We start from the raw sequence: 72089 nt of genomic DNA, 5'->3' as shown, positions 1-72089 counted from the left end.
GTTGATGAGCAGAAGAATTTGATGGAAAAGCATGGGGATCGAGTTGATCATGATGTCTTGGCCGAAATGGATGTCCTGTATCGGTGCATCAAAGAAGCCTTGAGGCTCCACCCTCCATTGATTATGCTCTTGCGAAGCTCACACACCGATTTCAGCGTCACAACACGAGAGGGGAAAGAATATGATATTCCTAAGGGTCATATAGTTGCCACATCCCCTGCTTTTGCAAACAGGCTGCCTCACATTTTCAAAGATCCCGATACGTATGATCCCGATCGATTCACTGTTGGGAGAGAAGAGGACAAGGTGGCAGGGGCTTTCTCATACATTTCTTTCGGAGGGGGCAGACATGGATGCCTTGGCGAGCCCTTTGCATATCTGCAGATAAAAGCAATATGGTCTCACTTGCTAAGGAATTTCGAGCTGGAGTTGGTGTCACCTTTCCCTGAGATTGATTGGAACGCCATGGTTGTTGGAGTGAAAGGAAAAGTGATGGTCCGCTACAAGCGGAGGGAGCTTTCTGTTAGTCACTAGGACCAAAATGTTGAGTGTTTTGGCATGATTTCTTCTTTAAGCAGTATTTGTTAGTCTTGCTGGTTCTTCTTCTTCTTCCTCGGCCAAATTTCACTGTTTTGAGTCTTCATTTTAACACACTGTAATTTGGCAAGTGTTTTTAACTTATTTGGTTTTAGTGAATTGTGAATTTGTGATAGCTCCCAATATGGCTTGTTTATAAAACTTAGCTTTGCTTGATTCATGCATCCAGCCATATCCAGTGAGGGAAAGGTTTTGATGTTGTCATGATAGGTTTTAGTGAATTACATCATAGTTTGATTTTATTACTAGCTACTTGGGTTTGTGATCATCCAAGATTATCCCTCTCCAGGTGTAAGAATAACTTTCTCACAAATGAGATTAGGACAAGACTCTTCCATTAAAATGACAGCTTTTTTCCCAAATTGGCCATTTTATTAGTATATGGAAACTAGAGTTACATGTTCAACCATTAAACATACATAAAACAGAATAAACTAAAAGATTAATTGAACAACTCGACAGAAGTTGAAGATGGTGAATATTAGAACAGCTATCCCTACAATGGTAGAACTGCTTCTCCAAGGGTCCCGGAAGTACACCCACCTCAGTGTTCCCATAGTCCATTTCCAACCATTGTTGTAATGTTCGTTAAGATCTCCAATGATTTGTTGGTAACATGTTTTATTTGTCACAACATGTTTGCATAGACTATTAACCAGTGTTGCCAATTCCTTGTCACTTCCAAGTTCATGGACAATAGCTTCCTTCTCAACCATCAATTCTGCATCATCCTTGGTGTGAATAAGAGAATCAATCAGAGAAACATAGTTGCAAATGTAAGGCTCCTCAGGATAGTGACACTGCTCAAATGCTATTAGGTTCCTAAGAACACATTCTGTTGTGTGATCTACTTTTAACTGTGGGAACTGAAATCTAGCCTTAAAACACTTGGAATATGGGAAGCAACCCAAGCAGAGAAACCAGCTGAAGAATCTCTTCCTCTCAAACTTTATGTCTAGCAAGGATCTATTATGAACCTTCTCGAAGCTTATTCCGGCTTCATTCAACTTTGTCGCAGTCCTCAGCATACATTCCTTTTGCGAGTAAGTGTGGCGACTCTTGTCATCGTTGAAACTCAGGTTCGTGGGGAGATAAGAACATCGAACCAAATCAGTGAAATGCAGCGATTTCTCCCACTTCTTCGGCTCGAACTTCCTCTCAGAAGATTTCTGATAAGGGTAATAAGATGCAAAGTACTCATGAGCAAGCCTAATGAATCTGGAATGCTCTTTGAGATTGCTTGGGACACAAGTCTCATAGAGTTTCTCCAAAACTTGAATTGGAAGCTGGTTCTGAAGCAGCAGCAAGTCCCTCTGGATGCTTTTGCTAAGACATGGTTGAGTCAATACATAATCATCTTTGTGTTTCCACCGTTTCGCTTCCCTCAGAAAGAGCTCCATGATAAAAATAGAATCCAGCAGAATAATCCTCACTAATTGTTCGCTTCCGATGTGAGGGAACTTCGGCTGGTAACAACGCCTTATAATCTGCTCTTGTTGTTCAATGAAGGCCTTGAAGTCCTCTAGGACGCGTTTGTTCTGTAGGCGTTCCGAGAAGAAATGAAAATATGTGTGTTTGTGGTGCTGCATTTCTTCTAGCTTGGTATTACCATGGTGAATAGGGCCAATTGAGATCAAGAGAGGATCATAGGAATCCTCTTTCACCTTCAACAGACTCTTAGGGATCTTGTAGATACAGCACTCTGGCCATCTTATTGCAGGATCAATGTTTTCTGGAATATCAATTATTTGTTGGATAGCATATTCATCAATAAATGTAGATCCCATCACACCTGCTTATGGCTTTTTCTGTTGCAAATTCAGCATAGCAGATCCAATATCAGACATATCTAAGTTGTGATTATTATAGAACATTTTTTTTATAAAGTTCAAATTGTATGAAATTAAACACAAAAGAAAAGAGCCTCAAATGTTTCTATGTTGTGACATCAAGGTCAAGGATACAAACATTGAAAATAGTCTCTCCACTTGTAAAGATAAATTGTGGAAATATATACCAAATATATATTTAGAAAAAAGGCCTTTTCAAATTAAGGAAGTAAAAAGGAATTTATGGTGTGTAATGTAACTTAACTGTTAGAATAAAAATAAAAACAGAACTTTTCAATAAGATGAAAAAAGTTGGTATATACAGAAGATTCAACCCCTCTTCCATGTAAACACATAATAAAGTGTAGATACCACACACAAAATGGCTTTGCCGCTTTGTCTAAAGCCACTGTTTTTTATTATTAAATATCACTTCAAAGTTCAAACAGAACAAGGGACAATCTAAAAGAAAGGGACAATTAAATTTTATTTTATTTTTTAAAAAAAAGGAACAAAAATAGATTAGTTCTAGTTATCAAGTAACAAATGGAAACATCATCTCAAAAAAAAAAAAAAAAAAACAAACAAAAAGAAGAAAAGAAAGAGAATACTACTAAGAACCTGAAACTAGTGAAAAAACAATATGAACTACTGCAACAATCTAAAGACAGAGAACAAGTAAAGTGCAGAATACTAGTATACTACTAAGAACCTGAAAGCAAAGGTTGTATCTTTTCACTTTCCAGAAGCAATTTCTCAAATTCTGGCTTGTGACTCTTTTAAGTTCTAAGTTCTCTTATTAGCTCTTTCTGCTTTGTACAAAGACAACAACCTATAGGAGTGTGCTTCATGGAAATAGCAAGTGGAAAGTAGAAAATTCAAAGAAAGACAAGACCATGATAAATGAGAAACAAATTTATAACCGATATGTCTGATTTTACTTTATCTTTTTGCTTGGTACAATTAATTGGAAGGTGGGAAGATTATTATGAACTCTTGTGAAATAGTATAATAATGTACTTGTTCTTTTCTTTTCTTTTCTCTTCTTTCTTCTTTTAACCATCTTAATTCACAATCAAATATAACTTAATAACAAATGAAATTATTGAATGAAAATGATAATTGAAAATATTGAGGAAAAACTTTGATTTAACAAACATGTACTCTAAAATTCAATCATTAAATGAGTTAATAATTAAAAATATATATTAAAAATAAATTAAATAATACCTATATTTATATATAAATATATAATGATTAATTTAGAAATTAATTTTTGCTGTGTTATTGTTTTTTATTTAATTTGTTTAATATTATTATTAAATGGTCAAATAAATATTTTTTTTCTTCTCTTGTTTATTAACGTTTTTTTTTTAGGTTTTATATTGTGGTACAGCAGAAGCAAGTACATGACTTGAATTCTATGCATAATGCGATCTAGTTGTAAAGAAAAATGAAACAGTAAATTGGACCGACCGTGTCCCACTCTAACTTCATTCATATCAATGACAAAAACCAAAATAGTAAATAGATAATAATTTTAGCTAGTGATGTATACATACTTTAAAGTAATCCTAAAAATAAAAGAATATATTGAATATCAACGTCGTCTTTTTGTTACATTTACTATTAACATTTTAATCGTTTCATAAATTTTAGATATTTTTCCTGCATTAAAAAATATTATTATATAATTAGTAAATATTATTATTTTTTACTAATATTTAATCAGTAAATAATTTATATCTATATTTATAAAAAATTTAAAAAAATTATATTTATACCTATAATTTATATTTATATTTTTTAAAATTTATACACATAAATTAATAAAATTTATTTATTAAAAATAATTTCATATATATTAATTAAATAATAACTAAAATTACTAAAATTTACTGCTCCTAAGAACTTCTTCTAAAAGATATTAAATTTGTTTATTTAAGTACTAATTTTTACACGTAATTCATTGATTGATACTTACTTGAAAAGAAGAGAGAAAGGGCAGTTATATAAAAGGCGTTTTGTGAGAGACAAAAGAAGTCATAGAGTAAATGAATAATGCATGTACAATTGTACAAATAGTATGTATATAGCGGTGGGAATTAATTGCCGTTTTGGATTTTATTATATAAACGCTGCTACCAAACGAAAATGATGAGTGGCTATAGACCATAGTCCCCACCATATGAATAGTGAGGCATCATGCTTTTCATTATTGAGCCTCTCCAACGGTTGAAGAAAATACATTGTTTAAATGGTAATAATATTAATATATGCAAATTATCAAAACAAGATGGTATTAACGTGTATACTTTCCTTTTCGATTACTAGTTTACTAGCTACTACTATATGTCACTATAGTGTTATTAATCTTCTAGAAGTGATGAATAATGAAAAATATTTGGGACAATTTCAATAAAATATTTTTAACTGAAAATACGGGTATGAAAGAATGAAACTACGCCAATAAGTTAGAGCTCAAATAGCATAATTTTTCCATACTCAATTAAAAGATTGCAGATTCGAGTTTCTTATCTTTAGTAAAAAAAAAAAAACAACTCTAAAATTAAAAGACAAAGCGAAAAATGTTTTTTTTCTTTATGTACATTTTAAGAACATTAAGACAAAAATAGAAGAGAAATATAATTTTTAATGCACTCTGTTTTATATATAGTCTCAAAGCCGAAAAAAATATTTAAGAATATAGCACGTTAAAATAAAATATTCATTAAAAATTTTAAGTATAGGACTACTTTGTAATTATTTAAAATGTCTGATTGAAAAGGAATAGAAAAATTTATAAAATAAAGAATAAGATGTGGAGGAAATCATTAACGCAATTTTACAGTGCTACAACGAGTGAAGTGGTGTGGATTTTTTTTGTTATTGATAGTAATACGGATATGACAATGGGATAAGTTTATTAGTTCTTCTTGTTTTGTTCTTTTTGTTCTTTTAATTTTCTGTTAATTTTTTTGTTCCACTTGTTGTGTTAAGCTTTTTTGTTTAAGAAAAAAAATCAACAATAATAATAATATTTATACGATTCAATGATAACAAAATCATGTATTTTTTAAAATAAAAAATAAAAAAACAAATCTGAAAAGTTCATAGAATAAGAAAGAGAGTGGGTGATGAAGTAGAAGACACAAACTAGAGAAAAAAATTAGAACGTGACACTTGAGGAAGATGTCAATATTGATAGAGGAAGAATAAGACATTGGCAGTGAGCAAGATCACTCTCGCTATCACCGACGTAGAACTCAAGGTTGGACGCAACACTATGCTCGACGTAGATTCTCGCGTCGACACCACCATGTCCGTTGAGCTCGACCAGGTCCATGCTGAAGCTTACTAGCTCGGCTCTACCTACGAAAAACTCAGGTGGTGATGATTGATGAAATTCTCTCTCTAAAATTAATTGTGGTTGTTAATGTTGTAAGTATGAGAAGTGCATGAAGTTAGTCTCAAATAAAAGAAAACAAAGAAAAATGAAGAATTTATAAGATAAGAAATCCATTAACTTATTACCTTAAGGTTTTGAGTTAGATGTGTTATTTTTATCGATGGTTGAGGGAGACAGAGAAAAAAATTATGAATAATTTCTCAAATAATAATAAAAAATGAGATCACTATTTTTAGATTTTACAAAATTTATAATAAATCAACCCCTACTAAATTATATATTTACCCTGAAAAAAATAAATTATACATGAGATATTATTTACGTACTAATATAATATATGTTGTCGATTATTAAGTTATAATTAATTTTTTATCTAATTTTTAGTAATTAAAATTTAAATAATTAAAATTATTAAATATTAAATATTTTATATCAAACTAATTTTTTTGTTATTGAAATTACAAAAAATTAAATGATTAATTAATTTTAAATTCAAATTTAAATTTGAATAAAAAATAAAATATTATTTTTAATTTTATCTCACTAAACCTAATTTTTAAATAAAAATTATTTTATAAATTATATTGTTGAAACCTTAATCTCCTTCCTTTTTGCCTCTTACGTACTCAAGCTCTCTAGTCTCCAAATTGATTCTTGATGGCAACTAGAGCATTGGTCGTAATTGTTCCCGACGATTACAGGGTGGAGTACAAGATAAGCGAACTTTCAAACGTTGTGGAAATCAGTATTTGTGTTACTTAGGTTATTTTTGTATCAATAATAGATGTAGACTTATTTGTTATAATTTTTTATATAATGAGAATACATAAAAAGTACATAATATATAAGATATAATAATCCAACAAATATATTATTTAAATTATTTTTTTATCAATAATAGATATAAATTTATTTATTGTAATTTTTTTTATATAATAAAAATACATAAAAAATACATAGTATATAAGGTTTAATAATCCAACAAATATTTAGGCAATATTTTGGAACAATGCAGCGCCAAATGCTCGTCTCATGTTTCTAATATTTGATGGTCATGATAATGATGATGGCGACCATGGTGAGGCGACCAAGGCGGCAACACTTTGGAAGAATGCAGCGCTAAATACTCGTCTCATATTTCTAATATTTGATGGTCATGATAATGATGATGGCGACCATAGTGAGGCGACCAAAGCGTCAGGGTCTCCACTCTCTCTTTCACTCCAAAGAAGAAAAAAAAAAAAGACGGCAGATTTGTGGACTGAATTCGACAAACAGATTAATTAGAGAATCCTTTAGATTATGTATTTTTTTTAATTGTTTTTTTATTATTATTTACCAATGGAATAGAGTTCTAATTATCGTTTTTCAAATTGCATTGATATATCTGTAATTTCTAATTTGGTACTCCAATTGTACTATAGGGTCTTCATTTTTGTCACTAGAAAATTTTTGTGGCATTATTCTTATTGTTATTTGTCCAACTTTATAGCAGGGAATTGCTGAAGCTTATGGAAATTGTGCCTGCTTTTAATGTTCCCTCTGTTGTTGAGAAATTTGAATTGTTGTGCATGTTAGTGCACAAGATATGATTTTTAAATTTTTGCCGCACTATGTTGTCATTTTTGTAGCTTTTCTAAATATTTGGCCAATATCTTTATGGTAGGTTCGAAGAGCCTTTGCAAGTTTGTTTGAGGGTGCACCTAGGATTTGCAAAGATACAAAGTATATCTTATTTAGTTATACAAATGTGGGTGCTCTTATTTGGTATATAAGTGTTATTTTTCTTGCTGTCTGCCATAATTTTACTTTACTTATGGTTTATGAATTAAATTTTTTTTTGGTCGGTGCTTAAATTTTTTAAATATTAATTTGGTAATTAATTCTAATTGTATATGATCTGTCCATTGACTATAATTCGCCTCAGGTAAAACTATAAGTTGAAATCTAGTTAAAATTAAATACACACATGCTATATCAGTGGAGAGTACGTGTTTTTCTCTCTTAATGGACTTATCCTATAAAATCAGCTCTACAATATTAGACCCGTTCACAATTCTATAAATACATTCACTCCTGATCTGAAAGAGGTACGTTATTCGTTCTGAATAACTCGTATTTATCTTCTACTCTTGCTAACTTGAGCGTTGGAGTGCCTTTGCAGGTGCCCACCACCGTCAAGAAAATTGACGTATCATCCTTCTTGTCCAAGGAGAAGTGAGTTCGATCATTAAGAACATTTGGCGCCCACCGTAGGGTAGAAATTAAATAACCCTACGACAACCTTTTGTTATTATTTTGCAGGTCCATGGCTGTTGATGTTGTTCTCCCACCTACTCATGATGAACTGGTGGTAATGAATATCACTCTCTAAGTGGAGATAAAGAAAATGGCCGATCTTCTGATAGGGCCCAACGAAGGAAACAAGAAAGGGGCCGAATAAACTAATTTCTGATACACCTAAGTTCATAAAGTTGGAATTATATTCGAGTTTTTAACCAAATTTAACAATCTTTTATAATATTTTTGAATAAATTTTTACAAACTTATCATTTATTCTATCATTTTAGTGACAGTGAATCTTTTTTATGTTCATTTTAAATTCACGTATTACTCGTGAATGAGTATTCGCTTTTGTTCCTGTGTGAAAGTGAACTCCGAGGTATAGCTCATCTCGTTGATGCTTGGACTGGCTTTCCTTGGAGTAAAAGGAGTGGAACGTCCTCTTCTTGTGAGGAGGCGGCATTGGATACCTGCAAAGGGACTCCAACGCTCAAGTAGTATGAGTGTGAGAGAGTTCAGAGTAGAATTAGAATGAATTGTATACCTCTAGATTATTAGTTCACCAGTATATATAATGAGTTGTTCGAGTGGTTTGTTATTTGGGTTAGGTTTGTTATTCGTATCTTTGTTACATGTTTGACGGGGTCCATGGTTTGTTATTATCCGGGTTTGTTGGGATGGTGGTAGTCTGAGTAGAGAGTTTGTTAGAGAAGGTATCTGCCAATTATACCAGGTTCTGAGATATATGCGGTTTGTGGGCCAAGGGTTGAGTAACAGAACATAGCTCCCAAGCTTAACCTGTTTTTCAAAGCCGAGGTATAACAGGTCGAGCTTAATGTATAGCTCGGAGATGGGTATAAAGGCAGCCCCCAAGGTCGAGTTGTTTTTCCTTGGGTATTTTGAAAAAGTGTGTCAAGGTTGTGTTTTTGGCAGTAAATTAATTGGGGATTTTGAGGAAAGAGAAATTCTCAGAGAACATGTTAGGCGGTTTAATGCTTTATTGAGAATAGGGACAATCTTAAATCAAGAGCGTTGATTTGTGGACTGGTATGTGGAATCAATAGTTGTAGTATATTTTGGAGTTTGTGGTTTTTTACCTGAAGATCTGGTTAGTGGGCTGGTGGATTTACTTGGACCTTTGGTTTACTGCTGTTTTTTTACTTCTTCCCTGCGTTTTTTGAAGATGAGCAAAAAATGTTAGCTTTTTGTTTCTGTTCTGCTTTTTTTGCTGCTAGTTCTACTGTTGTTTTTGCCGATGGATAAGGGGAAAATGGTGATGGTTGATAAGAAAGTTAGGGGTAAGAGAAAAAAGGAGATTGTAGATGATACTGATAAGATTGTGGAAGAGATTTTCGTTTGTTATCCTCTGAATCCGTATGGTTTGGTTGCTGAGTCGGTGAGGGTTGGGTTTCCGCTTTTGATGATGACCTTAGCGTATCCCAATTGGGTTCGCTGTCTTCTTGAGTTAGGGAGGGTAGCGATATTAACCTAAGGTTTTTGCCATGCAATGCTGGTGATAGGGTTTTCCATCAAGGTGAGGGATTTGAATACTTCTATATGTATAGTGCTGTATTCGTGGAGTTAAGGTTAGGTTTCCTTTTTCTGAGTTTGAGTGTGGCATTTTAATGCAACTAAAGTATGCTCCATCACAATTGCATCCTAACTCTTGGGCGTTTGTTAGAGCGTTCAAAATTTTGATGAGTGTTTTAGAAATTGAGCCGTCCTTGGAGGTGTTTTTTGCGCTGTTTCAATGTAAGAGTATGAAAAGGGGGTGTTGGTTGAACCTTGCTAGCACCCTTGGGCGTGCTATTTTTAGCTTATATCATTCGTTGTTTAAAGGATTCAAGTCCATGTTCTTGAAATTTGGCGTAGTTGAGAGTGATTTTCCATGGTATGTTGATTATTATTTGCTGGAAAAGTTTCCCTTATTCTGGGCTCCACGGCCCGGGTAAATTTTAGGTATGGATAGGATGGAGTATAGGAATGAAATGATTGTTGAGTTCTTGGTAAATCATATATCATCGTCCTCTCTGCTTTCTGTTGTGGATATCTTTGAACTTGAATTTGATAGAGACGCTTTATCTGAATATATAGGTAAATAATCTTGTTTCTTTTGTGTTCTTGTATACTCGTGTTGCTATTTGTTTTCTGAATGTCTTGACTTTTGTAGTGGAGAAAGCTCCCAAGGTGACATCCAGTAGTTTGCCGGCATTCTTCCGAACAAAGAATGTTGAGAGGCAAAGCTCAAGTAGTCAGGTTGCGGCTGAGGTGGGTGCCGAGGTGAATCAGGGTTCCCGGTGAAGAAAGTTAGCTATAAGAGGAAAAGGGTTGAAAGGAAAGAGAAAGAAGTTGATGGGGCCGAGGATAGGATCGGTGGTAAGAGTGTGGATTTGGAACAGGTTAAGAGATTTGCTGATAACCAGAGGGCGTTACATGGTTATAGAGGGGATGAGGACTTGACGTCTTTTTGGTGTGAGCACTTCCCTTTTCCCGTCATTGCTGATGAGCAGGCTCAAAATCCTTGTGATGTGAAGCTTGTGCATGATGTTGGTGATGCTGGCATTGCGCAGTACTTGCAGGTATTATCGGTTATTTGTTGTGCTTTTAGCCTCTTTTTGTATTGTTCGTTTGATTCGATTTGTTTTCTATGTTATTCAGGTAATGGGACTCCGGTTGATGTCTATTGGTCGGACTCAGGAGCTTAAGCATGCTCGGGACTCCTTTGATAGGGCTTCCATGACGCAGTTGATGCAAGAGAATGTGGAGAAGTCGAGTAAGCTGTGTGATGCTCTTGATTTAGTCAATTCGTTGCAAGAGAGGTTGAAGACTTATAAGAATACTGAAAAGGAATTGAAAGAGAAAAATGTGGCTCTTGAAGTTAGACTGGTGGTGCTTGGTGTAGAAAAGAAACAAGTTGAGACTGAGAAAGAGGATCACTGTTTGGAGATGTTCTCGGCTGGGTTTGAAAGGGCGGTTGATTAGGCAAAGCTTCTAGTGTCTACTGCCGATTTGTCAAAAATGGATCTTTGTAAAGTTGTTGTAGGTGATGAGCTGGTTGAGGATGAGGATGGTGTGGAGGGGAAGGGTGAAAACCCTAATATTTGAATGTAGTGAATTAATTTGTATATGTAAGTTTGACTTTTAGCCATTTGGCGTTGTTTTAGGAACTCTTTAGGCTTATGGCCCTTTTTAGCAGTTTTGAATTGCTGGCCTTTGGCCAAACAAACTTTGTCGCATTGTTGGTATTGTTTGAGTAGGATGTGAGATAGGGCACAAATAATTGTTTGTATTATATTATGTTTGGAATGGGAAATTGCGGGGTGGTGTGCCTCATTAAAACCTCTTCAGCAAATCCCTCTTTAGGGATAAAATCTGGTAGTAGGAAAAAGAGTGCATCACCATGTCCGATTTATAGACTAGCTAAAATACAATTTTAGAGATGATGTGTTCCAAGTATTTGGTAGAATAGTTCCATTGAGTTTCTGTATTTTGTACGCTCCCTTGCCGATGACTTGCTGGATTCGAAATGGGCCTTCTCAGTTAGTGCTTAGCTTGCCGTGTCCTTGTGGCTTTCGTATGTCTTCGACTTTTCTGAGGACTAGGTCTCCCTCCCAGAATTTTCTTGGTTTGAGTTTCTTATTGTATTTCTGAGCTATAGCTCGTTTTACCGTTAATTGTTGTAATGCTAATTTGTCTCGATCTTCCACTACGAGGTCGAGCTCGGCTCTTCTGTTTTCGGCATTGTCACTTTCGCTGGTATTTGTGGTTCTAGTGTTTTGTAGGGATATCTCAATTGGTATCATGGCGTCGCATCCGTAGACTAGGCTGAAAGGTGTTTCCTTTGTTGATGATTGTTCAGTTGTGTTGTAGCTCCACATTATTTCAGGGATAAGCTCGGCCTATTCTCCTTTTGAGTCTTCCGGTTTCTTTTTAAGGCCTTGCAAAATGATCTTATTGGCGGCTTCGACTAAACCGTTAGTTGTAGATGTTCAACGGAAGAGAACTGTTGAACTATTTTGAAATTTTGTAAGAAATTTGTGAACTTTTGATCTATAAATTGTCTACCATTATCAGTGATAATGAATTGAGGATTACCAAAGCGACATAGTATGTTTTTTCATACAAAAGAAATCATTTTTTCGGAAGTGATTTTTGCCAATGATGTAGCTACTATCCATTTTGTAAAGTAATCTATAGCGACTATTAGAAATTTAACCTGGCCTGGAGCGGGTGGGAACGGTCCGAGGATATCTAGCCCCCATTTGTTGAACGGCTAGCATATCTCGGATGTATGTAACTGCTCGGCTGGGTTATGAATGATTGGTGCATGACATTGGCACTGGTCACAATGTTTAACTTTGTTGATGCAGTCTTGTTTTAACGTCGGCCAGTAGTAACCATCTCGGAGGATTTTGGCAGCTAGACTTCGACTGCCGATGTGTGTGCCACAGACTCCTTCATGGACTTCATCTATTCCAATTTGGCTTCTGCCGTGTTTAGACATCGTAGGAGAGGTCTTATAAATCCTCTTTTGTATAATTCGGTTCCGAGTATTGTGTAGAAGCATGCTCTTCTTTTGAATTTTCGTGGATTCTGGATATTATTTGGGATGTTACCTGTTTTTAAGTAAGTTATGAAGGGTGATCTCCAGTCATCTTCTTGCAAAATACTCGAAATTGATGTTAGCATAACACTGGGTTCTTCGAGTGTTAGTTGAGATAATATAGCTGTCGTGGTTTGACTTCTTGTTGTTGCTAATTTTGAGAGGATGTCTGCTCTATCATTTTGTTCCCGAGGTATATAGGAGATATTGAATTTCTGAAAATTACAGATGAGGTTATTGACCGTTGTATGGTATTTTTCTAGTAGGGGATCTTTTACCTGGAAGTTACCTATCACCTGTTGTACCACAAGGAGAGAATCGCATTTGACATTTATCTGTGTGATGCCCATTGTGTGAACCAGTCGAAGTCCTGCTATTAGAGCTTCATACTCTGCTTGGTTATTGCTTGCATGGAAAGTAAATTGTAGGAATTGTTCTAATTGTATTCCGTGATCGTCCTCGAGGAGTATTCCTGCTCCAGAACCCTTGCTGTTTGAGGCTCCGTCGACATATAGTGTCTATATGTTATCTTTAAGATCTTGTTCTTCTGAAGTGGGTTCTGAAATGAAGTCGGCTAGTGCTTGTGATTTGATGGCTCCTCTGGATTGGTATTTGATGTCGTATTCTGACAACTCGATCGACCATTTGATTAACCTTCCTGCTAGTTCAGGCTTCGCCAGTATTTGTCTTAAGGGTTATTCTGTTCTGACCATGATGGTATGGCTTTGGAAGTAGTGTCGCAGGCGTCTGGCTGTTGTGACTAGAGCTAGAGCCAGTTTCTCTAACTTTGGGTAACGAACCTCGGCGTTCTGAAGAGATTTGCTGACGAAGTATACCGGGTGTTGTTGCTTCTCTGTCTCTGTTACCAAGACAAAACTGATAGCATGGTTAGTAATAGATAAATAGAGATAAAGTGGTTTACCAGCTTCTGGAGTTTGGAGGATTGGAGGAGCTGAAAGTATGACCTTGAGCTCTGTGAAAGCTGTTTCGCATTCCTCGGTCCAACGGAACTTTTCTTGTTTCCTTAGACTTTTGAAAAAATGATGTGATCGGTGAGCTATACAGGGCAGAAACCTGGCCAATGCTGCAAGTCGACCGGTTAGTTGTTGGACCTCTTTGACTGTCTTTGGACTTCGCATATTGAGGATTGCCTGGCATTTTTCGGAGTTTGCTTCAATACCTCGGCAAGTTAGCATAAAGCCGAGGAATTTGCCACCCTGTACTCCGAAGGCACATTTTTCTGGGTTAAGCTTCATGCATGTTGTACCTTGGAAGTTGATGGAATATCTCTGTTAGGTCCTTGACGTGGTTTGCCGTATGTGTTGATTTTGCCACCATATCATCGACATAGACTTCTATGTTTCGTCCGATTTGATTTATGAAAATTTTGTCCATAAGTCTTTGGTAGGTAGCACCTGCATTTTTGAGTCCAAACGGCATAACCTTATAACAGAAATCGCCATTATCAGTAATGAAGGCAGTTTTATCTTGGTCAGCCTCATGCACTAGGATTTGGTTATAGCCAGAATTGGCATCCATGAAACTTAAACATTGAAAACCAGAGGAACTATCAACAAGTTTATCAATGCATGGGAGGGGGTATGCATCCTTTGGACAGGCCTTGTTAAGATCTGTATAGTCCACACACATCCTCCACTCACCGTTGTTCTTTTTTACCATTACCACGTTGGCCAACCAAGTGGAGTATATGAGTTCTTTGATGAAGCCAGCGTTTAGTAGTTTCTGGGTTTCTTCCAGAGAGGCTGCTTTCTTATCCGTGCCGAGGTGTCGTTTTTTCTGGGCTACAGGTCGGACCATCGGGTTGATGGCTAACTTGTGGCAAATGACGTTGGGATCTATTCCTGGCATGTCTGCTGGGGTCCATGCGAACAGGTCAGTGTTGTGCCTTATTAGCTCGGCTAATTGATCCTGTTCTTCCTTTGTTAGTGCGTTGCTGAGGTACGTATACTTGGCTTCGTCGCTTGTTAATTGAACTTTAATAAGGTCATCGGTTGGCATTGGTCGTTCTTGATGGTTGGTCCTTGGGTCCAACTCGGCCAGGGGGGTAGCTGTTTCGAATTGTATACCGCATGGACATACTGTTGCTCGGGTTGTTTTGGTTGTTCCTTCTTTAAGCTGGCATTATAACACTGCCTGGCTTCCTTTTGGTCTCCATGGATAGTTATACCTTGTTATCATACGAAAGGAACTTAACACACAAATGCACAGTATAAACAATAGCATTGAATGCATTCAAGGAAGGTCTGCCCAGAATGATATTATAAGGGCTTTTGCAATCCACAACAAGGTACTGTATGTCTATTGTTTTACTGTTAGGATATTCTCCAAAAGTGGTTTGTAACCAAATGTAACCTCGAATGGAGACACGCTCACCTGAGAAACCTACCAGTTCTTCGGATGATGGTTGGAGGTTCTTGTCACTCAATTTCATCTTTTGGAATGTTAAATAGAACAGCACGTCCGCGCTGCTTCCTGGATCCATTAGGATTTTCTTTACTAGTGGTTCTCCTACTTGTGCTGTGATGACGACTGAGTCGTCTAGGTTTCGATCATTTGCCTTATAGTCTTTAGGGACGAATGAAATTTCTGGCTCGTCCCTGGTGATAAGTTGGGATAGGGTTGATTCTGTCATTGTCATCATAGCGATATGACCTTTTTCTTGCTGAGTTTGTACATCCACTACCTGCAAAACCACCATAAATGCAGTTTATTATTCTACGTGGTGGATTGATATCACTGTCTACCTTTTACCCTTTATCTCGGGAATTGTCAGTTGCTTTGGATTGCTGGCCGAGGTCTTCCGTGTTCCGCTTTCATCCTCGGCTGTCAATATATTTGTCCAACAGTCCCTGGTGGGACAGCTTCTCAAGGACATCTTTTGCTATTACGCAGTCGTTCGTGGTATGGCCATACTTTTGGTGGAAAGCACAATATTTGAATTTGTCCATGTGTCGCTGATCCTGATATGTACCGGCTCTGTTTGGGGGTTTGATGAATATTGAGTGTAGTATGTCTCTTATAATGTCCTCCTTTTATGCATTAAGGGGGGTGTATGTGTTGAACTTGGGAGTTAGTCTGAACGATCTTTGGTCTGTCCTGCTGGTGGAGTGCTTGTTTCGTCTTTCTTCTTCCCTATTTGGAGTAGGTTTTTCCGCTCTCCGCAGTGCTCGGAATTCTTCAATTTCGATTTGATTTGTTGCTTTTTCTCGGAATTCGGCCAGGGTCTTTGGTTTTGCTATAACTATGGATTCTTGGAATTTCCTTAGGCGGGACCGCTTTTTAGGCCGTGGAGATGGACTTCAGGGTTTAGGTTGGGTATCTCGTTGGTTGCTTCGGCGAACCTGGTCATGTAGTCTTTTAGGCTTTCGTTCGGCCCTTGTTTGATGGTGCTCAGGTAATTAGAATTGTGGACGTATATTTTGGACGCAGCAAAGTGATTGACGAATCGGTCTGCCAGCTCATCGAAGTTTGAGATGGAACCTTCAGGTAGGTTGGAGAACCAAATTAAGGCAGCTCCATCCAGAAAGGTTGGGAAAGTTCGGCATAGAATTGGGTCAGATTCTTTGTTCATGAACATCATGGCATGGAACTTAGTGACGTGGACAGTCGGGTCTCCTATTCCTTGGTAAGGTTTTAGGGTTGAAGGTACGGTGAATTTTTTGGGCATTTCAAAGCTCATAACTTCTTTTGTGAAGGGGTTAGTTCTTTTGGCGGTTGTTTTTGTGGCTTTGGGGATGGTGTGTTTAGTTTCCGAGGTGTGTTCATCATTGTCGTCTTTGTTTTCAGCATTTTTGTGTTCTCCTTTGCTACGGTCATGCTCCATCTGTGGCAGGAGCTCGGCCATTCTCTGATTTTCAGCCTTGAGGGCCTCATTGATTGCCAGGATTTCGGCTTGATTAGTGCTCGAAGGAGCGTGACTGTGCTCGTCCGCCATGTCTCGTGTCCTGCAAAAAGGAATGAAAATGTGTAGAGTAAAAAGTTGTGGGGTTAGAGAATTTTCGGGCCCCACGGTGGGCGCCAAATGTTCCTGTGTGAAAGTGAACTCTGAGGTATAGCTCATCCCGTTGATTCTTGGACTGGCTTTCCTTGGAGTAAAAGGAGTGGAACATCGTCTTCTTGTGAGGAGGCGGTGTTGGATACCTGCAAAGGGACTCCAACGCTCAAGTAAGTATGAGTGTGAGAGAGTTCAGAGTAGAATTAGAATGAATTATTGCATACCTCTAGATTATTAGTTCACCAGTATATATAATGAGTTGTTTGAGTGGTTTGTTATTTGGGTTAGGTTAGTTATTCGTATCTCTGTTGCATGTTTGACGGGGTCTATGGTTTGTTATTATCCGGATTTGTTAGGATGGTGGTAGTCTGAGTAGAGAGTTTGTTAGAGAAGGTATTTGCCAGTTATACCAAGTTCCGAGATATATACGGTTTGTGGGCTAACAGAACAACTTTATTCCTTATTTTACATTGCTTTGCTCTATTAATAATATTTATTATTATGCCGAATTCTTCTTTTTTCTTCTTATGTTGCCGACAATAAAAAATTTAAGCAACTTACAATGATAACGACACTTTCTCATTGATTTTTAGCAAAGTAGCATAATACTAACTACTTTTTATTCCTATTGATGAATTATGCAAAAAAATGTTATATGATTGATTCAACAAAACTTTACTACTACTGCTATATTACTTTGTCATTAAACTTAGCCACATTTCTGGTAGATGAAATTGTCATTATCATTCATAGTGTCATGAATTGGGACTTATCTAATCCAAATCTACAAAAATAAAGGCTTGACTATAATGTTGCCCCACATTTTTTTTCTATTTGTTATTTCTTTTTTTTAGACCTCGATCATAGCTCATGAGCAAATTTCGATCTGAATAACTCGTATTTATCTTTTACTCTTACTAACTTAAGCGTTGGAGTGCCTTTGCAGGTGCCCACTGTAACGAGTAAAATATAGGTTAAGGCCCAATTAAAATAGTTTCATGAGTCTTTGATTTATTATAAATAGATATAGTAAAAATGTAATAGAGGATCAGGAATTGAGTAATGAATATAGTCCTTTTTCTGGAATTCCTTTCATGGAATTATCTCTCTCCCTCTTAATTCTCTCTAAATGCCCATCTATTGATTAATTCTTTTCTATTCCTAAATCATACCCCTTACATTGGTTCTTTCATTGACCACCATTTTTCTATTTTCATGGTGCTTTGGCAATCTCACCTCTAATGGAGCAAATTGGAAATGTAGCTGAATATTTTACTGCTTTTTTGTCTTCTGTTCAAACAGTAAATTTGAATGATACTAAAATATTGAAGACATTTCTTAATAGATTGGAAACTTATATCCATAGAGAAATTATCTTTGATGATCCTAAAACTCTCTGTGATGCATTTTATTTGGCAAAATATTATGAAGAACGCTGGAGCAATCCATTTTCAGAAATTTCAAAGCCAAAATTATCATCTCAGCACCAGATCCAGAAAAGTTCATCAACAAAAATTTTCTATCAATCACTGTATCAAATTCCAGAGTCAACATCAACAACAGTTTCGGATCTGCAAATGGAGCTTCAGATTCAAGAAACGACCTCCCTGAATGCCGGACCGCGACCTCTGAATGCTAGCGATCGTACGTGGAGGGAAACAGCACCCGTTGCGGAAGACGACGACGTCCACGTCGATAGAACCGCTCGGAGCAGTGACGGCAGGCTCAGCAAGGCTAACAATGGCGCCGAGGACGGCGCCGTCGCGAAGGGGAAGGTGGATGACACAGATCTATGGGATCAGGAATCGGCACCAAAGCCGCCTTGCAGGTTTACGTACGCGGTGGTCAGAGGCGGAGCAGCTGCAAGAAAGCCCGCACTAGAACCAAGACCACGGAAGACGAACGACGCGGTGGTAGCAAGCAGCGCCTCTGCGAAGGCAAAGCTCGCGACGACCCGAGTTGACGAAGCGGCGAAGGTTAGAAGAGGCGTTCTATTCCGTTGTGTTCCCTCAATTGTGGCCAAACCACCACCATTCACGGTGGCGGTTTTCCCATGGGACTGCGAGCGTAGATGCGGCACAGAGAAGAAGCGGGACGAGGTGTTGTCTCCGTGGGTGGCGATGGACCAAGCAGCAGCACAGGAGCCTACCCAGGCAAAGCAGACGGCAGAGATGCAGAGTGGTCAAGAGATGAGTGGTGGCTGTTTTGGGATGGTGCCCTCTCTTATCAAGTGCAGCAACGAGAACGAGAAAGTAGAGCATGAGGAGCTGCTCCTTCCTCAGGGGTTGGGCCTTTTCCAATGTGACAAACCCAAAACCAAAAGAAGATCAATAAGCCATTGGATTCAAGCCCAATTTTAAATATTACATCTCCTTTGGATCAATTTCAGATTTATGCATCAAATATAATTTGTTGGTTTTGGATTGGTTTAAAAATTTTTCAATGGGATCCTGGTGGTAATAGTATCTTTGTAGCAGTAGAATAGAAATAAAATAGAAATATTAGTTTTAGAATTATGTGTTCTTTTTATTAATTGTAATTAGGGTTATAATTTTTCCACAACCTTGAGGATAAGGTTGTCATTAAGGGAAATGTAATGTAACGAGTAAAAATATGTTCTGAAAATCGGTTCGAAGCGGCCGGTCGAACCGGTCAAACCATGAATCGGAAGCTAAAGCGGTTCGGACAATTAGAAAAACCGCAAAATTAGGAAATCGGCGTTGAACCGACGAACCGGCCGGTTACCGGTCAGTCGAACCGAACCGGGACCCGGCCGGTTTTTTAGCCGTGCAGCAAAACGCTGCCGTTTTGCGTTTTGTGAAATGTGAACCCTAATTCTCTTTTGCCATTCGCACTTGCGTGTTGCATCCCAGACTCCCAGTCCCACACGGCCACACCCACAGACCCACACCCACGCACTTCAGCTCCACTCTCATCATTCATCACCGTCACGATCCGTCGCGCCATCACATCAGAGAGAGTGGGAGACAGAGAACGCCTGAAGCCCTGAACGCCATCACGATCCGTCGCGCCTTCAGCACCGTCACGTCGTCAGCACCGTCGCGTCGTCAGCTCCGTGGTGCCGTTGGGTCCGTCGCACCGTCAGCTCCGTCGTGCAGTCAGCAGCGTCGCGCCGTCAGTTCCGTCGCGCACTCAGCCACTTCGACCAGTCACCTCCGTCGAGCTCTGAGAGAAAGCAATAGAGTTCGGTTGAAGCATTGAAGAGGTGAAGCCTGAAGCCTCAAGGTGCCTTCGAGCTCTGAGAGAAAGCAATAGAGTTCCAGGTAATTTTTAATTTAGTTATGAACTGTTGCATGATGAACTGACTCTGAGTCTCTGATACTGTGATGAAATATGATACTGTGAACTCTGTGAATTGACTGAATTCTGATGAAACTGTGAAATCTGATGAAACTGTGAACTCTGATTGTGTGAACTTGATTGTGTGAACTCTGATTTATAATTTATGTGACATGATTTTGTCATTGTGAACTCTGATTTTGTATACTCTGATTTTGAGAGATGAAACTGTGAACTCTGATTGTGTGAACTCTGATTTTATGAAATCTGATTGTGTGAACTCTGATTTATGTGACATGATTTTGTCATTGTGAATTCTGATTTTGTATACTCTTATTTTGAGAGATGATTCTATGAACAAAGAATTTTTTGAACTCTGATTTTGTGAAATGATTTTGTGAACTCTGATTTTGTCAACACTGATTTTGAGACATGATGAACTGCTAAACTTTGAATTTTGGATGTTGTTTGTTCATTTGTTGTGAACTTGAGAGTTGAGATCATTGGGTTGGATTACTGTGAACTCTGTTCATTGAGTAGCTCTTTGATTTTGTGACATGATGAACTATTGAACTCTGAAACTGTGAACTCTGATTGATCAATCTCATTTCTCAATTTTTCTCCAACATTTGACTTGGATTGGTGGACTACTTTTCATTTGTACTTCATCTGCTTGTCACATTGTTATTTAGTATTGCTAACAATTCTACGGAACCTACATTGAGGAACTGCCACACCAAATTGGCAACTTGTACTTTTGATCCAACCCACCACATTGCTTATACCATAATGCATTATTTATGCGATGAACTAGATATCAATGTATTCATCAATAGTTTATTTTTGTAGATGAGCAATTTTATAACATGTTTCTAGGTGGAATACTATGGAAGTCCAGTTAGCTTGAAGAGCATTGCTCAAATTAGCACCCCTGATGCCAGTTCTCTTCTGGTACAACCATATGACAAATCAAGGTATGTTGTGCATTTATCCATGATAAAGGATAATGATTGATTATTGTTGAATTAGATCAAAAACATTAATTTGATCTTATCCATGTTATTGTAACAGTAAAGGGATTTTTGTTATGGTCCATGTGTCTTTGTTACTTCATGTATACTCTGTAGCTTTTACTTCATGTCTTTGTTTTATTTTTTGACTTTTGAATTTGTATTTGAATGAGATTATAACATTCTGGTTTATATAGTACTTTTAATTTAAATGATATTTTAAAGTTTACATTAGAATATAATTATATTTTCATGTGTTTATTTATATTTTATTTATTATTTTATTATAAAACGGTTTTTCGGTTCAACCACGGTCGAACCAGTTGAACCTATGAACCAGTAAACCAGTAGCTAGAGCAGTTCGATGACCGGTTCGATTTTCAGAACCAAATATAGGTTAAGGCCCAATTAGAATAGTTTCATGAGTATTTGATTTACTATAAATAGATATAGTAAAAATGTAATAGAGGATCAAGAATTGAATAATGAATATAGTTCCTTTTCTAAAATTCTTTTCATGGAATTATCTCTCTCCCTCTTAATTTTCTCTAAATTCTCATCTATTGATTAATTCTTCTCTATTTCTAAATCATACCATTTACACCCACTGTCGCCGTTCTTCGAGAAAACCGACGTATCATCCTTCTTGTCCAAAGAGAAGCGAGTCCGATCATTAAAAAAACGAGCTATACCTTACAATCGGTTATCCACACAAAAACAGTATACTTATTGAATCAAACCAGGTATTTGTCCAATTATTCCCTCAAGCCTATTTTATCTTTTATATATATATATATATATATATATATATATATACTGGGAAGGATGCTTTTTTTTTTATTTTTTATTGAGTATAATTTTTTTAATTTATAAAAAAATTTTAGTCATTAATTTTAATAAAATGAAAAAGAAAAAGGGAAATAAATAATAAACACTAAATAAATAATTAAATATAGTGGAAGAAAAAAAATTAATTGACACCTCGAGTGAAAAATAAAAAGAGAATATGTGAACTAGGGGTGGCAAAACGGGTCGAGTCCGTCGGACCGATCCGCTAAACCCGCTCAAAAAGGCGGGTCGGGTTAGGATTTGGAGCCTGCCAAATTAAAAAAATCCGCCAAACCCGCACCGCCAAATTGGCGGGTTTTGGCGGGGCGGGGCGGCCGGTCCGCCGGGCCGAAGGTTTTTATTTTTTCTTTATTTTTTTATTAAATAAAAGAGTTATTACTATTATAAAATTAATAATTATAAAATTTTTAAACATTTTTTTCGTTTTTTGTTTTTATTCTTCTTTTAGTTATTAATTTTATTTTTTTTATTTTACAATTTCGTATATATGCTCAAATTATGTGACTTATTTTTTAAAATAAAGATGATTCTATTGACAAATATTATTTTGAACAATTTTCTTGAAATTAAAAATTAAAAAAAATAGTAAAAATATTATATTATAATTTGACTATTTTTTATTTGTATTTGATTTTTAATAATTATTTTTTGATTAATTTTAATGAATTTTATTTTTCAAAAAAAAAAAAAAGAGTCAAGCGGGTTAGCCCGCCAACCCGCCAATCCACCATAAAGCGGAACGGACTAGCATTTTAAATCCATTTTAGTTGACGGGACGGGCCTAGACGGACGGGGCGGATTGGGGCAGACCGGCCCGCTTTGCCACCCCTAATGTGAACGCATCAAAAATTATATTCTAAATAGAGGTCTAGCTATTTCAAACTTCAAAGGCAACGGTGGGAATATAATTTTTATCTTTCGATGATTAAATCTTATTAATTTATAGTGCAATTTACATTATCTTTTTTATTGTATTTTTAAGATTCTATATTAGTAATTATATTAATTCTATGTGATGCACACAGCTTCATGATTCATATGGCTCCATGAGTTTTTCAACATGCCAGGAATCGGTAATTCAATGCAATTGTGAATAGAATAGTAAAATGTAGACAAACTTTTGGTAATTCCCAAATTATTTAGCATTGAATAAATTAATAAACTTCAGATAAATTAGTAAATTTATATTTTATAAATATTTTTTAAAGTTAACTGTTAATAAAAATTTAATTATAAAATCTAATATAATATAGAAATTTAATTGAAAAAAAAATCTAGATCTAATTAAAAAATGGGTAAAACTATAAGAATTAATAGAATAATTAAATCTTAACTTAAAAGTATTTTTTTATTTCTATATTTTAACAATATTGCATAATACATTTATTATTAATATTAGTGTCTTGTTAAATATTTTTTATGTTCATCAATTCATATTTTATTGATTATTTTTATATAATACCAAAAAATTATAGTTCAATAATTAAAAAATTCTATAAACAGTATAAAATTAAAGAAAAAACACAAAAATAATTAAAAAAAACATAAATTCAAATCAAACAATTATAATATTTTTATATATAAATAATGTCTCTTTTTTATCAAGTAATTATTCAAATATTTTTTACTATTTAATTATAGAGTTAACCCTCTATAATATTGTATATTTAATTTTTTTTAATATAAATAGATTCAATTTATATAATAGGACAACTTTTATTATTGTGTTGTTATTATATAATCTAAAATTTTCACACATACATTAAAAAATTAAATATGGGGGCATAACATGGGGACATTATATATATAGGTATGTATGTGCTTACAATTTGGTTTTTAAAATTTAATGGGGGCAACTGTACCCCCACACACATACAAGTAGATCTATTTCTACATATTTGTATGGATAATTTTTATTATCTCAATAAATAATTTGACTAATTTAATTAAATTTATTTAAATTTAGTTATGTAACATTATTATTAAAATATTTGAACCTAATATTTTTTTAATTAATGTGTAAAGTATATTCATATTTTAACCAACCTCGCATTTAATTTTTATTAATACCGTACACATAAAATAATATATACAACAATAAATTAATAAGCACAAATACAATTGTATATATAATTGCTATTGTTATATAAATAAACCCCCAACATGTGGGAGTAGAATCACGATGTGAGATGGGTGCAGGGTCAATCCGTCAACGTCATATAAATAGTATTTTTTTTTTGTTAATTTTTCAAATACAAGCACGTTGTACAGAGATATCGATACAGTAGTCTACCTTTCTTTTACTGATTTGACTTTGGTAAAACAAAAATAATCCATCAGTTCAAACATATAATCAATAGAAATAATATTTTTATTATTTTCTGTTATACTTTAAAATGTATATTTTTATTAAAGTAGTATATATTTATTTTTTAAAAGATATACATAAAAGTGTATTAAAAAATAGTATAAATAACACACTTCTATAATCACCCTTACATTTGATAACTTTCTATATGAATTAATGAATATATTGGTTACATAAAAGATATAAATAATGAAAAAGTCTAGAGGGCAACAACTTTGTTAAATTCTGGTCAGCATGTAACCCGTAAAAAAAAGTGAGCTATTGGATGAAATTTCACACCAATCTCACACCATTAAAACCATCATTAATGGCTATTTGATGGCTAAAAATCACAAAAATTACTGGCCATCTAGCAATCCTCATAAATAAAAGATAGTAAAATTTACACAATAAAATTTTAATCACTTTTAAAATAAAGATGGTGAAAATATTTGTGTCCACAGACCGCACCTACTACTACTAGGTTTCCTCTTTCAACATATATAATGAATTTTCGTGAATAAAAACATTTAAGCTATCTGCTTGGCTACCTTCACATTATTATTACTAATAGCAAGGAAAATGGTGAAGCATCAACCTCGTAGCACCTTGGTTCTAAGTCTCTGGTGGTTCTTTGGTGTGTTAGCAATAGTAGTGATGGGTCAAAGAAACAGTAGTGGTGCAACAACACTTCCAACAAGAGTAGTGAAAGTGGGAGCGGTGCTTGATGTTGGTGGAGCAATGGTTGGAAAGATTGGTTTGAACAGCATCAGAATGTGTATCCATGATTTCTATGTGTCTCATCCACATTACAAAACTAGGCTCCAACTCATTCTAAGGGACTCCCAAAGAGACATTGTTACTGCTGCTGCTCAAGGTTCGTTCCATCTATCTATATCTATATATTCCCTCTTATTATTAGTAGCTTTGCTTTTTCGGTAATACTAGGGGAATAAAAAAAACAGAACATTCATTAATTATTACAACAATGAAGAATGAATATTAAATAAGATAAATTTTAACTATGTTTGACTAATTATACTACCTGCTGCTACACATACTCAGCAAAACTAACTTATCTATCTTGACATTCTTTACAAGAAACAGACTTAACTATTGCTATCTTTATCACTATTTTGTGTCTTGTTTTGTGGTATCAATATAGAGGAAATACTCAAATAAGTCTCCAAAAAAATTTTACGTCCGACGTTTTAGTTTTCCAAAAAAATTTTATTATGTTGAAGTTTTTTAATTTTATAAAAGTAAGACATATAAGTTTCTACATTAATCAGCTCCCTTATTTTCTATTTTTACGACGATGTAGCTGTGGATCTTATAAAGAATGAGCAAGTGGTAGCTGTGATAGGACCAATCACAACAATGGAAGCCATGTTTGTGATCAACCTCGGAGATAAAGCGCACGTGCCCATTCTCACGTTCTCAGAAATGAGCCCTTCTCTCTCATCACTCCACACCCCATACTTGTTCCAAATTGCACAGAAAGATTATTATTTAACTCAAGTCGTGGCCATAAGCGCCATTGTTCAAGCTTTTGGGTGGAAACAAGTGGTTCCAATATACGTGGACAACGGCTATGGCGAAGGACTCATTGCATCCCTAACCAATTCATTTCAGAAAGCATACATTCGTGTTCCTTATCTCAGCGCCATTGATTTCTCAGCCACAAATGATGCCATTGAGAGAGAGCTCTACAAGCTCATGACTATGCAAACTAGAGTCTTTGTTGTTCACATGACATCCCGTCTTGCCTCTCGTCTCTTCGCCATTGCCAAAGACATTGGAATGATGGATGAAGGTTATGTTTGGATTGTGACTGCTGGAATTGCTAATCTTTTTAACTCATTGGACTCTTCGGTTATGGAATCCATGGAAGGTGTGTTGGGTGTTAGGCCTTATATCCCAAGAACAAAACAGCTTCTTGATTTTAGAGCTCGATGGAAAAGAGAGTTCTTAAGAGACAATCCAACACTTGTTGATGTTAATTTGGATGTTTTTGGAATATGGGCCTATGATGCTACTGCTGCATTAGCCATGGCAGTTGAGAAGCTTGACAACACTGTTTTCGGCTTCACTAATGTGAGCAACAACTCCAGCAACGTGACTGATCTTGAAAACTTCGGCGTTTCGCGAAACGGCGAGAAGCTGAGGGAAGCTTTATCAAATGTTAGATTCAAAGGTGTTGGTGGTGAGTTCAAAGTAGTGGGTGGTGGGAAGTTAGAAGCATCACCATTTGAGATAGTTAATGTGATTGGTAATAGTGAAAGGAACATTGGATTTTGGACACCACAGAAGGGACTAATCAGAGACATGGATGCAGATAATTCAACTTCTAAGGAGAATCTAAGAACAATTCTATGGCCAGGGGACTCTTACTCTGTTCCAAAGGGATGGGAAATTCCCACAAATGGTAACAAGTTAAAGATAGGAGTCCCAGTGAAAGATAATGGCTTCTCTGAATTTGTGAAAGTAATCCATGATCCTATTACCAATTCTACAAAGGTCACCGGGTTCTGCATTGATGTGTTTAATGCTGTGGTAGAAGCGTTGCCTTATGCCCTTCCATTTGAATTCATTCCATTTGAAAATTCCAACAACGAGATGGCAGGAACATATGATGATTTGATCACCCAAGTTTATTATGAAGTAAGTAAACTGTCTATTACATAATTGAATGCACGTGTAAAACTATTTTACGTGTATGTCAAAATTAAATTCTTATTATTCATGAGTTTCATCTGATTGTGAAGCAATGTATGTCTATTGGTGCAGAAGTTTGATGCTGTGGTGGGGGACACAACAATTACGGGAAACAGGTCCAAGTATGTCGATTTCACATTGCCGTACACAGAATCTGGTGTGACTATGGTTGTTCCAGTAAGAGACAATAGAAAGAAGAATGCATGGGCCTTCTTGAAGCCATTGACATGGGACCTTTGGGTAACAATATTTTTTACCTTTGTTTTCATAGGATTTGTTGTTTGGGTACTTGAACACCGAATCAATGAATGTTTTAGAGGGCCTACGCCTTATCAAATTGGCACTAGCTTGTGGTTTTCCTTCTCAACCATGGTATTTTCTCATCGTAAGTCTCTATGTCTACTCACTTTCATTTTGATATATTCTTCTTAATTAAATAAAGGTAGAAACTTAGGTGCAGTCAACTTCATGTGAAGTTAATAACTGAGAACTGTTAGATAATTTGACCGATTTAACTAAATTTTTATCTAACGACTCTTAGCTATCAACTTCACGTGAAGTTAACTACACCTGAGTTTTCACCATTAAATAATTGCATATATAAAAAGATAAAAACTCGTCCACAGTTGTCTTATATGAAATTAATAATTAAGAATCATTAAATAAGTTGACAGATTTAATTAAATTATCATTTAATGACTTTTAATTATCAACTTCATGAAAATAACTGCATGTGAATTTTTACTGTATGAAAATGTTAACTTTGCAATTATGCAGAAGAGAGAGTGGAGAGCAATTATGGAAGATTTGTGGTGATAGTATGGGTTTTTGTAGTTCAAATTCTGGTTCAAAGCTACACTGCAAGTCTTACCTCTCTCTTAACAGTTGAACGACTACGACCAGCATTTACAGATGTTCATCAACTCTTAAAGAATCGGTTGAATGTTGGTTATTTGGAAGGTTCTTTTGTTCATGAAATCTTGAAGGATTTGGGGTTCCATGAAAACCAGCTTAAGATATATAAATCTGCAGAAGAATGCAATGATCTCTTCACAAAAGGAAGTGCTAATGGTGGTATCGATGCGGCTTTTGACGAAGTCCCTTACGTGATGCACCTTCTTGGAACTTATTGCTCCAAGTATGCCATGGTTGAGCCAAGATTTAAAACTGGTGGCTTTGGCTTTGTAAGTTCCATCTATCTATAATTCAATCGCTATTTACGTGAGTTGAGTTTTCACGTGAAGATAATAGTTAAAAATCAGACGATTTAATATGTTTTACCAAATTAATATTTAATAATTTTTAATTATTATCTTCACATAAAAAAACAACTGAATTTAAGATTTTTACTAATTTTTTTATTTCTCACATGTAATTGTCTTCACATAAAAAAGAGAATAGAAAATTTTCAGATGAGAGAATAACAGTTCTTGAATATTTACTAATTTGATGGCTACTCATGTGCAATTATCTTCGTATAGAGATAATAGTTTATAACCTTCACATAATTTATGTGTTCATGTATATTCAGGTGTTTCCAAAAGGGTCACCTCTAGTGGGAGACATATCACGTGCAATCTTGGATGTGAGTGAAGGAGGTAAAATGAGAAGAATTGAGAATGCATGGTTGAATGGAAGCAGTTGTCAAGATTCAAATAACAATGCAGCACAAGTATCTTCTTCTACAAGCCTAGGACTAGAAAGCTTCTGGGGTCTGTTCTTGGTTGTAGGTATTTGTTGCTTATTAGCCCTCGTTATCTTTTTAGCCACATTCATATATCAGCATAGACATATTTTGTTAAACCATAATCTCCCTGATGATAGTAGTTCTATAAGAACACGCATTGGAAAGTTGCTAAATACCTTCCATGAGAGAGATCTAAGCTCCCACACTTTCAAGAAAAGTGATTCAGGCGTAACAACAAGTGTGTCTTCTTGCCCTCCAATTAGTCCATCTAGTTACACAGACTCAGGCTTTTCGGCCACTCCAAATACTCAACACAAACCTACACAAGAACCTCCTGTCATTACAACAAAAGGGATACAACCTCTTATTAAGCCACATAGATCCCTCTAGTTCTAGAACATGATTACCTATTGTCCAAAAAAAAAAAAAAAACACATGATTACCTAATTATCTTATGTTAAGCACCTTTCTTTTTTTTGTTCAAATAAATGTCTAAAATTAATTATCCATGGAAATATGTATGGAGTTAATTCGATTATCAGCTAGCTTTTTTTCCTTTCTGTTTTGAAAACGAGATTAGAATACCTTTTTCATTTCATGCTCGTCATGCAAACTGGTCCATCAGTATTTAAATAAATAAAATATTTTTATATATTTATTTAAAAAAAAAACATTTACAAGTATTTTATATATTTTCTTAAAAACATACAAGTCATTGTTTCTTTTTAAACAAAATATTATACAAGCAAATTTTTTTTGCCCCAATTTATGAAATTCGAGGATCCTTCCCTAATTCCGATTGAATGGCATGGTCATTTAAATCTCCGACAAGTAAAATATGTTTTCAAAGCCTTTGTTTTACAAAAAAATCCAAGCACAAACATTAAGTGAAGTAGCTGATAATCTGAAAAAAAAAAAACATCCAACATTATTTTAAGTCTTACTGATGGCTGATTTTTTTAGATATTGGGCACAATTTGATGTAACACGTAGTTATTTGATTATATGATATTTTCCAAAATTTTAGAGATGGGACAATTTGCAGAGAGCAAATTAATACAACAGATTTTTTTAAATTTGTCCAAGTTAGGAACACACAATTTGTATACTTCAACTTGAGGGAGTATATTAGTCACGGTATGTATTGACATTTAGTTTAGTTGATTACTTGTAGCTTAAGTAACTAAGATAGTTAATTAGTTAGTTGATGTAACATACAGTATGCAAGTTAGTTACACTCCATGTGTATATATTGTACATCTCAATGAAATGATCAATCAATATCGAAACTAAAACAGAGAACAAAGACATTTTATTTGTGTTCTGAAAAAAGAAATTAAAAGGGAGCTCAATTAGTTTTATTTAGAAATTAAATCATGAATATTGCGATAGAAACTAACGATGGTGTAGATGAGAACAAAAATGGCGATAATGGTGGAACTGCCTCTCCAAGTGTCACGGAAGTACACCCTCCTAACTGTTCCCATGGTCTTTTTCCAGCCACTCTTGTTGTGGAGTGTGAGTTTTCTTATAACTTTATAGTAGCACGTCTTACCGGTGGAAACCACATGTTTGGAAAGGCTCTTCACCAGATTTACCACTTCCTCATTACTCACGTGTTCTCGAAAAATGCATCCTTTTTCCACCAACAACTCTACATCTTCTTTGGTGTGAACCAGAGAGTCCAACAGAGACACGTAGTTGGTGATAAAAGGTTTATCCGGATAATGGTAATGCTCAAAGGCCATTAAGTTCTTGAGAACACATACTGTTCTGTTATCAAATTTCAACTGTGGGAACATCAATTGAGCTTTTAAACTCTTGAAGCATGGTTGCAAGCAACCCAAACAGAGTAAATAGCCGTTGAACGGCTTCTTCGTCTCAAATGTTATGTCAATCAGTTTTCTATCACCAACGCACTCAAAACTTACCCCATTCTCATACAACTTGCTTGCGCTCACTTGCAAATTGTCTTGCTTTAAAAACAATTCTAAGCTCCAGTCAGGAAGACAACACCTCCTAACAAAATCAACGAAATGATGAGCTGTCTCATTGTCCCTTTTTAAATATTCCGCATACAGATGAAGAGATGCAAAATAATGGTGGGTAAGTTCATGAAAATCTTTAGGTAAACCTTCAGCTGTGAGAGTTGCAACGTAATTATAGAGTTTCTTCAACACATACAATGGAAGCTGATTCTCAAGAAGCAGTAAGTCCCTCTGGATGCCTTTTGTAACATAGTTTGTTAACATATTTCGATGATCAAATTCCCAATCCCTCAGAAAGTACTCCACGATGAACACAGCATCTAGCAGTACTATTTCCACTAATTTCTCATTGCTTATCTCTGGGAACTTCTTCGCATAACACTCCCTTATTTTTTGTACTTCACTTTCAAGGAAACTTTTGTATTCCTTCATGGCTTCCTCGTTTGAGACACGCTTCGAGAAGTCTTGCAAGTACTTATACTTTAGCTTTTGCATTCCCTTCAGCTCTTCTGTGTCGTAGTGAATGGGTCCTATTGAGATCCACTGAGGGGTGAAAGAAGCTTCTTCTTCATCCATCTTCCTAAGTTTGGAAGGAACTGTGTAGATCATGCACACATCTGGAGTAAATTCTTCTTCAACGTTGTCAACATCAATCACCACGTGTTTAACCATCTCCAATAATGTTGAATCAGTAGCATCAGTGGTAGCACTCGTCATCTTGCTCCAACTAATTAACCAAACTTCACTTCTTATGTTCCCTACAGCAGTGAGCCAAAAGGATTACTTTAAATTAGAAACCAAAAATGAAGAAAACATTTTAGTTTTGAAAACTGATTTTATATTTGTGTATAAACATATTGCTATTTAATTCACTTTTAATATTTATTTTATATTTTAATATATATTTTATATATATGATTAATTTAGTGACTAATTATTATTAGTGTATACTTAATATAGTTGAAATATAAATTTACATGTAGAAATATGTTAAGTTGTTTAGTGAAAAACACAAAAATAAAGACAGATCAAATTTTTATATTAGTTAATTAAAAATAATATAGTCTGTTGGTCATATAATGATGTTATTTATTCAATATTATTAGTCTAATAATTCAATAACATAATTTTTAGCTTATCTAATTACAAATCTTACGGACCATTTAGCATTTCTAATTTAATTACATTGTATTTTGTCTTGATAACAAGATAAAATAAACCAAATATTAGAAATAGGATACAAAATAATAGAGATACAAAATTAATGTTTTTATATTTTGTTTTACGATGAATTAAATATAAAATAGAACAAATAATAAAAATTTAATTTATTTTTATTTTTTACATAAAATTTAGAATAAAAAATATAATTATGAAAATTTGATAGTAATAATAAAAGTTATGTATTTGTTCAATATTTTTTTGTCTTTTCGATCAAAAAGAAAATAAAATATATTAATTTAGTGTCCCAAAATATAATATCTCTCTTTATTTCTCACCTGTTAAACATAATTTTATCATTTTTATGTTCTATATCTATATTTCAATGTCTTGTCTTCATAAAAAATAAAATAAGACAAGACTAAAAGAATAAGATACAAAGAGATAAAAATGTTAAAATTAGTATTTTTCTATGTTGTTTGGTGATAAACTGAAATAAATTTTAAAAGTTAAATTTTTTTAAATTAAAAAAATATAATAATAAAAAATAAAATTTATCTAACATATACTCTAAAAGTACATGATAGGCTTATCATAATAAAATTTTTATTAAAAATTATAAAAAATTCAAGTTGTTAATATATTTATTTTATCTTATGAAAATATTTTAAATTAAAAATAATAAAAAAATAAGTTATGTTTTTGTGTCTTTTACAAAATATATTATTTCAATATTTTTATACATAATATTTATTTTATTTCATCTACTAAACACAATTTTACATTTTTATTTCAGTATCTCATACCGATCAACAAACGCAGCCTAATATACGCTCTGCAATACGCTCATCAATGTAATTACGTTTACCTCCACAAGCAGAAAACCTTTTGGGGCGTTATATATTCAGTGACTTGCTGACTTATTGGTAATTTGGTGAATAACTGCTCCTGTATGTATTTTAACAATGAAAAAATACTAACTACTAAGAGAGAGAAATCAATATGGTTTTTTTTTTTCTTTTTTTAATTTACAAGAGGGCATTTATGTATGTGAGTCCCAACCAATTTGTTATGATATAAAAGACATGAATAAAAGAAGGAAAGAAAAGAAAAAAAAGGCAAGGAAATCATTTAACCAAACACAGCCTTTATGTGTACTCATAGATCAGATGTGAACATAACATATCAGAAAGGAAATCACTTGATGATATGGCAAAAACACTTAGGACAATTGTTTAATTACCTTTCCATGGTGTAGTAGAATCTCTTGCATTTCTAGATCTCAATATAAGAGAACATTTTAACTTAAAAGGCTTTTTTTTTTACTAACTAAAAGGCTTTTTAACTAACCTACCCCAATTCTAAATTATGTTATACAACTTAAAGAAATTGTTAGTTAATACAGAAAACATATATATGGAAAAATTACAAGACAATCATCAAAATCAAAGAAATAGAATGGACATAACATGATGAGATTGGTGATGAATATAGATTAAGAACCTGTTTTGTGGGAATAAGTCAAAGTTTCCAAGTGCTCTTGATCAGTAATGGCAAAGATGAGTTGCAACTTGCAAGTGAAAAGGAGCAGCTATGAGAGTCAAAGAAGATTTTAAAAAATGAGAAGAATCTGATAAAACTCATTTAGCTAGGCTTCACATTATTGTTTATATAGAACATTCTAAAGTCACTTAACCATAATTAAGCTGGTTATATTACCAAAAAAAAAAAGAAAATTAAGCTAGATAACTCTGGTTCCAACAACCAGAGATGAAGGGTTTCAAGTTTTCAATCAATTTAAAAATAATTAATTATGTCTCGGTTCTATTTTTAAAATATTTACATTTGTATTTCGTTTTTTATCTTCAAATTTTAGTTGTATTATTTTATTTTATTAATTTTGGTATCCACCATTGTTTATTATTATAAAACCCATTCTATATTTTAATCAGGGACGACAAACTTTGGATCTTATAATAATATTTATAGCTGACTTGACCATGTTCACTTCTATATTGTAATTCACATGCAGTAGGTAGGACTATGTTATATATCTATCATGTTAACCTACGGATAAATAGATGAAATGACAAATATGTATATAGCAACCTGATGTATTAAAATGAAGAATGACCATGAATATACGAAAATTGGATGAATAGTGTGTAGACCGGTGAACTTAATTGAGTGGAATGTGGGTCCTGTGATAGGTGAAGGGAGGCTAAAGAAATGGACTATATATGTATACATAAATATAACTTATAAATGGATTTGAGAATTTGAGATGGAATAGTATTTTAATTTAGTGGTTGTTTTTGAAAATTTAGCTGTGTGGATGTATATTTAATGCAACTCGAAAGTTTTTAAGATAAAACTAAAATAAAATAAAATTTAAGAATATTTTTTAAATTTTTAACAAATTTAAAAGACAAAAAAAAATATACATTACATAATACATGATCATAATTAACTTCACATATATCTATATATTCACACGACAAAGAACAAGTAAATAAGTGCACATATATTATACTGCTAACTATGACTCCAAGTTAAGAAAATAATGAACCTGATGAAAGCTAATGTGGTTTTGGTCAACAAGCTAAGCAAATTCTTAATAATAATGTAGACCTTTTTCGTTAGCTATAATAATGCAGATAGACAGCAATGATCAATAAAATTTATGTCCACAACCTACTAATATGACCCACAGGTACAAAAATAAATAAAATGTGGCAATGAGGTCACAAGGAAACACAATAGTCATGCGGTCATATACTCATATTATCATATACCACCGACAATGCGTTTAAATTCATTTATGATATGGATATATCAAAAATTAATTATTTATATAAAATATATATTAAAAATAAATTAAATAATACATACAATGAATTAAAAAATATATATTAAAAATTAATTATTATTATATATAATATGTATATCATTGATTAACTATTTGTTAACATATTAAACCTAAGAAATTATAGGTAAACAGTTCAATATGTATAATGTATATTGCAATATAGCAACAGCAAGTAGTTTTTAAAAAGAAAATAGTATAAATGTATTATATATGAATATGTAATAAATCTGAAATAAATATAAGCCAAAATAAAAAAAATAAGTTAGTTTATTGATTACCCAAGATCTAATATAATAGTACATAATAGGATAAATTAAAATATATTTTTGTTTTTAAAGTTTGTTAAAAATTTTTAAAATATTTTTAAGTTTATTTTTAAATTTAATTTTGATACACTGTCAGAGTAAAGTAATTTTATATATGCATCCAATCATACAATACCACATTAGTAAAATAACTACTTTTCATATTAATTGCATGAATGTTTATCCAAAAGAATGAATATGATTGCATGATTGTGTAAAACGTTTTACACTATCAGTGTATTAAAATTAAACTTTTTATTTTATTTTAATTTTATCTCAGAAATTTTCGATTTATATCAAATATACCATTAACAACTAATTTTTCAAAAAATTTAAAACTAATTTAATAATAATTTCACAAGAACAATCTTTAATTATAAATAAATTAAATATATAACTATCATACATTATTATTAAATTAGTCCTAAACTTTTAAAAATTTAACTAATAGATATATATTTGATGTAAATAAAATTTTTTTAGATAAAATTAAAATAAAATAATTTTTTTTAATTTTTAATAAATTTCAAAAACAAAAAAATATAAGTTATCTTACGTGATACATAATACATAGTCATAATTAACTTCACATACATATATCTATATATTCACATTACAAAAAACAAGTAAAATAAGTGCACATATATTATACGGCTAACTATGACTCCAAGCTATGAAAGTTAAAAAAGCTAATGTGTGTTCAAGCTAAGCAAATTCTCAGTTTCACGTCGCTAGATCTGTTGGTAATTAGTAATGTACAAAAAAAATTTACCAATAAATAATTACTAACAAGATTTATACTATTAAATTTATTCCGTCATTAAATCTAATAATATTTAACATTTTTTTTGTAGTGCCAGTATCTAAAATTTCTAACGACTTATAAACACTACAAAACTGCTGTGCAGGTACTTTGTTACCTCAAGAAAGCCCCTGTTGTCGCAGATCTCTTTTTCCACTTAGCACTGATTTCAGCAACACTGGGTTTGTAAATGCCGATTGGACAACTTGTTCAAATACTGGCTAATGCTTCTTCCTAAGGACCACTTAATCTTTTAAGAGAGTAACTAGATTGAGAACCTTTATTTTATTTTTTTTTCTATTAAGAGAATAACTAGAGAATAAAAATATGTACATATTATTGTTATGGTGTTATTTTTCTTTTTAATATATTATTTTGTTTTCATTAAAAAAACTATATTGAGATTAAATTGTGTTATTATTAAAGTATTTATAAAATGGAATGATCCTCGGTAAATGAATCGTTGGATCTTAAACTTACAATAAATCTAATATGTCAAATCAAGAGAGATACTTGAAAGCTGCATATGAAATTCCAGACAATATCTGCAATATATATACCCATCTAGAATTCACTTAGGTTGCCTTTGATAAACATTTCAGATTCGATGAGAGAGGTTAAAATTACTGTATGATGGTATAAAAATATGAAAATGTTTGATAATTACAAAAATTCAGTCAAAAATAGCTATAATTAGGTTGTCTTTGATAAACATTTCAGATTCGATAAGAGAGGTTAAAATTACTGTATGATGGTATAAAAATATGGAAATGTTTGATAACTACAAAAAATCAGCCAAAAATAGCCATAACTTATCTTATTTAACATTCATTAATTATTGTGACAATTAATAAATAATTAATGAATACTAAATAAGACAAGTTCTATTTTTTTTTTTTTGTCTCTCTAACATTACTTTAAAAATATTCTGCTGGCTAAATGATAGCTAGGTTTTGATCAAAAGTGATGGTTATGAAAAGAAATTAAAAGGAAGCTCAATTAGTTTTGTTTAGAAACTAAAGCATGAATATTCCGATAGAAGGTGACGACAGTGAAGATGAGGACAAAAATGCCAACAATGGTGGAACTGCCTCTCCAAGTGTCACGGAAATACACCCTGCTGACTGTTCCCATGGCCTTTTTCCAGCCACTCTTGGTGTGGAGTGTGAGTTGTGTTATGACTTCATGGTAGCGCGTCTTACTGGAAATGACATGCTTAGAAAGGTCCTTCACCAGATTCACCACTTCCTTATCACTCACCTGTTCTCGGAAAATGCATTCTTTCTCCACCAGCAACTCTACATCTTCTTTGGTGTGAACGAGCGAGCACAACAGAGACACGTAGCTGATGATGAAAGGTGTATTCGGATAAGAAATCTGCTCAAAGGCCATTAGGTTCTTCAGAACAGTTATTGTTGCATTATCAACTTTCAACTGCGGGAGTATCAATAGAACTTTGAAATTCTCCAAGTATGATGATGGCAAGCAACCCAAGCAAAGTAAATTGCCGTTGAATGGCCGCATGGTCCTGAATGTTAAGTCAGTCAGGCATCTAGCACCAACGCCCTTAAAACTTACCCCAGCCTCATACAACTTGCTTGCGTTCACTTGCAAAATTGCATGCTTTGCACCCCATACTTCGTTCCAAAACTGCTGATCGGGAGCACAGCACCTCCAAACGAAATCCAGGAAATGAACTGGCTCATACTCACGTTCTGAATATTCCACGTACAGACTAAGAGAGTCGAAGTAACGGTGGATAAATTTACGAAAAGGGCCACAACGTAAATTTTTGGTTGCGTGATTATAGAGTTCCTCCAACACATACAATGGAAGCTGATTCTCAAGAAGCAGTAAGTCCCTCTTGATACCTTTTCTAACGTAGTTGGTTAACATATATTCTTGAAAATATGCCCTCTCCCTCAGTAGGTGCTCCACGATGAACACAGCATCTAGCAGCACTATTTCCACAAATTTCTCGTTGCTTATCTTTGGGAACTTGTGCGCATAACACTCCCTTATACCTTTTACACGGCTTTCAAGAAAACCTTTGTATGCCTTCATAATGGTAATGGCTTCCTGGTTTGAGAAACGCTCCGAGAAGAACTGCAAGTACATATACTTTAGCTTTTGCATGTCCTTCAGCTTTTTTCTGCCGAAGTGAATGGGTCCTATTGAGATCAATTGAGGGGTGAAAGCTTCTTCATCCATCTTCCTATATTTGGAAGGAACCGCGTAGATCTTGTGATTACCAAATAGAGTCAAGTCTTCAAGGTCTTTAACATTATTGAAATTGATCACGTGTTCCAACATGTCAAATGGTGGAATTAATGTTGAATGAGCAGCAGTAGTGGCGGCCATGTTTTTCCAACTAACCAAACTTCAATTCACTTCCTATATAGCTGCGGAAAAAAAGGACCACTTTAAAATAGAAACCAAAAGTGGAGAAGAGATTTAAGTTTTGAAAACTGTTTTATTTTATTTGTTATATAAATATAAAACAAGATGGTGTTAAAGTTTGCAGATGATACCATCTTGTTTTATCACAGGATGAATTTATAATTAGAAATTATAAGCAGTTTTTGCGGTGTTTTGAGATGATATTTGGATTGAATATTAATTTTGATAAATTCAGCTTTGATTTCAATTAATTGTGAGAGGGAATGAATGCGAAGAATAATGTACACTTTGTTGAGGTATAAAGAAGCATCATTGCCAGTAAAATATCTTAGTGTTTCACCTAGAGCGAATTCGAGACTTGTTAAAATATGAAAGCCGATTATAGATAACGTGAAAGAGAAATTCAGTTTGTGAAAAGTGAAAATTTTAAATAAAAATGGTAAACTGGTTCTTATTAAATCAATACTTAATAGTTTGCCAGTGTAGTAGAGAAGTTAATCTCACTGCAGAAGAGATTTCTTTGGAGTAATGAAGACGGTAAACATGGAATACCATTAGTGAAATGAAAAATAGTACAAGTTCCAAAAAAGTTAGGAGATTTGAGTGTGGGGGATGGAGTACTTCGAAATACAACACTATTATTCAAATGATGGTGGCGGTTTTTCAAGAAAGATTGTCTATTCTTATAATAATTTAAATCCTAATGTATTGCTGTGTCATCAGTCTATACCTACTAGAGGGGGACCATGTAAGAATATTTGTCAGTTACAGATTACAAAGCAGGAGGTAGGGAGAAGATGATCAGGAGTTTATACTTGGAGATAGGTAATGGTAGACGAGTTCGATTTTGGAAAAATAATTGGTTACCATCTTGTGTGTTGAAAGACACTTTCCCAAAACTTTTCTTGATTTTAAATAAAATCGGATCTGTTATAGGGGGTTGTGGGTTATGGGATGGGCTAGAATGGATATGAAATTTTCAGTGGAGAAGAGAACTATTTCAATGGGAGTTGGAACTAGTTAACCAATTTCATAAAATTCTACGATCAGTCAAGTTAATAGCTGAGAGAGAGAGAGGATAGATTGATGTGAAAATTTGATAAATCAGGCGTTTATTCTACTAACTCTTTTGTGCAGGTTTTGCAGGTGGAAACACTTTCAGAGAAGATTACGAGCTATAGTTTCACTAGTTCTATTTGGAGAGGTTTAGTGCCTCCAAGGATTAAATTATTTACCTAGTTTGTGTTAGTTGACAGAGTCAATACTAAGGAGAGATTATGTAGGTTAGGCAGGATTGATCAACATGATACTGTGTGTGTTTTATGTAAAGAGGATGTTGAGAACTTTCACCACTTATTTTTTCGGTATCAGTTTATTTAGCAGGTATGGTGTGCTTAGTTGTTTGACTATGGTAGATTGTAGACTATTTCAGAGACAATTAAATAACACTTTAAAAGCTGAACAAGAGTACCTATAAAAAAAGAGGAGCGTAATAGGTGGCTAATTGGATTTTTTGCTATCATTTAGCACATATGAATAGAAAGGAACACTAGACTCTTCAGGAACTAAGAAACAGGAGTTGCGGAAGTTATTAATAGGTCACTTATAAACAGAGACGGATGCACATGTATAAGTGTGGGGGCAAGCGCCCCCACTACAATTTGAATTTTTTTTTCAGTAATATATGATAATAAAATTTATTTGTCCCCACTAAATTATTGAATTTGACCCCACAATAATTTTTTACTCATTTTTTGTACTTCATAGTCAATTTAAGAATTTTATATTAGATGTCGTTAAAATGATCAATTTTCAATTTAAATAAAATTTGTGTTTTTTTTTAGAAATCGACTCGAAAGAGTATTATTTATCTTTTTTATATTAGTTTTAATTTTTTTCTGTAACAATTGCATTAATTGAAAGAACTTTTCAACTATGAATTTAAATAAAAATTGGCTTCTAATTGTATGAGAAGTAAATTTTTAAATATATATATATATATATATAAGAATAATACTACACATTTAAATCTTTTTATGAACTAAGTCTAATTAAATTAAATAATAAGACTTTGAATAATGCTAGCCATAACTGATTTTTATTATCTTAGACTAATTTGGTTGAAATTAATTAACAAAAAAAACTTGAATATGTAACATTATTCTATATAAAAAGAGAGATATTTCGATTATATTATTAAGAAAAAGCTTACTCAATTTTTTAAAAATATAAAACCTAAATAATAAAATTTTAAATTATATGTTATCATTTTATTTTAATATTTTAATTTATAAATTATATATTTTAAATACTAATCATATTATATGTACATAAAAAATAATCACATGTATACATATTGAAATAAAAAATACAAATTAAAAATATATATATTTATATATAAATATATAACGATTAATGAATAATTTAATAACTGATTTTTATGTACACATAATATTTTTATTATAAAATTTTTTTATTATATTGTATATATTTTGCTCTCACTATCAAAATTTTTTGGATCCATCACTATTTATAAACTATAAAGAGTAGTTGATCTTAATAGTTGTTGATGGTAATGTCAAAAATAACTTTGAATTGATAATTATATTTTCTGTTTAATTTCTTTATACTTTTGTTGCTCCAAGTACGTAGCTGTATTAAGTTCCTTACTTTTTAAAAAAATATTTAAAACTACATATGGCTAGATCTATAAAGTTGTTTAGTGAAAGACAGATATAAAAAGATGAAAGCTAAATGCCAACGCTTTTAGTGTAGAAAAAGGAAAAAGTAGTTAGTGTTAATTTAAATGTAAGATAAACAAAAAAAAAATAGTTGTCTAAAATTTTTTTGTATAAATATTTATAGAAGATATTTTTGTATTGGGACATATTTTATTTAACTTTTAATTTATCAAAAATAGAAATTAAATAGTAAAAATATAGAAATAAATATTTTCTAATTTACCTTTTTTATTATTTTCAAACTTTCTATCCTAAAGTATTAGTTAAACACATCCTAATAAATGAGTGATGTGAATATATATACGCATACAATAATGTTATATTTTTAATCTCAAGTTTTATTTAATGCACAAATAAAAACATCACTAGAAGAAAAGGGTTGTTAGACAACAAAAGTTAGGCTAAATTAAAGATGTTCAACTATCACGCCAACGCAACATTTACGGCAACAAGGAGCCAATCTTTTAGGGGTCAACCATTTTAACTAATTTTTTTAAATTGTTTTTTATTTTAAATTATAAATTCTAAATTTTTACTCATAAATTCTAAACTTTTCTAAAAAATGAATTAATAAATAATTTAATACTAAAATATTAATTAATATTAACTAATAAAAAATTAATATTTTATATTATGTAAATACAAAAAAATTATTATTAAATTAATTATTTTTATAAAATATATAATAAAATATAAAATATATTAAAAATTAGTTAAATAATATCTATATTCATACATAAATATTGAAATACATAATAACTATAGCATTTTTTATATCAAGTAGTACTTAGTAGCACCAGTGACTTATAGGAGAAGCGGATTCTTTATATATATATTTTTAATTATTTGATAAAATATATTTTTTATTATTTAATATATTTTTTCATATATATTTTTTAGTTTTATTTAAAAAATATAAAATAAAAAATCACACTTTACTAAATAATTTTTTTTTAAAAAAAGAGAATCTATTCCATGTATCTGTATGCTATAAAAATATGAATTAAAGAAGAAAAAAACGGTGAAAAAAATATCAGTTGATAATTGATCTATAATCAACTTTAAGTAAACCATTTAACCAAACACATACAGCCTTTATTTATGTGTGATTCTCATAGATGTGAACATAACAACAAATTTAATTTGAATATGATGCATTTTAAAAGGCATTAACCTACCCCAATTAGTGCCGAAAGTAGACAAAATGACAAATTAATTATACAGCAAATTGCTAATCAATTCTAAATTATATTATACAAAAGAACTTGTTAATTAATACATGATGAGAAGAAATTACAAGACAATATCATTAAAAATCAAAGAAACGGAAATGGACAACATGGTGAGACTACTGATGGATATAGATTAAGAACCTGTTTTGTGAGAAGAAATCAAAGTTTCAGGTGATGAGCTCTTTTAGTAGTCACCACCCTTCTCACTCTGTGCCTGAGCTTGCTTCCTTAGTGTTATGTCTCTTCTTTTATGTTGGTTGATGAGTGATGACTCAAGTGAAGATTGCATATGCCACTTTAAAATTATCAAGCTTTATGTGAAATTCTATATATATGTTTGCAAAGAAGAGTTGCGAGTGAGAGGGAGTAGCTATGCGAATCAAAGAAGGTAAAAAAAAAAAAATGAGAACTAAGCACTGGTAAAACTCATTTAGACGCTAGGCTTCACAAAATTGTTTATATAGAACATTCTAACGTTACATTAACTCAACCACACTTAGAGCTGCTGGTTAAGTGTGGTTTCTAACAACCAGAATGAAGGGTTTTCACGTTTTTAATTAAATTAAAAAATTGTGATACTATAAAGTTATTTTGATAATTTTTTTGGTGACTTAAAAAAGTTAAACAAACAACAAGAAAGAAAATAAAAGTCAAGAACGGTTTAAATAGAGGAGCGCTCCCACTTAAGATAATTCTCAAACTCCTCTTAAAAAGAGGAAAGTTCCACTTGATTGAATTATAACTTTATTGTCATTTTTGCTATGGTATCCGCTGCCGTATTTGCATCTCTCGTAATAAAATGAAAATCAACTCATCAATTTCAATGCATGATATCTTTTATTTTGAGTACCAACAGATCAATAAACTCAAAATCATTTTGATTATTTGTAACAAGATTAAACGGTTCTACACAATCTGTCTCATAAATAACATCTCATTAACCTACATCTCAGACTAAGAGATAACCTCTCCAAATAGCAAATAATTTTGCTTAAAAAATACTATTACTCTCAATTATTCTCACACACTCCCTTTGTCAACACTCATTACAATCTTTGATAACGCAAGCAAAACCAACATTATCATCATAATTAGGATAACTAGCATCACAATTAATCTTGAAAGTATTTATAGATGGAAGATTCCAAGAACCACTTAGAATAAAGGAGAGGGACATACGTTGTAATTCAAAAATACTCCTAAGCTCTTTTTTCTGAAACTAAAGCTAGACAAATAACTTTTTTCAGATGACAAATCTCATGATGAAGATTAAAAATGTCATTATTTTTTTATGGTCATATCCACCAAAATTCCGAAAAGAATCTGAAAGGATGCTCTCTGCTATGATGTAAGAACCATGCAATTCTTCGAATCCAATGATGACAAGAAATATCCAACATGTGCCATACAAGCTAAGCTTTTGAACAATCTCGAATATAATATAAATCTAATTTCTAATTAGAAAGACATCTTGGACAATGTGCCAATGACAACATCCATCTTCTAAAGTGAAAACTTGCAGTAGGAAGAGTCTCTCTAATACACAGCCAAGTAAAAAATTTCGGCTTCTTCAAAATAAGTTGGTGCCAAAGCCAAAGCCAATTTTTCTACTCCTCCCAATAAAAAAGTTGCTTACACAACCATAAGTAACCATTGCACAAGTCATAGACTTTAATTGGATGCAGTCTCATACTAATACCAATCTACTTCCAGACCTGTTTGCACATCTGGATTGTAAAAAAGAATATTACATTTCATATTCTGAGATAGAGGAGAATAAAGAGTATTCAAATGCCACCTACCAACTGACCAGATATCCTATATCCGAAGGTTCGAATAAGAAATGTGAACATAATCCATCTCATTAGATAACTGCTCTTCTCTCCTCCAGCTTTAAAAATCAGAAATTCTAGTTCAAATTTCCAATACACCAAGCAAATCCATCCTTCAACACTTCTCAAGCCTTGCAAAAGCTCTTTCAAATGTGAGAGCCTTGTTCTTAGGACAATAAAAACAGTCATATTGAGATTATCGGTACTCGGCATCCAACAATTGGATCCATAACTTGGTTGGTTGATGGAAAAAAGTCCAAACTAACTTCCCAAGAAAAGCAATATTTGCACAATAAGGATCTCTAATTCCCAAACTTCCATATTTTTTTTGGAGTAACCAGCACCTTCTAACTAACAAGATTCGATCCTTTTCCATCAGCTTGTCCTTTTCAAAGAAAATTCCTTATTATAAACTCTAATTTATTGATAATCCATTTGGGAAATAGAGACTTGCGTCTGGCTTGTAGGAATAGTGACTACAATGGAATTGACCAAGCAGAGTCTACCTACTCGGTTGAGCAAACTCCCTTTTCAGCTTGCTAGCTTACCCCGAATCTTATCCAGGACAATATTAAAAACTGAATGGGTCACCCTAGAATGGATAAGGGTAAACCCCAAGATACTTGCCCAAGTCCTAGACAAATTTGATGGAGACCACCCTAGTGAAGATCTCTTTTCTTGTCGCATAGACATTCTTGGAGTAAAGCGCTTTAGACTTCTCCAAATTAATCTTCATCTCAGATGCTTCGCAAAAATTCTCCAAAACCACCATCACATTTTGCACTTGTCTCTTTGTAGCTTTACAAAATAAAAGCAAATCATCCGTAAAAATTAAGTGGGATATTTGTGGTCCTCCTTTAAAAATAGCAACCAGCTCCCACAAGTAAAGATCAACCTGATGACTAATATAACATGCCAATCTCTTCATACACAATATAAAAGATAGGATGACATATGGTCTCCTTGCCTAAGTCCCCGACCAGAAGTAAAATCATTCAAATGATTTTCATTCCAAAGAATAGACAAAAAGGAAGTAGTGACACAATTCATAATCAAATTGACTGTAGAACTGGAAAAACCAAAGTTCTGAAGGATATAGGCCAAAAATGTAAGGTCACACATTGGTTGGAGAGGAGAACAAAGCATGCCTTATAAGGGTGTGGATACCTCTCCCTAGCATGACGCGTTTTGACGAGTGAGTGGGAGGGGGGACTTCGGCTATCATCCCTATCGTCAAAGACAAAATCGTGAGGCATTGTGTGCCAAAACGGACAATATCGTGCTAGCAGGTGGTCTGGGCTGTTACAGATGGTATCAAAACCAGAGTCCAGATCGATGTGCCAGCGAGGGCACTGGGCTCCCTTAGGGGTGTGGATTGTAAGGTCTCACATCGATTAGGGAGGGGAATGAAGCATGACTTATAAGGGTGTGGATACTTTTCCCTAGCATGACGCGTTTTGACGAGTGAGTGGGGGGGCTTCGGCTATCATCCCTATCGTCAAAGGCAAAACCGTGAGGCCTTGTGTGCCAAAGCGAACAATATCGTGCTAGCGGGTGGTCTGGGCTGTTACAAAAAAACCTCCAGTCAACTCTCTCATAAGCTTTCTCTAGATTAATCTTAAAGGTCATGGTGCCTTTCTTGGATTTAATCTTTTTCATAAAGTGGAAAATCTCTTACACAATAATGATGTTGTCAAGAGTTTCTCGTCTCGGAATAAACCCGCCTTAAAGTGGGGCAATAATCTCTGCAAGATGAGGACGTAGTCTATTAACAAGGACTTTCATAATGATCTTGTAAACCATGTTACAGAGACTAATCGAATTGAATTCTTTCATGGATACCGGCATTTCAACCTTTAGAATAAGAATCAGTAAAGTCTCTATCATCTTTGGATCAAGAGCAACACTAGAGAACAGCTGCTTAATTATAGGGAGTGTGTCAGTACAGCCACTATGTCAGTCTAGGTTAACGAGTCACCATCCAAGCTGTTCAACATGGAGAGGGGTTTGAGACAGGGATCCTCTTTCACCACTTCTGTTTGTGCTTGTGGTCGATGTTTTACATAGGATGTTGCGGGAAGCTGTTAGGAACGGATGCATTACTCCGCTACTGGTCGGGGGAGATCATATCGAATTGTCACATCTCCAATTCGCAGATGATACCATCTTGTTTTATCCTCCGGAGATAGAGACGATTGTGAATTATAAGAGGCTGTTGCGGTGTTTTGAGCTGATGTCCGGATTGAGCTTCAATTTTGATAAGTCGAATCTGATCTCGGTGAACTGCAAGCAGGGATGGGTTGATCAGGTGTGTGGTCTACTGGGGTGCAAGCAAGCTGTCTTACCTATTAGATACCTCGGGATTTCTTTAGGGGCAAACCCGCGCTTGGTGAAGACTTGGAAACCGATCATAGATAAGGTGTAAGAGGAGCTTAGCTTATGGAAAGCGAAGGTTCTAAACAAAGCAGGTAAGCTTTTCCTCATTAAATCGGTGCTGAATAGCCTACCGATTTACTACCTAAGTCTGTACAAGATGTCGAAAGCGGTTGCTGATAAGCTGATTGCATTACAGAGGCACTTTTTGTGGAGTAAGGAGGATGGAAACTATGGTATACCTCTAGTTAAGTGGGAGCTGGTTCAGGCACCAAAAAAGGTTGGAGGCTTGGGGGTTGGAGATGTAGTACTTAGGAACACAACACTCTTGTTTAAGTGGTGGTGGCGGTTTTCAAAGGAGGATTGCTTGTTGTGGAAGAAGATTGTTTATTCATGTAACAATTTGAACCCGAATGTAATGCTAGCATATCAGACCTTACTGGTAAATGGAGAGCCTTAGAAAGACATATGCCAATTGAATATAAAAGAACATCGGGTAAGAGAAAAAATGGTTAGTGTCCTGGTAATGGATAACTGGGTTCAAGGTGGTCCTCTGAAAGCGAGTTTTCCAAGACTCTTCTCTATTTCAAACCAATAGGGATATGTGATACGGGATTGTGGATTTCAGGATGGGTTAGAGTGGATTTGGAATTTCCATTGGAGGAGGGAGTTGTTCCAATGGGAGTTGGAACTTGTCCATCAACTTCATGATAGGTTAAAGCCAGTGAAGCTATCAACTGGTAGAGATGATAATGTAGTTTGGAAGTTTGATAAAAAAAAAGGTGTTTTTTCTACTAACTCTTTTATGCAGGTCATACAATCGGAAACTTTGTCGGACGAGATCACGAGCTATAGTTTCACAAGTTCAATTTGGAGAGGCGTGGTACCTTCGAGAGTTGAGCTTTTTGGATGGTTTGTACTAGTTGGTAGAGTTAATACCAAAGAGCGGTTGAGTAGATTGGGTGTTATTCCTCATAGTGATAATATTTGTGTTCTGTGTAAAAAGGAGATAGAATATGTTCAGCATTTATTTCTTCTATGTGAGCTTACATGGCAGGTGTGGTGCACTTGGTTGAGGTCTTTTGGTATAGCTTGGGCTGTTCCTGAAACCATGAAAGGGATGTTTGAAAGTTGAACTGGCATGCACAATAGAAAACAAGAGCAGAAGACGTGACTGACTGGGTTCTTTGCAGTGATTTGGAACATCTGGTTGAAATGGAACGACAGAATTTTTAAAAATAAAGAAGCAGGTGTTGAGATTATACAAAGAAGGACGGTTTTGAGCTACCAAGAATGGACTTGCAGTGATCCTTTTGGGTGTTGATAGCAATGCCGGAGATGCCAAGGGGATTGATAACTTTTGTAGGCAGACATCTTTTATTTTCTGGTTGTTTATGCTCCACTTTATTGTGTTGAGCTTTCTTTGTTTCAAAAAAAAAAGGATAAAGTTGGTGCTAAGCTGCTTACTAGATAGATTTAACTTATCAATTTGATATGTTTGTACTCAAAAGAAAAAGGCTAATAAACAAAAGAATTAGATCTGTATTCCTGGTATATTCACTCATTCACCGTGATTTCCAGTAGTTTAGATTTTCTACAAAAATCCAAAGTACCACAATACATGATGGCAACTATTAGAATGGTACCTATATTTGACTCATTTTCTACATGGAACCAGGGAGCAAACTGTGTTTTGTATAATGAATCAAATTTAAAACAATTAAATAAGAGTCCCCATAGACATAAAGGAAACAAATTCAACCTGCAATAATTTCTTCCCATCTGGATCAGATCAACAGGTTTTATATGTCGTTTTCAACTCTTCATTGTTTTCTTCTGCCTCCTAAATAAATATAATATCAGTATTAGTACCATTCTTTCAATCATTCTTGAATAGCACTATTTTTTGGCTGTGAATCACTTTATGATTGTTCCATTTATAACATACAACAAAAAAAATTATGAACAAAAATAAGTCAATAACCTCAGCAAACAAATTTGACATAATCTAATTATTAACAAAATCAGAAAATTCAGTTAATAAGCAAATCAATTACTAACAAATAATAAGTATTATCAAAATCAATTACTAAACCCTAAACCAGCAAATAGACAACGAGGAGAAGGCTGCAAAATGTGAACAGTATTATCAACATCCAAGTATTATCAAAATCCAAGTCATAGTGCTTACCGGCGGCGAGAGGGAAGGCGAGCGACAACAACGACAGAGGATGTGACACTGGTGAATACAGGAAAAACGAGCTCGGCGATGACAACAACGCGATAGGAGTGGTAGGGGATGCGAGGGTCAAAACCGTCGCTGCGGTAGCTATGGGCTGCGGTGGCTACAGGATACCGTGACTGCGGGCTTCAATGGCTGTGGGCTGCAGTGGCTGCGCGATTGTGGGCTGCGGTAGCTTCTCTCAAGTTCAAAATTTTGGTTCAGTTTCAGAGAGGATAGGAGTGTGTGTGACTGTGACTGGGTCACGGGTGAAGGGATTTAGGGTTTTTCTTTTTTTTTTTTTTTCTAAAGACAAAACGGCAATGTGTTGGAGCATTTATTTTCGAATCGAAAACTTTAAAAAATTAGTTGGTTCTTCCGATTCACCGTTAACTGTCGATTTGTCGATTTGATCGATTCTGTAACAGATTTTTTGCCAAGTAATTTACAAGTCTAACTGGATTGGTTTGGTGACCGATTTTCGATTAACTCGAATCTTTTGTGTGTCACATATGCACCCGATACCCAACAAACATGCTAGCTGAAGCACTTCTAGCTCCACAATTCTAATTTATTATGTCCAAGTTAGGAACACACAATTTATATAGCTCAACTTGAGGGAGAATATTAGTCACGGTATGTATTGACATTTAGTTTAGTTGATTGCTTGTAGCTTAAGTAACTAAGTTAGTCAATTAGTTAGTTGATGTAACAGTATATGCAAATTAGTTACATACACTCCATGTATATATATTGTACATCTCAATGAAATGGCCAATCAATATCTCGTTTCATTCCACAACGAGAGAAACTAAAACACAGAACAAAGACATTTATTTGTGTTCTGAAAAAAGAAATTAAAAGGGAGCTCAATTAGTTTTATTTAGAAATTAAATCATGAATATTGCGATAGAAGCTAACGATGGTGTAGACGAGAACAAAAATGCCGATAATGGTGGAACTGCCTCTCCAAGTGTCACGAAAGTACACCCTCCTAACTGTTCCCATGGTCTTTTTCCAGCCACTCTTATTGTGGAGTGTGAGTTTTCTTATGACTTTATAGTAGCACGTCTTGCCGGTGGAAACCACATGTTTGGAAAGGCTCTTCACCAGATTCACCACTTCCTCATTACTCATGTGTTCTCGAAAAATGCATCCTTTTTCCACCAACAACTCTACATCTTCTTTGGTGTGAACCAGAGAGTCCAACAGAGACACGTAGTTGGTGATAAAAGGTTTATCCGGATAATGGAAATGCTCAAAGGCCATTAAGTTCTTGACAACACATACTGTTATGTTATCAAATTTCAACTGTGGGAACATCAATCGAGCTTTTAAACTCGTGAAGCATGGTGGCAAGCAACCCAAGCAGAGTAAATAGCCGTTGAATGGCTTCTTCGTCTCAAATGTTATGTCAATCAGTTTTCTATCACCAACGCACTCAAAACTTACCCCATTCTCATACAACTTGCTTGCGCTCACTTGCAAATTTTCTTGCTTTAAAAACAATTCTAAGCTCCAGTCGGGAAGACAACACCTCCTAACAAAATCAACGAAATGATGATGTTAGGATTGGAATTCACAACCATTCAGTGTAGCAAGGTTTAGAAAAATAAAAGAAGGTATGAGATAGAGAATTGATTATTATGAATGCGAATTACAGCAGTAGCACTCCCTTTCTTCGAGTCCAGGGAACAGACTCCACCTCTAACAAACTCATTCTCCCTCACTCTATTCCCCCCACTTTTCCTATATCCTCTTGCATCGTAACTAACTCCTTTCCTACATTCCTAGTGTACCCCTAATGTACTCCTAGTGTACTCTCACCCTCATTTTCCCATACAGTAGTCCTTAGCCCAAACAGGGGCCTTTCTCTCTCTTCCACTTTTAATTGGGCCTTTTTCTATTACTCCTTCATTTGAGATTTCAGAACCTTCACTTGGATTGGGTTGTTGAATAGGGTCTGGATCCGGGTCAGTGCTTGCAACAATTATCCCGTCCCCGACAATGACCTTGTCCTCAAGGTCAAGATCTGAGAATAACCTCTGTAACTCTTCTCTATCTACCCAAGTTGTCTCTTCTCTGGGTGTTCCCTCCCAATCCACCAACACTTGTTCAATTGATTTGCCTTCTCTCATCACCGTGCGTTTCGCAATAATTGCTGAAGGCAGCGGTTGGAAGGTAGCAGGCGCTGTCGCCAGAACAGGGGATGTAGTTGGTGGCTCACCGTGAAACTCCTTCAGCATTGAAACATGGAACACCGGGTGGATGGTGCTACCGGCGGGCAGCTCCAACCGGTATGCGAGCTTACCTACTCGTCGCTGGACCCGATATGGGCCAAAAAATCGCCGCCCAGCTTCGAATGTTCACCATGGAACAAGGATATTTGCCGATATGGTTTTAATTTGAGCAAAACCCAGTCTCCTTCCTTAAACTCCTTATCACAACGGTGCTTATTTGCTTGATTTTTCATGCGAATTCGTGCCTGATGCAGGTAAAAACCCAGTTCATCATTGAGAATCTCCCTTGTGCGCAAAAACTGATCTACTTCTAGAATTGGGGAAGATCCAGGAATGTAGCCAGGGGGTAAATTCATGGGAAATCCATGTAGAGCCTCATGAGGGGTCATTTGAATGGCCGTGTGGAAGGAACTATTGTAGCAAAACTCCGCCCAAGGTAAAAATGAGGCCCAGAGTTGGGGTCGTGAATGTGTGAAGGCACGAAGATATTGTTCCAATGAGCGGTTAGTAACTTCGGTTTGCCCATCGCTTTGAGGATGATAGGCAGTACTATAGTGCAGCTGTGTACCACTAAATTCGAATAAGCTACGCCAGAACCTGCTGAGAAATAAGGGATCACGATCGGAAACTATGATTGAAGGAAACCCATGAAGTTTAACCACCGAAGCAATAAAAATCTTAGCCACCGAAGAAGCCGTAAACCCAGTACGCAGGGCCTCAAAGTGTGCCGTCTTACTAAAACGATCCACCACCACCATGATTGCGGAATATCCTGAAGATTTTGGAAGTTGCACAATAAAATCCATGGAGAGTTCTATCCATGGTCCCCTCGGAACAGGTAATGGGTGGAGCAGCCCCTGTGGTTTAGAAGCACTATATTTTGTTGATTGACAAATTGTACATTCTTGAATAAACTTGTGAATATCCCTTCGCAGGCCAGGCCAAAAGAAAGCACTGCCCAATGCTTTAAACGTCTTGAGCTCTCTGGTGTGACCCGCCATGGGTGTATTGTGGAACTCTTTAAGTAATTGAGACCGCAGACCATCAAAATCAGGAACCCAAACTCTACCTTTGTACACCAACAATCCTTCCTGAAAATGAAAGTCAGGAGGCAGAGTTCCCTCCTTGAATTGACTGATAAGGAGTTGGGTCTCTTGATCCTCTGCGGTGGCACGCAAGAGGGAGGGTAACAACGATGATTGCACCGTTGAGAATGCTTGAAAGCTTGTGACCTCAACATCCTCATCCTGTCGTGATAGCGCATCATCAGCATGATTAGTCTTGCCAGAGCGAAATACTACCTCAAAGTCATATCCCAACAACTTGGTGAGATAAAACTGTTGATCCGGGGTTAACACCACCTGATTCATGAGCTCCCGCAAGCCTTGGTGGTCTGTCTTGATGTAGAATCGGCGCCCCAACAAGTAATGGCGCCATTTAGAGACCGCTTGGGTAATAGCATAGAGTTCCCGCACATAAGCCGAAGCCACCCGCAATCTACTATTGAGCTTCTTGCTGAAATATGCGATAGGGTGTCCTTGTTGAGACAACACCGCTCCAATTCCTTGTGATGAGGCATCAGTTTCTACAGTGAAGGGAAGACTAAAATTGGGCAAGACAAGGACCGGTGTTTGTGTTAAAACCAACTTTAAACGCTCAAAGGCACCATCAGCAGCTTGATCCTAATGAAAGTTGTTGCGTTTTAGTAGTTCAGTAAGAGGGGCAGCAAGATGCGCATAACTAGCCACAAATCTGCGGTAATACCCGGTTAGACCAAGGAACCCCCGAAGCTGTTTTAAGGTCGTCGGCCTTGGCCATTCCACTATTGCCTTAATCTTGGAGGTATCTACCTGGACCCCCTCTTTGGTAACCACATGCCCAAGATACTCAACTTGTTCTTGACAAAAAGCACATTTGGAGAGTTTGGCCACAAAGTGATGCTGTTGCAACACACTAAGAGCAATTCTGAGGTGAACAAGGTGTTCCTCCCTGGACCTGCTATAAACCAGGATATCATAAAAAAAAACCGCAATGAACTTTCGAAGGTGGGGTTTGAACACTTTGTTCATCGTGGCTTGAAAAGTGGAAGGGGCATTGGTAAGGCCGAAAGGCATCACAACAAATTCATAGTGGCCAAGGTGTGTCCGAAATGCTGTTTTGTGAATGTCCTCATCTCGTACTCGAATCTGATGATAACCAGAGCGTAAATCAATTTTGGAAAAATAGGCAGCACCGTATAGCTCATCTAAAATTTCATCAATAGTGGGAATGGGAAACTTATCTTTGATTGTAATGGCATTGAGGGCGCGATAGTCTACACAAAACCGCCAACTACCATCCTTCTTCCGTACTAGCAACACCGGGCTGGAAAAAGCACTGTGACTTTCCCTAATCACCCCTGCCTGCATCATCTCCTCGACCAGCTTCTCAATCTCCTCCTTTTGAAAATGTGGGTACCGATAGGGCCGGACATTCACTGGATTGGTTTCGGGCAGCAAGTGAATTTGATGCTCAATTTCCCTTTGTGGAGGTAATTGCTCTGGCTCCTTGAATACTTCTTGGTACTCATCTAGTAACAGTTGCACCTCTTCATCTTGTGCACTCAGTTCTATTGTAGGCATCGATTCAACCACACGCAAATGCAAAAATGAGGCAATTACATCTGCCGACACCATCTTGTTGAGGACTCGGTTCCCTACTGCCCCCGGCTGGAACAACCTCTCCCCCTGCAGCTTGATAGTAATTTCACCCACTTTGAATTTCATGGTCAAGTGCATGTAGTTCATCGTAACATCACCAAGTTGCATAAGCCATTGCGCCCCTAGAACAACATCTGCACCCTTAATGTCTAGTATGAAAGTCTCCAACCGAAAACCATACCCTTGCATATGCAATGGCACCGCACTGCACTTGGATGCACAACCGATACACTCTCCATTACCCACATACACATTCAGCTGGTGCACTGGGGTCAGGGGTAAGCACAATTTTTGGGCAGTAGCTGCTTTCATGAAATTGTGAGTGCTGCCTCCATCAACTAGCACGATAACTGGATGACCATCACAAGTCCCGGCAATCCGAATAGTCTCTGGATGATACGCACTCACCATGGCGTTGAAGCTGATCTCCATTACTCCTTCCTCCGGACCGGATTGTGGCGAATTAATGTCCAAACCAAAGCTCTTGTCCTCATTTGGTCTTTCTCGAGTTAACTCCTCCAACTCCTCTCCCCCTACTAACAACAAGTACGTTGATTTGCATTTATGGCCCCTGGAGTATTTTTCATCACAGTAATAACACAACCCCTTATCCCTCCTTTGTTTAATTTCAGCAGTAGAAAGGTGTTTGTGGGTTTGGTTAATTGATGGAAGCATGTTTGAAGACTTCTCTGATGCAGTGTTCATCCCAGTAGCTGATGGGGTGTAGCTGGGAGAGCGTGGAGGTGGAGTGCGATTTGCACCCAGTTGGGCGGGTTGGGAGCTTCCCATGGTTCTACTCCCATGTGGCCTCAAATTCAGGTTGCTGGCTTGAAATTTTTGTTCATGAAGCTTGGCCAGCGCCACAGCTTCGACGTACGTGCGGGGTTTAGCCAGCATGAGTTCACACTTCAATGCCTCAGGTAACCCGACAACAAATAATGAGGTAAGCCATTCTTCACTCAACCCCGTTACTTGATTCGAGAGCTCTTCAAACTGGTGCTGGTAAACTGCCACGGTTGTGACTTGTTTGAGCTCCTTCAAAGCTGCTTTGGGGTCATGAAAGATGCTGCGGCCAAACCGAACGCAGAGCGCATCCAAGAAACTCTCCCAAGTGTGATTAATGGAATTGTTCACACACCAACGATACCATGTATAAGCGGGACCGGTCATGTGGAATGAGAGCATTCGTACCCTCCACGCCTCTGGCACGGCATATACTTCGAAATACTCTCGAGCCCGAAATGTCCACTCTTCCACCCCCTCTCCGTCAAACATGGGTAACTCTGTTTTCACCCCTTTTGGCCAGCGAGGTTGCTGCCAATCTCCCACAACAGCGGAGAAGTCGCTGGGTGTCCCATACTCCGGAATGGGTTGTTTCAGCTTCAGCGAATCACGCAACATCTTCTCGATGTTCTTGACAGAGGTCTCAACGGAACCGAGCCGCTCTTGGGTACCCCCTATTTGAGCGATCGTCTCAATCTGGCCGCGTTACAATGCAGCGATCTCGGAGCGATTTTGCTTGCAAACATCTTCGAGCCGTGAAATGGGAGTTCCTGATTCCATTGAATTCTCTCAACGAAAGCACCAAATTGTTAGGATTGAAATTCACAACCAAAATTCAGATTCAGTGTAACAAGGTTTAGAAAAATAAAAGAAGGTATGAGATAGAGAATTGATTATTATGAATGCGAATTACAGCAGTAGCACTCCCTTTCTTCGAGTCCAGGGAACAGACTCCACCTCTAACAAACTCATTCTCCCTCACTCTATTCCCCCCACTTCTCCTATATCCTCTTGCATCGTAACTAACTCCTTTCCTACATTCCTAGTGTACCCCTAATGTACTCCTAGTGTACTCTCACCCTCATTTTCCCATACAGTAGTCCTTAGCGCAAACAGGGGCCTTTCTCTCTCTTCCACTTTTAATTGGGCCTTTTTCTATTACTCCTTCATTTGAGATTTCAGAACCTTCACTTGGATTGGGTTGTTGAATAGGGTCTGGATCCGGGTCAGTGCTTGCAACAGATGAGCTGTCTTATTGTCCCTTTTTAAATATTCCGCATACAGATGAAGAGATGCAAAATAATGGTGGGTAAGTTCATGAAAATCTTTAGGTAAACCTTCAGCTGTGAGAGTTGCAACGTCATCATAGAGTTTCTTCAACACATACAATGGAAGCTGATTCTCAAGAAGAAGTAAGTCCCTCTAGATGCCTTTTGTAACATAGTTTGTTCATATATCGATGATCAAATTTCCACTCACTCAAAAAGTACTCCATGATGAACACAGCATCTAGCAGCACTATTTCCACAAATTTCTCGTTGCTCATCTCTGGGAACTTCTGCTCATAACACTCCCTTATTTTTTGTACTTCACTTTCAAGGAAACTTTTGTATTCCTTCATGGCTTCCTCGTTTGAGACACGCTTCGAGAAGTCTTGCAAGTACTTATACTTTAGCTTTTGCATTCCCTTCAGCTCTTCTGTGTCGTAGTGAATGGGTCCTATTGAGATCCATTGAGGGGTGAAAGAAGCTTCTTCATCCATCTTCCTAAGTTTGGAAGGAACTGTGTAGATCATGCACACATCTGGAGTTAATTCTTCTTCAACGTCGTCAACATCAATCACCACGTGTTTAACCATCTCCAATAATGTTGAATCAGTAGCATCAGTGGTAGCAGTCGTCATCTTGCTCCAACTAATTAACCAAACTTCACTTCTTATGTTCCCTACAGCAGTGAGCCAAAAGGATTACTTTAAATTAGAAACCAAAAATGAAGAAAACATTTTAGTTTTGAAAACTGATTTTATATCGGTGGAAGTCGATTTCAAGTGAAATTGATACCTAAGAGTAGTTAGATAATTTAATTGATTTGACTAAATTTTTATTTAACGCTCTCAGATGTCAACTTCACGAAGTCAACTTCATCTGAGTTTTCACCTTTTATATTTGTGTACAAACGTATTGCTATTTAATTCACTTTTAATATTTATTTTATATTTTAATATGTATTTTATATATATGATTAATTTAGTGACTAATTATTATTAGTGTATACTTAATATAGTTGAAATATAAATTTACATGTATAAATATGTCAAGTTGTATAGTGAAAGATACAAAAATAAAGACAGATCAAATTTTTATATTAGTTAATTAAAATTAATACATTCTGTTGGTCATATAACGATGTTATTATATATATATATAATATGTTAAATTTTTAATCTCATGTTTTATGTAATACATAAATATGAACATCACTAGAAAAAAAGGTGGTTAAAATTAAAGAAAAAAAAAGGTTAGAATAAAGATATTCAATTAGAGAAAAACTTAGGATCAGCAAATTTTTTTTGTTTTTGGTCGGTATTTTTAGTTATTTATTCAATATTATTAGTCTAATAATTCAACATTATTTTTAGCTTATATAATTACAAATCCTACTGACCATTTAGCATTTCTAATTTAATTACATTGCATTTAAATAAACCAAATATTAAAAATAGGACACGGAAAAATAGAGATACAAAAATTAATATTTTTATATTTTGTTTTATAGTGAACTAAATATAAAATAGAACAAATAATAAAAATTTAATTTATTTTTATTTTTTTACATAAAATTTAGAATAAAAAATATAATTATGAAAATTTGATAGTGATAATAAAAGTTATATATTTGTTCAGTATTTTTTTGTCTTTTCGATAAAAAGAAAATAAAATATATTAATTTAGTGTTTTAAAATATAATATTTTTCTTGATTTTTCACCAGTAAAACATAATTTTATGTTTCTATATCTATATTTCAGTGTCTTGTCTTTCTAAAAGAACAGGACAAGACAAAACCAGAGAATAAGATACAAAGGGATAAAAATATTAAAATCAGTATTCTTCTATATTATTTAGTGATAAACTAAAATAAATTTTAAAAGTTAATTTTTTTAAATTAAAAAAATAATAAAAAATAAAATTTATCTAACATATATTCTAAGAGTACATAAACTTATCATAACAAAATTTTTATTAAAAATATAAAAAATTCAAATTGTTAATATATTTATTTTATCTTATGAAAATATTTAAAATTAAAAATAATAAAAAAATAAGTTATATTTTTGTGTCTTTTACAAAATATATTATTTTAATATTTTTTGACATAATATTTATTTTATTTCATCTACTAAACACAATTTTATATTTTTATTTCAGTATCTCATACCGATCAATAAACGCAGTCTAATATACGCTCTCCAATGTAATTACGTTTACTTTGGGAGTGGATCTTTTTTAGTGAAGAAAAAATTGGATAGTGTCAATTGTGATCTCTAAATTTTTATTGTTCTCTCTTATATTTAATTTTGGTTCTACTTATAAAGTTAATAATAAAATATCACATTTTATTTTTTTAAATGTTAAAAAAATTGAAGAGAATTCATTTTGGGTTTACCTCCGCAACGAGAAAACCTTTTGGGGTGTTATATTGGTAATTTGGTGAATAACCGCTCCTGTACATATTTTAACAATACAAAAATACTAACTACTAAGAGAGAGAAATCAATACGGGTTCTTTTTTTTTTCTTTTTTTTTTTTAATTTACAAGAGGGCACTTTATGTATGTGAATCCCAACCAATTTGTTATGATATAAAAGACATGAATAAAAGAAGGAAAGAAAAGAAAAAAAGGCGAGGAAATCAACTTAAGTAAATCATAACCAAACAGTCAAACACAGCCTTTATGTGTACTCATAGATCAGATGTGAACATAACATTTCAGAAAGGAAATCACTTGATGATATGGCAAAAACACCTAGAATCTCTTGCATTTCTAGATCTCAATATAAGAGAACATTTTAACTAAGAAGGCTTTAACTAACTCAGTTTTAAATTATATTATACAAATTAAATAAATTGTTAATTAATACAGAAAACATATATATGGAAAAATTACAAGACAATCATCAAAATCAAAGAAATAGAATGGACATAACATGGTGAGATTGGTGATGAATATAGATTAAGAACCTGCTTTGTGGGAATAAGTCAAAGTTTCCAACAAGTGCTCTTGATCAGTAATGGCAAAGATGAGTTGCAACTTGCAAGTGAGAGGGAGCAGCTATGAGAGTCAAAGAAGATTTTAAAAAGGAAAAGTCTAAAGGCCAGCAGTTTTATTGAATTTTGACCAGTATGTAACCAGTAAAGAAAGGTGAGCCATTGGATAAAATCTCACATCAATTTCACACCATCAAATCATTATTGATGGCTAGTTGATGGCTAACAATTACAAAAATTACTGCCCCTAGCATCGCTCTGAAAAATGAGAAGAATCTGATAAAACTCATTTAGTTAGGCTTCACATTATTGTTTATATAGAACATTATAAAGTCACTTAACTCAACCATAATTAAGCTGGTTACATTACCAAAAAAAAAAATTAAGCTGGATAACTTTGGTTCCAACAACCAGGAATGATGGGTTTCAAGTTTTTAATCAATTTAAAAATAATTAATTATCTCTCGGTTCTATTTTTAAAATATTTACATTTGTATTTCGTTTTTTATCTTCAAATTTTAGTTGTATTATTTTATTTTATTAATTTTGGTATCCACCATTATTTATTATAAAACCCATTCTATTTTTTAATCAGGGACAAACTTGGATCTTATAATAATATTTATAGCTGACTTGACCATGTTCACTTCTATATTGTAATTCACATGCAGTAGGTAGGACTATGCATGTTATATATCTATCATGTTAACCTACGGATAAATATATGAAATGACAAATATGTATATAGCAACTTGATGTATTAAAATGAAGAATAATGACCATGAATATACATAAATCTAACATGGATTTGAAAATTTGAGATGGAATAGTGTTTTAATTTAGTGATTGTTTTTGAAAATTTAGCTGTTGGGTGTATATTTAATGTAAATAAAATTTTTTTAAGATAAAATTAAAATAAAATAAAATTTAAGAATATTTTTTAAATTGTTAAAAAATTTAAAGACAAAAAAATTATACATTACATAATACATAATCATAATTAACTTCACATATATCTATATATTCACACGACAAAGAACAAGTAAATAAGTGCACATATATTATACTGCTAACTATGACTCCAAGTTAAGAAAATAACGAACCTGATGAAAGCTAATGTGGTTTTGGTCAACAAGCTAAGCAAATTCTTAATAATAATGTAGACCTTTTTCGTTAGCTATAATAATGCAGATAGACAGCAATGATCAATAAAATTTATGTCCACAACCTACTAATATGACCCACAGGTACAAAAATAAATAAAATGTGGACGATGATGAGGTCACAAGGAAACGCAATAGCTATGCGGTCATATACCACCGACAATGCGTTTAAATTCATTTATGATAAGGATATATCAAAAATTTATTATTTATATAAAATATATATTAAAATAAATTAAATAATACATACAGTGACCAAACAAAGAGGTCTAAAGTGAGCATGATCCTTTCAATTTTTTTTTAAAAAATTATTATTATATATAATATGTATATCATTGATTAACTATATGTTAACATATTAAACCTAAGAAATTATAGGTAAACAGTTCAATATGTATAATGTATATTGCAATATAGCAATAGCAAGTAGTTTTTAAAAAGAAAATAGTATAAATGTATTATATATGAATATGTAATAAATTTGAAATAAATATAAGCCAAAATAAAAATAATAAGTTAGTTTATTGATTACCCAAATCTAATATAACAGTACATAATAGGATAAAATATATTTTATTTTTAAAGTTTGTTAAAAATTTTAAAAATATTTTTAAGTTTTATTTTTAAATTTAATTTTCATGTACTGTCAGTATAAAGTAAAACATTAGTAAAATAATTATCTTTTCTATTAATCGCGTGAATATTTATCCAAAAGAATAAATATGATTATTTGATTGTGTAAAACGTTTACACGATTAATATATCAAAATTAAACTTTTTATTTTATTTTAATTTTATTTCAAAAAATTGCGATTTACATCAAATATACCATTAATAACTAATTTTTAAAAAAATTTAAAACCAATTTAATAATAATTTTACAAGAACAATCTTTAATATAAGTAAATTAAATATATAATTGTCATACATTATTATTAGATTAGTCCTAAACTTTAAAAAATTTAACTGATAGATATATATTTGATATAAATAAAAATTTTTTAGATAAAATTAAAATAAAATAAAACTTAATTTTTTTTTATTTTTAATAAATTTCAAAAACAAAAAAATATAAGTTATCTTACGTGATACATAATACATAGTCATAATTAACTTCACATACATATATCTATATATTCACATTACAAAAAACAAGTAAAATAAGTGCACATATATTATACGGCTAACTATGACTCCAAGCTATGAAAGTTAAAAAAGCTAATGTGTGTTCAAGCTAAGCAAATTCTCAGTTTCACGTCGCTAGATCTGTTGGTAATTAGTAATGGACAAAAAAAATTTACCAATAAATAATTACTAACAAGATTTATACTATTAAATTTATTCTGTTATTAAATCTAATAATATTTAACATTTTTTTTTGTAGTGCCAGTATCTAAAATTTCTAACGACTTATAAACACTACAAAACTGCTGTGCAGGTACTTTGTTACCTCAAGAAAGCCCCTGTTGTCGCAGGTCTCTTTTTCCACTAAGCACTGATTTCTGCAACACTGGGTTTGTAAATGCCGATTGGACAACTTGTTCAAATGCTGGCTAATGCTTCTTCCTAAGGACCACTTAATCTTTTAAGAGAGTAACTAGATTGAGAACCTTTATTTTATTTTTTTTTTTCTATTAAGAGAATAACTAGAGAATAAAAATATGTACATATTATTATTATGGTGTTATTTTTCTTTTTAATATATTATTTTGTTTTCATTAAAAAAATTATATTGACATTAAATTGTGTTATTATTAAAGTATTTATAAAATGGAATGATCCTCGGTAAATGAATCGTTGGATCTTAAACTTACAATAAATCTAATATGTCAAATCAAGAGAGATACTTGAAAGCTGCATATGAAATTTCAGACAATATCTGCAATATATATACCCGTCCAATTCTAGAATTTAATCCTGCAAACATTTCACTTAGGTTGCCTTTGATAAACATTTCAGATTCGATGAGAGAGTTTAAAAGAGAAAGTCTAGCCCAGCTAATTTTATGTTTTGTAGTGAGCACTTAACTATTAAAAAAAAATAAATAATCTCTTATCATTAAATATAATTTCACATCATTAAAAATATTATTAATAATTAATTAATATTATAAAATACAAAAGTTGCTGTCTAGCATTCCTCGAGTTTAAAATTACTGTATGATGGTATAAAAATATTCTGATGGCTAAATGATAGCTAAGTTTTGATCAAAAGTGATGGTTCTGAAAAGAAATTAAAAGTAAGCTCAATTAGTTTTGTTTAGAAACTAAAGCATGAATATTCCGATAGAAGCTGACGACGGTGAAGATAAGGACAAAAATGCCGACAATGGTGGAACTGCCTCTCCAAGTGTCACGGAAATACACTCTCCTGACTGTTCCCATGGCCTTTTTCCAGCCACTCTTGGTGTGGAGTGTGAGTTCTGTTATGACTTTATGGTAGCACGTCTTACTGGAAATGACATGCTTAGAAAGGTCCTTCACCAGATTCACCACTTCCTTATCACTCACCTGTTCTCGGATAATGCATTCTTTCTCCACCAGCAACTCTACATCTTCTTTGGTCTGAACGAGCGAGCACCACAGAGACACGTAGCTGGTGATGATAGGTGTTTCCGGATAACGATTCTGCTCATAGGCCATTAAGTTCTTCAGAACAGTTACTGTTGCATTATCAACTTTCAACGGCGGGAGCATCAATAGAGCTTTGAAATTCTCCAAGCATGATGATGGCAAGCAACCCAAGCAAAGTAAATTGCCGTTGAATGGCCGCATCGTCCCGAATGTTACGTCAACCAGGCAACTATCATCAGCACACTTAAAACTTACCCCAGCCTCATACAACTTGCTTGCGTTCACTTGCAAAATTGCATGCTCTGCAAACAATTCTTCGGACTTCAGATACTGCTCATCGGGAACACAGCACCTCCAAACAAAATCCAGGAAATGAACTACGTCATATCTACTTATTGAATGTCTCGCGTACAGATTAAGAGATTTGAAGTAAAGGAGGGCACGTGTTAGAAATTTGCAAACAGGAAAATATCTGCTGGCTGGGACTTTATTATAGAGTTCCTCCAACACATAGAATGGAAGCTGATTCTCAAGAAGCAGTAAGTCCCTCTGGATACCTTTTCTAACGTAGTTGGTTAACATACATTCATCAGCATACCGTCTATCCGTCAGTAGGTGCTCCACGATGAACACAGCATCTAGCAACACTATTTCCACTAATTTTTCATTGCATATCCCTGGGAACTTCTGCTGCGCATAGCACTCTTTTATGTTTTGAACTTCACTTTCAAGGAAACCTTTGTATTCCTTCATAATGGTAATGGCTTCCTCGTTGAAACGCGCCCAAAAGTTCTGGAAGTACATACACTTTAGCTTTTGCATTTCGTTCAGCTCTTCTTTGCCGAAGTGAATGGGACCTATTGAGATCCACTGAGGGGTGAAAGCTACTTCATCCATATTCCTAAGTTTGGAAGGAACCGTGTAGATCATGTGATCACCAGATAGAGTCAAGCCTTCAAGGTAAACTTTATCAACGATCACGCGATTCAAACTGTCAAATAATGGTGGAATCAATGTTGAATGAGCAGCAGTAGCAGCAGTGGCCATGTTTCTCCAACTAACCAAACTTCACTTCCTATATAGCTGTGGAGCAAAAGGATAACTTTAAAATAGAAACCAAAAATGGAGAAAAAGTTTAAGTTTTGAAAACTGTGTTATTTTATTTGTGATATAAATATAAAACTACATATACCTAGATATATAAAGTTGTTTAGTGAAAGACAGATATAAAAAGATGAATGCTAAATGCCAACAAAGCTTTTGGGCTAAAAAGTTTGGATATGGAAGTAGGATGTTAGTAATTTTTGGTGTTTTTTAAAATTAATTTGTGTTTAAAAAATTTTAAAAATTTGTGTTACACAAATTGGACCACCGAGTTGTGTTTAAAAAATTTTAAATTTGAAATACACAAATAGATGATTCGATTTATGTACCTTTTAAAAATTGGATGGTCCGATTTGTATTCTATAAATTAAATTATCCTAGATTTTAAAAAAATAACACAGTAAATCACAATTTAAAAAAAACAGCAGCATTGTTAGCCCAATATTAAAATTAAAAATGTGACGCTTTTAGCCTAAAAAAAAAGGAAAAAGTAGCTAGTGTTAATTTAAATGTAAGATGAAAAAATTTAGTTGTCTAGAAATTTTTTGTATAAATATTGATAGAAGATAGTTTTTGTATTGGGACATATTTTATTTAACTTTTAATTTATCAAAAATAGAAATTAAATAGTAAAAATATAGAAATAAATATTTTTTAATTTACCTTTTGTAGTGTATACGCATACAATAATGTTACATTTTTAATCTCAAGTTTTATTTAAGAAAAAGTATAGATAAATAATAAAAATATTAAATAATTTGAATAATAGATATATCGAATGTTCATTTCACTAGGTGTACGGATGGTTATTCTAATATTAAAATTTAGGTGAATAATTTAGAAATGTAGTATGTTTTTATTTGATTGATGTTTTTATTTAATGCACAAATAAAAAAATCACTAGAAGAAAAGAGTTGTTAGACAACAAAAGTTAGACTAAAGATGTTCAATTAGGACGCCAAGGTAACATTTGCCCCAACAAGGAGCCAATTTTTTAGGGTTCAACCATTTTAACTAAGTTTTTTAAATTATTTTTTATTTTAAAATATAAATTCTAAATTTTTAATTATAAATTTTTTATTTTTTTAAAATATAAATTAATAAATAATTTAATAATAGTAAAATTAATTAATATTAATTAATTAAAAATTAATATTTTATATTACATAAATATAAAAAATTATTATTAAATCAGTTATTTTTATAAAATATATAATAAAATATAAAATATATATTAAAAATGAGTAAAATAATATATGTATTCATACATAAATATTGAAATACATAATAACTATAGCATTTTTTATATCAAGTAGTAGCACCAGTGACTTATAGGAGAAACGAATTCTTTATATTTTTTTAATTGTTTGATAAAATATATTTTTTATTATTTAATATATTCTTTCATATATTTTTTTTAGTTTCACTGAAAAAATATAAAATAAAAAATCATACTTTACTAAATAACTGAAAAAAAAATGACAATCTATTTTCAAGTATCCGTATGCTATAAAAATATGAATTGGATGCTATAAAAATATGAATTAAAGAAGAAAAGAACGGTGAGAAAAATATCAGTTGATAATTTATGTAATTATGTGTGATTCTCATAGATGTGAACATAACAACAAATTTGAATATGATGCATTTTAAAAGGCTTTAACCTACCCCAATTATTAGTGCCGAAAGAAGAGAGACAAAATGACAAATTAATTATACAGCAAATTGCTAACCAATTCTAAATTATATTATACAAAAGAACTTGTTAATTAATACATGGTGAGAAGAAATTACAAGACAATATCATTAAAAATCAAAGAAACGGAAATGGACAACATGGTGAGACTACTGATGGATATAGATTAAGGAACCTGTTTTGTGAGAAGAAATCAAAGTTTCAGGTGATGAGCTCTTTTAGTAGTCACCACCCTACTCACTCTGTGCCTGAGCTTGCTTCCTTAGTGTGTTATGTCTCTTCTTTTATGTTGGTTGATGAGTGATGACTCAAGTGAAGATTGCATATGCCACCTTAAAATTATCAAGCTTTATGTGAAATTCTATATATATGTTTGCAAAGAAGAGTTGCGAGTGAGAGGGAGTAGCTATGCGAATCAAAGAAGATAAAAAAAAATGAGAACTAAGCACTGGTAAAACTCATTTAGACGCTAGGCTTCACAAAATTGTTTATATAGAACATTCTAACGTTACATTAACTCAACCACACTTAGAGCTGCTGGTTAAGTGTGGTTTCTAACAACCAAAATGAAGGGTTTTCACGTTTTTAATTAAATTAAAAAATTGTGATACTATATGATCAAGTTATTTTGATAATTTTTTTGGTGACTTAAAAAAGTTAAACAAAGAACAAGAAAGAAAACAAAAGTCAAAAACTGTTTAAATAGAGGAGCACTCCTACTTAAGATAATTCTCAAATTTCTCTTAAAAAGAGAAAAGCTCTACTTGATTGAATTGTAACTTTATTGTCATCTTTGCTATGGTATCTGCTACCGTATTTGCATCTCTCGTAATCAAATGAAAGTCAACTCATCAATTTCAATACATGATATCTTTTATTTTGAGTACCATCAGATCAATAAACTCAAAACTATTTTGATGATTTATAATAAAATTAAACGGCTCCACACAATCTGTCTCATAAATAATATTTCATTAACCTACATCTCAGACTAAGAGATAACCTCTCCAAATAACAAACAATTTCGCTTAAAAAATACTATTACTCTCAATTATTCTCACACACTCCCTTTGCCAACACTCATTACAATCTCTGATAACGCAAGCAAAACCAACATTATCATCATAATTAGGATAACTAGTATCACAATTAATCTTGAAAGTACTTATATATGGAAGATTCCAAGAACCACTTAGAATAAAGGAGAGGGACATACGTTGTAATTCAAAAATACTCCTAAACTCTTTTTTCTGAAACTAAAGCCAGACAAATAACTTTTTTCATAGGACAAATCTCATAATGAAGATTAAAAATGTCATTATTTTTTTATAGTCATATCCACCAAAGTCCCGAAAAGAATCTGAAATGATGCTCTCTGCTATGATGTAAGAACCATGCAGTTCTTCGAATCCAATGATGACAAGAAATATCCAACATGTGCCTTACAAGCTAAGCTTTTGAACAATCTCGAATATAATATAAAACTGATTTCTAATTAGAAAGACATCTTAGACAATGTGCCAATGACAACATCCCTCTTCTAAAGTGAAAACTTGCAGTAGGAAGAGTCTCTCTAATACACATCCAAGTAAAAAATTTGTGCTTCTTCGAAATAAGTTGGCGCCAAAGCCAAAGCCAATTTTCCTACTCCTCCCAATAAAAAAGTTGCTTACACAACCATAAGTAACCATTGCACAAGTGATAGACTTTGGATGCAGTCCCATACTAATACCAATCCACTTCCAGACCTATTTGCACATTTGGATTGTAAAAAAGAATATTACATTTCATATTCTGAGATAGAGGAGAATAAAGAGTATTCAAATGCCACCTACCAACTGACCAGATATCCTATATCCGAAGGTTCGAATAAGAAATGTGAACATAATCCATCTTATTAGATAACTGCCCTTCTCTCCTCCAGCTAAAAAAATAAGAAATTCTAGTTCAAATTCCCAATACACCAAGCAAATCCATCCTTCAACACTTCTCAAGCCTTGCAAAAGCTCTTTCAAATGTGAGAGCCTTGTTCTTAGGACAATAAAAACAGTCATATTGAGATTATCGGTATTCGCCATCCAACAATTGGATCCATAACTTGGTTGGTTGAAGGAAAAAAGTCCAAACTAACTTCCCAAGAAAAGCAATATTTACATAATAAGGATCTCTAATTCCAAACTTTCATATTTTTTTTGGAGTAACCAACACCTTCTAACTAACAAGATTCGATCCTTTTCCATCAACCTGTCCTTTCCAAAGAAAATTCCTCATTATAAACTCTTATTTATTGATAATCCTTTTGGAAAATAGAGACTTGCATCTGGTTTGTAGGAATAGTGACTACAATGGAATTGATCGAGCAAAGTCTACCTGCTCGGTTGAGCAAACTCCCTTTCCAACTTGCTAGCCTACCCTAAATCTTATCCAGGACAATATTAAAAACTAAACGGGTCACCCTAGAATGGATAAGGGTAAACCCCAAGATACTTGCCCAAGTCCTAGACAAATTTGATGGAGACCACCCTAGTGAAGATCTCTTTTCTTGTTGCATAGACATTCTTGAAGCAAAGCACTTTAGACTTCTCCACATTAATCTTCATCTCAGATGTTTCGAAAAAATTCTCCAAAACCACCATCACATTTTGCACTTGTCTCTTTGTAGCTTTATAAAATAAAAGCAAATCGTCCGCAAAAATTAAGTGATATATTTGTGGTCCTCCTTTAAAAATAGCAACCAGCTCCCACAAGCAAAGATCAACCTGATGACTAATATAACATGCCAATCTCTTCATACACAACACAAAAGATAGGATGACATATGGTCTCCTTGCCTAAGTCCCCGACCAGAAGTAAAATCATTCAAATGATTTTCATTCCAAAGAATAGACAAAAGGAAGTAGTGACACAATTCATAATCAAATTGATTGTAGAATTGGAAAAAGCAAAGTTCTGAAGGGTATGGGCCAAAAATGTAAGGTCACACATCAGTTGGGGAGGAGAACGAAGCATGTCTTAAAAGGGTGTGGATACCTCTCCCTAGTATGACGCGTTTTGACGAGTGGGGGGGGGGGCTTCGGCTATCACCCTTATCGTCAAAGGCAAAACCGTGAGGCCTTGTGTGTCAAAGCGGACAATATCGTGCTAGCAAGTGGTCTGGGCTGTTACAAATGGTATCTGAGCTGGAGCCCGGATCGATGTGCCAGCGAGGGCGCTGGGCTCCCTTAGGGAGGTGGATTGTAAGGTCTCATATCGATTGGGGAGGGGAACGAAACATGCCTTATAAGGGTGTGGATACCTCTCCCTAGCATGACGCATTTTGACGAGTGAGTGGGAGGGTTTCGGCTATCATCCCTATCGTCAAAGACAAAACCGTGAGGCCTTGTGTGCCAAAGCGGACAACATCATGCTAGCGGGTGGTCTGAGCTGTTACAAAAAATCTTCAGTCAACTCTCTCATAAGATTTCTCTAGATTAATCTTAAAGGTCATGGTGCCTTTCTTGGATTTAATCTTTTTCATAAAGTGGAGAATCTCTTACACAATAATGATGTTGTCAGGAGTTTCTCGTCTCAGAATAAACCCACCTTAAAGTGGGGCAATAATCTCTGCAAGATGAGGACGTAGCCTATTAACAATGACTTTCATAATGATCTTGTAAACCACGTTACAGAGACTAATCGGATTGAATTCCTTCATGGATACTGGCATTTCAACCTTCGTTCGGAATAAGAATCAGTAAAGTCTCTATCATCTTTGGATCAAGAGCAACACCAGAGAACTGCTGCTTAATCATATAACAAACATCAAGATAAATGATCAGGACCCGAGGGTTTAAGAGAATTCATGTGAAAAAACGGTTATCCTTACTTCCTCCAAAGTAACTGGCGCTGTAAGATCATCGCACATGCAGAGAAGGAAGAGGCACATCACCAAGACAACCCAAATCAACATCATTTAAACGATAGAATAAGCTTTTGTAGAAAGACTCTGCTTTCTGACTCTGAACCTTCGGATCAGTCTCCCACACTCTATCCTTGAGGAAAAGGCCATGAATCTTATTATGCTTCCTTTGCACAAGAGTTTGAACATGAAAGAATCTTGTATTTCTATTGCTAAACCTTACATATTGTTCTCTAGACTTTTGAAACCATAGGAGCTCTTATTGCACTAGAGTATTATTATAATCATCAATTAACAGCTGCTATTTCTTACGTAAATAAATGTTATCTACCACTTTCAAACGCTTCTGCAAATAATTAGTCTGGTGCTCTACTTCACATTTTCTAACAAAAATGTTATCAAACACTTTCGAATTAAATTCTAAGGAATTCTTCTACACTTCTGAAAGCTTACAATGAATCCTTCTATTATCAGACCACCATGACTGGTTCACAATATCTTTGTACCCGGGATGAGGACGACCTTTACAATGCACTAGGATAGGACAATGAGCAAATTGAAGCCTATTTAAAACTTCTACACAGGCCTTTGAAAAGAAAGATAACCAACTAATATTTATACAAACCTAGTCAAACTTTTTTTCCACGTCAACATAATTTTTTACCTTCCTATACGAAGAGAATTGTCTTCCAATAGTCTTCAAATCTAACAAACCACTATCCCCTAATAAAGAAGTAAACATGTCTGTTCTTTGATGAGAAAATTAATAACCTTAGATTCATGAGAAAAGATGACTTCATTTAAATTACCAAGAATAATTAAGGTCCTTGGAAAACCATGGACTGTGCAACAAGATAAACCATAAAAACTACTACACCTGTAATCAAATTATCAAACTAAACCTCAACCGTAACACCCTGATCAAAAGCATCAATAAACTTACAACAAGCACCCTGCATAGATGATAGAAATCAAATACCCCATTATGCCCATCCACTTCTACTATACCAACAGAATGATACTCAAACTTTTTCTAGAACAATTTTAAATGTTGAAAAGAAGAGTGAGTTTTAACCACAATAAAAAAATAAGTCTAAATTTTCTAACAAGTTTCTTACAATGCACCCGGACCAACTTATTAGAAGCACTCCTAATATTCCAAACGATATTTAAACTATCTATATATAATCACCAACCTCAACAGGTGATTTGTCCTACGGTGCTGGCGCTCCCTGATCCTCAATATTGCCACCCTCAAACTCCCTAACGCTACATCCGCCTCCATGCTTCCATCTACTGAGGCGCCTTCTATCGCACTGCCATTTCTATCAATCGGGGAGTTTTGCAAGGAGAAAGGTCGCAAGCATTTTCGAAGGAAAATTTCACAACGTGCAGGAGTTTTGTGTCGATAGAGATGGCACACTTTCATGCTTCCCTCGCTGCCCCGTCCAAATTCCAATTAATTTGCATCCATCACCATGCAAATTGGACCTTAGAACCCTTCTCAAACCAGACTTGTGTTACCTTTCATTTTAGGCATTCAAACTTGACTTTATGACCCATTGTGAATTTTTTCTTACGTGGAACTTGTTGCCAACCCTCTCCATCATCCATGCATGCCTCATTAACGTGAACATCATGCACGTGAAGAATCGATGATCTCGCTCTCGTATCCTTCCCTTTAACAACTTCCAATTCCTCGCCCAAATCACGAGCTTCTGATTCAATCTCTTTTTGAATTTCTTGATCGTTGTGTGGCACTAGTGTCGGGACTTTATGATTCTTTCCATCATCAAAAACATCACCTTTTCCTTTTGAGTACTCCTTCTCCATGCACAATGATTTATCATGTCCATATCGTGCACAAGTAGAGTAAATCAACTGTAAACTCTCGTACTCTACTTCATGAGTGACGCCCTCTACAATAATATATTTGATTACTAGCAACACTAGATTAATCTGAACACAAGTTCAGGCATATTTCCTTCTCTGCAAGCTTTTTGGCCAAGTCCACATTCACCAAAACATTGCAGATGCAATTCGCAGCATTACTTGTTCTTGGTAGTACCAAATCAAAAGTCTCGAGACTCGAGATCCGAATCCATACTAGTGTTGATCTGAATGATTGTTCGCATGGCTTAAAGTCCACATCTCATGGCTTTACTGCGACATAGTGACCGTCGATCAACCAAGAGCCACCAAGCATGACATTCTCACGATCTGCGACAGCATCGAATTTAACTAAAAAATACCCAAACCTCACGTCCAACAAATCAAACCCTCCTTTAATGCGCTATACTGTCCGAAGCTTATGTATAAGAGCCATGTAACCATAATGCTTATCCACCACTTTGATCACAATGGCTTCCTTATATGGTTCAGGCAAGCAGTTCTTTGCCTCTTTCGTGAAATTGACCTTCGGTGGATGAGAATCACTTTGCTTACTTATTACCGTCGTGATACCATCCCTAAATAAAGATCCCACTAATGCAAAGACCTTAGACTTCTATACACCAGTAATCTTATCTCTAAAAGAGAACTTGGGTGGCTTTTCTAAATTCTCTCGAGAAGAACTCTTCTTAACACTAGATGTACACCCTTTCACATTCTCCTCCTTCTCTCTTCTGACGGTATGACTATCTTTCTCATTATATTTTTTTCTCAAATTTTGTTACCGCACTTTTCTTCTCTCATTTTTTTTGAGTATTTACACGTATTCTATAGTTATTTTAGTAATTAAGTTTAACTAAATTGGTTTAAAAATACAATAAAAATCAATTGAAGAAAAAGAACGAAATGTATAAAAGAATTGATTAAATTTAATTACAAAAATAATTTATTTATTTGGTATTTCTTTTTAAAAATATAATTAATTATATCTCTGTTCTATTTTTAAAATATTTATATTTATTTTTTATTTTTAATATAATAATATTTAAAAAATAAAAAGAATCAACTAAAGATAATCTTATTTAGGAGAAATAAAAGGCATGTTCTCTGCGCCAAAGTAACAAAAATGCTGTCAATTGTCATTGATATTTAGATCCGTTTAAAAAGTTTTAAAATTTATTTTTTTTATTTTTTAATTTATAAAAA

At 34.1% G+C, this 72089-nt stretch overlaps 7 protein-coding genes across 13 annotated transcripts in view; 3 read left to right on the top strand and 4 right to left on the bottom strand.

Annotated features, from left to right (window-relative positions):
* Positions 1 to 757, top strand: part of LOC130961258 (obtusifoliol 14-alpha demethylase) — a 2430-nt gene extending 1673 nt beyond the window's left edge. The window contains exon 2 of the mRNA XM_057887027.1: positions 1 to 757. This exon is cut by the window's left edge and continues 468 nt beyond it. Coding sequence (XP_057743010.1) covers positions 1 to 534 — 534 coding nt within the window. The 3' untranslated portion in view covers positions 535 to 757.
* Positions 758 to 947: 190 nt separating this feature from the next.
* Positions 948 to 3298, bottom strand: LOC130961260 (UPF0481 protein At3g47200-like). Its single transcript, XM_057887028.1, has 2 exons — positions 3139 to 3298; positions 948 to 2405 (listed from the first exon to the last, which is right to left on the bottom strand). The coding sequence occupies exon 2, from the start codon at positions 2382 to 2384 to the stop codon at positions 1032 to 1034; it is 1353 nt and encodes a 450-aa protein (XP_057743011.1). The 5' UTR covers positions 2385 to 2405; positions 3139 to 3298; the 3' UTR covers positions 948 to 1031.
* A 21526-nt stretch (positions 3299 to 24824) lies between these two features.
* On the top strand, positions 24825 to 29037 carry LOC130962482 (glutamate receptor 2.8-like). The gene is made up of 5 exons (XM_057888690.1): positions 24825 to 25119; positions 25567 to 26906; positions 27033 to 27345; positions 27738 to 28144; positions 28492 to 29037. The coding sequence occupies exons 1-5, from the start codon at positions 24825 to 24827 to the stop codon at positions 29035 to 29037; spliced, it is 2901 nt and encodes a 966-aa protein (XP_057744673.1).
* Positions 29038 to 29875: 838 nt separating this feature from the next.
* Positions 29876 to 42557, bottom strand: LOC130962226 (putative UPF0481 protein At3g02645). Of its 7 annotated transcripts, XM_057888376.1 has the most exons (5): positions 42287 to 42557; positions 35891 to 36006; positions 33300 to 33366; positions 32665 to 32744; positions 29876 to 31393 (listed from the first exon to the last, which is right to left on the bottom strand). In XM_057888376.1, exon 5 carries the CDS (start codon positions 31350 to 31352, stop codon positions 30006 to 30008), a length of 1347 nt encoding a protein of 448 aa, XP_057744359.1. In that variant the 5' UTR covers positions 31353 to 31393; positions 32665 to 32744; positions 33300 to 33366; positions 35891 to 36006; positions 42287 to 42557; the 3' UTR covers positions 29876 to 30005. The 7 variants fall into 7 exon arrangements, with proteins under 7 accessions (XP_057744359.1, XP_057744362.1, XP_057744358.1 ...); XM_057888379.1 differs by lacking the exons at positions 32665 to 32744; positions 33300 to 33366; XM_057888375.1 differs by lacking the exons at positions 32665 to 32744; positions 35891 to 36006 and having other exon boundaries at positions 33300 to 33387.
* A 3953-nt stretch (positions 42558 to 46510) lies between these two features.
* LOC130962481 (uncharacterized) lies at positions 46511 to 48711 on the top strand. The gene is made up of 4 exons (XM_057888689.1): positions 46511 to 46792; positions 46979 to 47104; positions 47162 to 47407; positions 48535 to 48711. The coding sequence occupies exons 1-4, from the start codon at positions 46511 to 46513 to the stop codon at positions 48709 to 48711; spliced, it is 831 nt and encodes a 276-aa protein (XP_057744672.1).
* A 6984-nt stretch (positions 48712 to 55695) lies between these two features.
* On the bottom strand, positions 55696 to 59061 carry LOC130962480 (uncharacterized). Its single transcript, XM_057888688.1, has 2 exons — positions 58533 to 59061; positions 55696 to 56237 (listed from the first exon to the last, which is right to left on the bottom strand). Exon 2 carries the CDS (start codon positions 56194 to 56196, stop codon positions 55696 to 55698), a length of 501 nt encoding a protein of 166 aa, XP_057744671.1. The 5' UTR covers positions 56197 to 56237; positions 58533 to 59061.
* A 2751-nt stretch (positions 59062 to 61812) lies between these two features.
* LOC130962223 (putative UPF0481 protein At3g02645) lies at positions 61813 to 65538 on the bottom strand. Its single transcript, XM_057888372.1, has 2 exons — positions 65271 to 65538; positions 61813 to 63378 (listed from the first exon to the last, which is right to left on the bottom strand). Exon 2 carries the CDS (start codon positions 63340 to 63342, stop codon positions 61972 to 61974), a length of 1371 nt encoding a protein of 456 aa, XP_057744355.1. The 5' UTR covers positions 63343 to 63378; positions 65271 to 65538; the 3' UTR covers positions 61813 to 61971.
* Between the last annotated feature and the right edge of the window lie 6551 nt (positions 65539 to 72089).

The sequence above is a fragment of the Arachis stenosperma genome, chromosome 2 (assembly GCF_014773155.1).
Source record: "Arachis stenosperma cultivar V10309 chromosome 2, arast.V10309.gnm1.PFL2, whole genome shotgun sequence".
NCBI classification, from domain to species: Eukaryota; Viridiplantae; Streptophyta; class Magnoliopsida; order Fabales; family Fabaceae; genus Arachis; species Arachis stenosperma.
The sequence above is the reverse complement of the archived record's forward strand: the minus strand, read 5'-3'. Positions and strand labels throughout refer to the sequence as shown.

What these genes read in the sequence shown, in the direction of transcription:
- LOC130962480 (XM_057888688.1), bottom strand. Translation starts at nt 56,196, where the DNA reads ATGACGACTGCTACCACTGATGCTACTGATTCAACATTATTGGAGATG.
- LOC130962226 (XM_057888374.1), bottom strand. Translation starts at nt 38,133, where the DNA reads ATGGCCGCCACTACTGCTGCTCATTCAACATTAATTCCACCATTTGAC.
- LOC130961260 (XM_057887028.1), bottom strand. Translation starts at nt 2,384, where the DNA reads ATGGGATCTACATTTATTGATGAATATGCTATCCAACAAATAATTGAT.
- LOC130962223 (XM_057888372.1), bottom strand. Translation starts at nt 63,342, where the DNA reads ATGGCCACTGCTGCTACTGCTGCTCATTCAACATTGATTCCACCATTA.
- LOC130962482 (XM_057888690.1), top strand. Translation starts at nt 24,825, where the DNA reads ATGGTGAAGCATCAACCTCGTAGCACCTTGGTTCTAAGTCTCTGGTGG. An exon ending in TGTTACTGCTGCTGCTCAAG is followed by an intron (nt 25,120 to 25,566) that starts GTTCGTTCCATC and finishes ACGACGATGTAG; the next exon opens with CTGTGGATCTTATAAAGAAT. An exon ending in AAACTGGTGGCTTTGGCTTT is followed by an intron (nt 28,145 to 28,491) that starts GTAAGTTCCATC and finishes ATGTATATTCAG; the next exon opens with GTGTTTCCAAAAGGGTCACC.
- LOC130962481 (XM_057888689.1), top strand. Translation starts at nt 46,511, where the DNA reads ATGTCGAAAGCGGTTGCTGATAAGCTGATTGCATTACAGAGGCACTTT. An exon ending in TAGCATATCAGACCTTACTG is followed by an intron (nt 46,793 to 46,978) that starts GTAAATGGAGAG and finishes TGTGGATTTCAG; the next exon opens with GATGGGTTAGAGTGGATTTG. An exon ending in TATGTGAGCTTACATGGCAG is followed by an intron (nt 47,408 to 48,534) that starts GTGTGGTGCACT and finishes TCCAAGTCATAG; the next exon opens with TGCTTACCGGCGGCGAGAGG.